The 51,469-nt window shown below is 40.9% G+C and overlaps 1 long non-coding RNA gene across 1 annotated transcript; it reads left to right on the top strand.

The window, feature by feature from the left end:
• Positions 1–1,218: 1,218 nt before the first annotated feature.
• On the top strand, positions 1,219–11,928 carry LOC108502351. The gene is made up of 3 exons (XR_001876474.1): positions 1,219–1,309; positions 5,081–5,189; positions 11,741–11,928. It is a non-coding gene; the product is annotated as an uncharacterized LOC108502351 (long non-coding RNA).
• Positions 11,929–51,469: the final 39,541 nt, after the last annotated feature.

Here is a 51,469-nt window from a genome sequence, read left to right as displayed (position 1 = left end):
ATTTGAACCCGTTTGCTTAATCCTGAGCCAAGGAGTTTGTATCCCAGACACCTCAGTCCAGATGCACCCTAAAACTGCAAAAAAAAAGAAACTCCAACCTCAGACTTTTGCTTTTCCTTTCCAAACAAAGTTCTTGAGGCCATCCTTCTTATCTGCCATTTATAGAAAAGTAAAATAAATATGAATTATCTACATTTTCGTTGCTACTTTCAAACAATTATGTAAAAATAGCACCATTCTGACACCTCCAGAGATACATTTAAGGTTGCTTCTATAATCTGTAGAGATGAAAACAAGAATTTGATGCTGTTCTTTATTTTCAGCCCGTAAGACCCCATTGTAGCTCCAAGAGACAGAAAAAAAAGAGTGTTCCTGTTAATTCTTGTCCATTGTCCACTGATTTGCTCACTAATGTTCTGACAGATCCAGCTGAGCTTATCTGAACAAGGAAAAACAGCTGGACAGCTGTCACTGAACTCATAATTTGTCATTCAGAGGTCAGAATTGAGTGTAATTCTGGCACGGCACTTTGAGTTTTTCGTGAATTAATGTTTAAAGCCCCAAATGAAGAAAATAAGTTCAGGTGGGTAATTGATCCTGTACTGCTGCATTTGTGAACTAAGTTGATTTTGGGAGTCACTGATTTCCCAGGACAATCCTATAAAGGAAGGTTTTCTTTCAAATCATCATAGTAATATCTGCTGTATTTGGATATTTGATATTTCAGTCAAGAATCTTTCTTTGATTACTAGGCACTGGCATTCATTCTATTTGGCCCTAAAAAAAAAAAATAATTTTCCTTGATATGAAGAACCTCTTGAAAATAGCCTGTGACCTCAGTTTTTATGTAGCAGTTCCACTGACACTAATTAGAAATTATAGTCTGTGTCCCAGAAGATTCTAATTAGCCCAGTGAGGACTTTACTTTTGCTGAGTTCACATGAAAAGTTTCCAGAACAGAGCCCAAAACCCCAAAATGTCCTATCAAAGACCTTTACAGAGAGGGTAATCAGACATTGGAATGGGCTGCCCTGGGAAGTGGTGGATTCTCCATCCCTGGAGGTTTTTAAGATGAGACTGGATGTGGCACTTAGTGCCATGGCCTAGTAACCACGGCAGTGTGGTTGGACTTGGTGATTTCAGAGGTCCCTTCCAACCTGGGTCATTTTATGATTCTACAGTTCTATGATATTAGAGGTCACAATCAATTGGAAAACAGAGTTCAGGTGTTCTAACTCTTCTATTCCTTTTGCTAAACCTTGCAATGCATCTAGACCATCCCCATTTCACATCCTACTCTTGCATTAAGGTCTGTGCAGCTTTAGTGCGGCTTTGGCAGAGTATCACAATAATGGACAACTTGAGATCTCTTTCATCTGGGTGATAAGGGACCAAGGGGAAGAGGCTTTGTGAGACAGGATCTGTGAGAAACAGCATCTACTTCTAGAATATGATTTACAAAAGCTCTTAATCTTGGTCTAACTGCTAAAGCAGTGGTAACCTCTTTAACATGTGCAGTCAGGTCAGTGCTAAGACTTCCTACCTGTCTTTCAGGAAAGATGCCCCTGTTTAAGTGGGTCACTTCATTATCCCTGGTTGATGGCTTGAAAGCCTCTGCAACCCTATTCTGTGTTTGCATTGAGCTGTACCTTTAAATTGAGGGGGAAAAAAATCTCTTTTTCATAAGAAAGCAATAATCTCTCCAGCATTAGGAAGTATAAAGGAATAATTGTATAAATTGCAGCTGTCCAAAGTTGGCATTAACTTAAGTACTAGAGCTGATTGTTGGCATCTGCTCTTACCCACAAAAAGAGGAGCAGTTTTCGAGTCTTTTGAAGTTTGTGTATAAATCTGTCTTTCCACTCTTTAAAAGCAAACAGCCAGGACTACATTTGTAGTAAGTCTCTAAATACATTTACTCAGCTTGACAACACCTCTGTTCATATTACCACTGCTGAAATTTGAGGGCAAGGGAGGAGGGAAATGGTGACAAGTTTTATCTTGCCAATTTTAAAATGAAAATTTGTCTCCATTTTGCAGCCAGCTCCAATTTGACATTCCAGAGAGCTCAGTCCAGATTAAAGCCAAGACAAATTCTCCTTTATTCCTTGTATGAGCTCAGCTGGAATTTCTCTGGGTAACTGTCCCTGCAGAGAGGCAGTTCAGCTAGTGAACCTGTGAACCTTACCTCTCTGTTGATTGAACCTCATAAAAATATGAAAAATATAACCAGAAGCCACATAAATAAGAGAAGCTTTTAAAGATTAGACAAATATTGATTATTTGGTATTTTGGGGTAAGACTCTAAACAATAGAATTGTTTGAAAAAATGTATTTCTATTCGACATATTTTGACAGCACTTTTTCATTCCAAGATAATTTGAAAAGTGTAAATCACAAAATAGAGTAGCATATTTTTCATTATAAAGACACCTTGAAGGATAGCTGATGACCAGCCTTTTGACAATTTTTCATCTCCCACTCTTTTTTTGTTGCCAACATCACTTATTACATTCTCTTTTTCACATTCCCAAGCATAAATATGGAGATGGATTGTAACCTATACACTTGTACACCTACATTTCAGAAATGTTAGCAATACTCGGAATTAAAAATCAAATTCTAATACATTAATTTCTCATTGTTTCTACTTTTTTGTTTTTGCTCAAAGTAGTTTGACATATTAACATGAAAAAGAGAGACTGTAATATTTTTTAAAAACACATTAGTATCCTAATTTCTAACATATTCTGTGAAAGGAATAGAGAAAATTCTCTGAGAATTTTTTTGTCTTACTAGAAAGATAACATAGCTGTCAAAATTATGATAACTCTGCATTTGTTCTTGTACTTTTGACCTTAGAATATATAAATTGATATTCTATTTTGACCCTTTCTGAAAAGAGAAACCTTCTTCTCTTCATTTTTGACAGAAATCTTCCCATACTTTTGAACAGATGAAGACAAATGCAGAAGGGAAATAGGATCCATTCTAGCTAGATGAACAGATTAGACATCCATGTCAAACATTATTATAACCTATATGCTTCATAGACTGGAAGTTAAATACTGCACAGACTCAAGTCAAGCATTACAAAACCAAAACTGTTTCTCAGCCCACTTACTTCTTCCTGCATGTTCTCAATGATTCAGTAATTAACAACATACTGAGACAACATTTGAAGCACTGCAATGATGCACAAAGTGCACAAAAAAAGAATTAATATATTTATAGGCTAAAATTTGCTGCAGCCATATGAACTTTTCATAATCAGGTTCTGCGTGAGGGGAGAGGACGCTTGCAGAAGTGAAACAAGTTCAGAAGCCAGACTGCAGATCTGCTTGCTCTCTCACCCTCTCCCTGCATGCAGCAACCACATTCCCTTATCAGCTTCTTAAAGCCCTGAGATTACTGGATCCTTACAAATATAAATCCATAGCTTCATGTGCCCTTCCCTTACTCTAGCAACAAATTTAAGGAGGAGACCCTTCTGCATAGTGTTCTTGAGGTATTTTGCTATTTCAGTGGTGTTTTCTGACCTCTTTGCCCCAGGAAGATAATAAAGGCGTACAAAGTTTTGGGCCAGCCCCTTGATACCAGCAAAGGTTTTCTCACACTTACTCTCCACTGCAAGTTTGTTGTGTTTTCCACTCTCTGGAGCAGTCCTTCCCCAAGACAGCTGCTTCATTGGCCGAAGCTCAAAATGAGGGCTATTTTGAGGAGCCACAAGGATTGCATGGCTAAAATTTTACTGAGGAGGATTCAGGACGTGGCAGGACCCCTGTCCCCAGAAAAGAGGCCCATCAGCACTGGGGAAGAATGACATAGCTCTGTAGAACTTGGTATGCTGAGACCTTCTGAGCCCATGTTCAGCCTTGGGCAGAGGCTGCTGTTGGGCTCTACCTGGGAGTTCCAAGTAAGAGCAACTACACATTTCACTGAAGACCAGGGCCTCAAGTCAATAACAGGCATAGTAAGACTGGAACATTTTGGGCCCAACTGAGCAGAGCAAGAAGGTGAATGTTTAAAATTAATCAAGTTTTCTTATTCCCCAGTAGATCAGGGTTTGCAATATGTTTCTCCCTCTTTCTCTCTGCTCCTAAAGTACATGCACACATACTTTCTTCAATATCCCACCTGCATAAACAAAGTACATCATGAGTGTGTTACAAGGATAAACTCAGCAGAGTTTAAGGGGTTGTCAGACCCTGTTAATGCAAGCACTGTGAGGGAGGCTGTGTGACATGACAAACTGAACTTTTGGAGTCCCAGCATCTCAGCTCTATTCCAGCTTTACCACTAAGCCATGCCTCAGCTGCCCCACCCGTAAAAATGTGTGTAATCACACTGCCCCCTTCTCAGGACTGCTTTGATGCACGTCATTGTATAGGAAGAATGAGACATTATAAAATATAGAGTCACAGTTTCTGCTGCTTTCCCCCTGTATTTTCACTGAGGAAAGCAGGAATTCTGTTCAAATTTTTCAAAAGAGTGGATGCTTACAAGTCTGGTACTGATAAAATATGGCCTGCTGGCTTAGCAAAACCACAGGACAAAATGAAAAATCTGCTCATTTCGTTTCCTGAGAACAAACACACAAAATGAATGTCACACATTTCAATAGCAATTGGTGTCTATGTAGTTCAGAGAAAAACTTCTGGTCCAAGGAGACAACAGATTTTATTATACAAATTAGGAACAGCAATTGCCTGCCAAGACAAAGGAGCACTGATCAGAACACGACACACAAAGAAGGAAGAAAGGAACTCTGATTTAACCTGCAGAATACTAAAATTATTTCTGGTCATCTTGTGCTGTTGGGGAGCTTAGCCGAAATCCTCTCTGTTTGCATGGCTCAAGGAGTACACATGATGAGATCCCCCATCAGCTCTGCAGTGACAGTGCTGGGGAAGCCATGTCCACCTGTTCTGGGAAGGAGTGGCCATCATACCTCAGCAGCAGCAGCCCCTTGGCTGTCCTCCCTCCCCAAAACTGCCCTGGTCCCATTTTTGTGGGATACCTCTAAACATTCAATAAAAGCTGTTTGCTGTCCAATCTGTAATTTTTTTTATGTTATCAGTATTGCAGAAAGAAAAGGTCAGATTATCTGTAAGAAGGTGACCAGCAGCAGGAGAAGCTGCCCTGCATGGAGCCTTGGCTCCAGAGGAAAGAATCCAGTTGGGAATGAGGTCAGCAGAGGTGAAACTTGTTAAATCTCCTATCTTGCTAAATCTTTGATCCACCCTTCTTGGTCTAACCACTGCCCAGTCCTCTGTGCTAGACTGGGAAAGGCAATGCCTTAAAGGAACTGAAGTGAATGGGAGACAGGAAGCACAGGAAGTCGCGATGGCACAGGAAAATATTAGGAGTGCTGGAAGAGGGCCTGCCCCGTTGCAGCATCCCGGGCTATTTAAAAACTTGCTAAGTTGTCGTATATCTGTACCAATTTTTACCTCAGTCAGCAACACCTGAAAACAGAAAAGGGCTTAGTGAGTATGTTTGGCCCAAGTAACTCCACCAGCTCCTCCCTGCTCCCCATGTACCTGGACAAAAAATGTTCACCCGGAGTCTTCGCTGACATATGCTTTTACAGGTTTGAACACTCAGCACTGCTCCGGTCCAAAGAAAGGTAAAAGGAAGCTATAATTCTACTTTGCCTCACTCCACTGCAAATCTAAAGTAGAACCATTTGCCTAATTAAGTTTAAATAATGCACATTTTTTAACATTAAAATATAATCACCTCTGTTTTGAATAATATGGAGCATTCATTAGGTTAGTCTGGCTTTCAGGTGTTTGCTCTGCTACCTTGTTCAAACCTGATCCATCAAGACCACATGTGAGTGGTATTTGGGAGCTCAGCTCCCCCAGTTCATGTGGATCCTTTTTACGATGCGTCATGTCCTTTCTGGCACCTGAGCAGGGAGCCCATCCACACACCACCTCAGCTCCTGTCACAGGATGCCAGGTCCTGCATGGGTAAGTATATAGTAACACAAAATGTCACCATAGCACACACCTCTGGTTTTAAAGGCAAGAAAATTTTCCACTTAATTCTTTGCAGGAAAAAGGTGGGGAGCAAGACAGGGTGCTAATGAGCCAGCATGAAATCCATTTCTCCCTCTCATATACAGATAAATGTTACTTTTTAACGACAACATGGTTTAGCCATTTTGCAGCCTTTGCTTGAAAACTAAATTCCTCTTCTCTCATGGTCATATAGGTATGCCTTGTTTTGCAATGGACCTTTTCCTAACAGGCTTGATGTCTTCAGAAAATTTAGCTCACCATTTTGGTGAAACACATTTGGAAGGAATTTCCTTCTGTTTCTTAACACTGAGCAACAGAGCCTCTAAAATGCTTATAGAGAGCACATTTTCCTGGGGCTGCAGGGAATGAGTCACTCCAGATAGACGTCAGATCAAATACAGCAAGTAATCAGTGAGCTGGCACCGATTGGCCTAAGAAAATAGCATTTCACTTGTCAGTCTCCCTGTACCTACCTGCAACAATAATTTTCAGGGTGCTATTCAGCAAGGGGATAGACCGTCCCCTGCTGTGTTCCTGCTTCAAAGTTGTACAAATTAGCAGGAAATAGATTGATGCGCATTGAGAGAGGCTCTTCTGGGCTTTCTCCCACACAGCACTGAGCTCTCTGGCTCAAGGCCATGCTGTGGCTTAAAGCGCCAATGCTCCACTGGCCTGTGTGGGTACCAGTGGGAGTCAGTGCCTCGGAATGTTGGGCCTCAAGGACTCATCTTTTAAACACCATTTTAAAAAGCATTTAGGCACCTAACTATATTCTGCAGATTTAATTACTGTATAAATCACATCGGTGCAGTAACCCCAGAGTGATGGGATGGGAAAGAATGTCCCTCAGCTCCAAAACAGAGCAAAGTCATTTACTTCTGCATTTTGCTTGCAGTTGCTTGAAAGGGCGAGACATGAACTCTCATAAGTGGTGTTCCCTTGGTGCCCAGCTCTGCCATCCACACGTGACAGGTCACAGTGAAGTTTAGGGAAGTAACTTGACGACTCTGCTCCAATGTCCCCATCTGCAAAAAGGGGTTGTTCAAAGGTTCTGCTGGTCCATTAAAAGTGTGTGCAGCTCTGAGTGAAGAAAGTGATGATGAAGAGCAAAACTGCATATGTTGAAGTTCGGGTTTCACTATTTCTGTACTTTTAACAGAATTAATTTTTGTATTTTATTTTGCCAATTCTGCACATCCCAAAACTGCTGGCCACTAATGGCTAAATGCTACTTGGGGAGAAGAGGATAAACTGTGAATGAAGTTGTTTGTGCTTTGTTCCCAACTGAAGGAGCAGTATAACTCAAAAAAGACCTTACTAAGAAATGAAATCATTTTCTCAACCTTCTCTGTGAGCCATACTGAAGCATGGCAATTTTCCTTTCTGGTCAATAGTTATGGAACTTTCATGTGTTTTGGTTCATATTTATAATCTGAAACAGAGATAGAATATAAATATAAAAATAATTTTGTTCTAATTAAAAAAAATGCAGAAATAATTTTTTTTATCTTTAAATTACCTGCATTAAAGTTACCTCAAGATCCATTGCAAAGGTTTAGTAATTATTAGCTTAATTATTAACATCTTTCAGCAAGCTAATTAGCTGGGCACCAAATGAAAACCATCTTTGCCTGAGGTCTAGAGAGGCTAAACCAGAAGATTATTTTAATATTTCAGGTTAAATATTCAAGGTAGAAGAATTTCTGCTTCTGGAATCATGAGCTATTTCATTGCTCAAAAAGAATTTAGAAAAGACAAAATAAAAATCAAACAAAAATGATGAAAATTGGCCCACACCCTAACTTTAGGCACTGCTAAAAGATGGATATATCACCTTCCCCTCTCAATGATGGTGGCTATGCTTGTTGATTTTCCAGCTAAAGGCCTCACCAGCACAAACATGTTATGTCACTGTCTGAATGGACAGACCATCACTAGAGGGGACAAATCATCCAGATTTCTTATCATTGCACCTTCACCAGTGATATACTGAACCCCATGACTCCCTCTGGAACAGAGGACACAGTATCCTGCAGGATGAAACTGCTGGGGATTCATCTGTAACCATCAGCAGGGATTAGATGAACTGGGCTGTGGTGGAGCAGCCTTTGGAGTTTGTGGGCTGCTTTGCCCTGGGTAGGAGGGACACCTCACAGCAGACAGACAATGCCACATGTAAAAGAGACCATGCGTAACTCCTCAGACCAGCCAAGACCCTTGGTCAGTGAGGCACAGAAGTGTCCATCCTTCCAGGTCCCACTACACCCTCCTCTCCCACGTCAGGACTCCAAATGTCACACATTGCCCTACTTTATCTATCTGACCCCTTCAGCCATGTCCTGCATGAGGGGTCAGCTGTAGTGCAGCAAGACTGTCTCCCACTCTCTCCATTGCCATGGGGAGTGAAAGAGCCACAACCCACACACATCCTGCAGACCCAGCTCATCCCTGTCTCACTCATTGCAAAATACAGTATGAGAATGTTTGCTCAGTGGTACTGGGAGAAGAACCCTGTCAGGGTCACAGGCATAGCCTTGGGAAAAGCAAAGAGGCACAAGCTTTTATCTTTCAAAACCCTACATATTACCCCTCTTGCTACAGGAAATTCAGATGCTTGCCCAGAGGTCTCATATTCTCATTTTGTTAAAATTAGGAAAGCACATGTTATTTAATTCTTGTTTTACATGCATGCCTGAGCAGCCCAGAAAGGCTCTGCCTCACTGCTGCAGCAGCCAGCCTTGCAGGGTGGTGGCTGTCCTGCAATAGCAGGGGACATCAACAGGGCAAGCCTGGGCCACGTAGCCTCATCCATCACCATTGCAGGCAGCAGTCACAGTCATTTGTCTCAGAAACGTACCTAACACCATCCCTCAAACATGATGGCACAGACACTGTTCTGTGCCTGCTCAGTGGGAGGCCAACAGAGAACCCTCTCATGTTTATCCAGCACAAAAGTCTTTTCAAGGGTGTTGTTTTCCCTGTTGTGCTATGAAAGATAACAGCTTCATATAAAAACAAACAGGTTTGCAAACTCTTCCTGGGTGCTAACATCATACTGATGTAATATACCTGGGGTTTGATGCAATGTAGCTTTTTAGCAAATAGACACTCTCTGCTCATACCTCCCTTGATACAAATTCTTTTTCATGGAAACAGCTAAACTGATTTTCTTCTTTTTAACAACTCAAATTAACTAAGTTTAAAAATGACCCTCTAATCAAAAATTAAAGCATCAAAATATTTAATTGAAATATAGGAAGAAATCCCTTCCTTGCCAGCTGTTACTGATGGAAATGAGTCAAAAACTACAAATGGGCTTAAGGAAAGATGATGATAATTTTATAAAACAACACATGTACTAAGGTAATAGGAGAGGCATGCAACATAAATTAAAGCAACCGGAGAGTATTCCCCCATTCTCCTCCTCGGTGTTGAATGTGGACAGAAACAAGTTTTTGGGGCCAAGGAATGAGAAAGCAAGAGGATTCAGACAGCAACCCCACCACACCCTCTGCCCTCCTTCAGTCCTGACTCTCACATGCCCGCTCTCAGCAACCTGCTCAAGCTCCCAGCACAGCTCCTGCTGAGTACCATTGCCAAAGCTGTGCTGGGAGAATAGGAGTGGCTTAGCTGCAGTTTGTGTTGTGGCTGCCCATGCTGGGACAAGATAAGTGGTTTGTCGAGGGGATGTTTCCCCTCCCTTTTAGGCTCTGACCATGTATCAGAGTGTCAGGACTTCAAAAGCTGTTAGTTCACCACAATGAGATACTCACCCTGAGCATGATTAATCAAAGTGATTGGAGCAAAGTAGTAGCCAAATGCCCACATTAAAAATTAGGAAGCAGGAGAGAGTCTGTGCAGAGATCAGATCTCTGACCTGTTTTAAACCCTACAGTTGGGCTTTTTTTTCAAAACAGTCCTGCAGTCCAATCCCCACGGTGAGTCTCACAGACTCTCTGGCCTGATTATTGCCCATTCAAACTGAAAAGACTGACCGAGTACTCTGGATATTCAGTTTTACTTGCAGCATGATAGCGCTTTATCCACGGAGCTCAGCTATCCCGTTTCCAAGTATCTCTCATAGAATTACAACAGTATTCAAATAGGTCTATGCAAGACTGCAATTGTTATAAGTTTATAATTTTAAATCAAAAGATTAGTCCCTTTTTTCTCAGAGTCAAAACTCAATTATGATTAGGTACAACAAATGTCCAGATAAAATGCTGAGTAAAATTTGGGATATTAGTTGATCAAATAATGTTCCTTTCAGTCTGCAATCTTTATAAATAAAGTTCATAAATAAAAAAAAAACCAGTTAGGCTCACCTTTAAACAAACATGAAAATAAAAGAAAATGGTGTGGCTTCCTATATACAGCTTTTACTGACAGCACGTGAGCATTTTCCCCATATTTCCTTAAGAGAAACAATGTACATTTTAAATGGAAGGAAAAATTATTTTTAGTTGGATTTGTGACATGCAAGGGAGACTCTTCGTCATAAGAATAACAAGTTTAGGAAGCCTCATTTACATCTGAAATGCTTCAGGATCCTTTGTGATCCAACAGTGATGATCAAATCAAACCCTATGAAGAGATAAATTGCGTGCAACTTACAAACATTATGCCCACAACTGGGTGTTTGGATTCCTTCTGAGCTATGTGCGTTTTAGCAAGACCATCTGGACGTTGCCAAACTGATTCTGAAGAGAGAAATATGTAGCAATAAAGCAGAGACTTATAAATAGTAACTTGCCTGCTATCCAAGCTGCATGTTAGGGCTCCCTTGTTTGCTGCACTCCTGTTTCAGAGCATACAGTGTAAGAATTAGTCAGGCTGTATCTGTACACCCAGCAAAACAAGGGTTGGTAGGTCAGATGTGGAACCAGAGCTGGGAGTGGTGCAGTGTGGAGGAGTAGGGATAGTGATCCTAGGGTTTTGCTTTGGGAGCAGAGGGAAGGGTTGTGGACAGTGTTATCTGAGAGCTGAGGAGGAGGAGGGAGTGCAGGAGGCCAACGTTGCCCAGATTTCTCACACATCTGGTGCCTCTCAGTCACATGCACAGTTTTATAAGTGGCAAGATAAGGCAATAGCACTTGGCCATCCCTAAAACCCCAGAGGATTAGCAGTGTAAGAGGAATTTAATCTCTTGATGGGTCTAAGCAACATTTCAGTTTATGCCATTCGGAGGGTTCTTAATGTTGTTGGCAGCCCAGCAGTGGTGAGAGGCCCCAGTGAGCTTCCCAGATGGGGAGTGTCTCTGATATACCAGAGGGATTAACTTTGGCTCCAAAGACCTTCCAAGCTAATGGATAGGAGGGTTATGCAGCAGAGCAGTGTCTGGCACAATACCATCTTGCTTGACCCTAGAGCAGTCCCTACTTGACTACCCACTTCTCTCATGAGTAATCACACCTGTGCTTGACTAGGAGCTCTCTTCAGTAATTTGAACAATATTAGTCTCCACCATTCACACAGGCTTAGGAAAAGAATACTTAGAAGCATTAAATCTCAATCATCTTCTTCATCCAAAGACAATGGACATTGGTAAAGCTTTGATAATTAAATATCTTTGATCTATCTGTGACATCTGCCTTCTATTTCATAAGCCTTTGGTATGCCAGCAGATAGACTACTAATTGTATGTATACATGTATATATGGACATTCATACATACACATATATGCACACACTAAAGCTCCTTTGTCTTTCAGTGTCTTACAGGAAAGAAAAAGCACCTGACTACTATGTGTATCATACTGCTTATCTGGTCCTGAATTCAAAATTAATGAGGAAACACTTTATTGCTGTCACTGGTCATTGAGCCATCAAATCTGCATACACACAACCTGGAACTCTTTCCCACTAAGTGCAAAGGAGGAGTCAGTAACTACTAAGCAGAACTAGCTGTCTTCAAGGGTCCTGTGGGCCCATTTAACCCTATGGACCAGAACTCCTACAGCACTCTTGGAGTACTTTGCTGTTACTGTATGACAAGTGTACTGAGTAACCACAGAGTAAAGATTGTAAGACAGCTGTTGAGTGGACTGAAAAACTATCTTGATCTACAGGTAAACAAGGGAATTTCTACTTGGGTCATATCTCACTCCGATTTTTTTCTGTTGAGCTTAATCTATAGGAGTCAGTGGAAACAGGAAATTTTCAGCAAAGCAATTTGAAGTTTCTCACAAAGGGACAGGGAAAAGGAGAAGCATTAAGTTTCTTTCTCCTGACTTAAGGTCTAAAGGTGTCCTAACTGAAGTAAATAACTATTCCACTTATTTTAGGAGCAGAACCATTCTCATGCATTGAAATCACAAAAAACCCAAAGTGCCTCAGTTATCAAGTATATTCCCACCGTGTAGAGCATTCTAGTAGCATAACAGACTATCGAGTGGATAGAAGTGTAATTGATTCTGTTTGCATGCACAAATGACTCCTCATCATCAGAGATATGTAACATTTCTCATGGCTAGGCTTCACGAACAAAGATTTGGGAAGGGCTCTACCCACATTTGTTACAAGCACGTTGGTGGCTAAAAAGGCCAATATGAGACAGGCATGTCCGGTTGCAAAAGGCACAGCAGAAAGACTCCTTAGGTGGAATATTCTGCAAGGCACGATTCTTTCTGCATTGTCTTTTCTCCTCAAGGGTGATCCTGCGTGCATTCTCAAAGGCATCAGCAGCGTTATAGATGGCGTGTCTCCAGACCTCCTGATTGGAGGCCAGAGTAGACTAGTTATGTTGATCAATATGGCCAAGGCTGAGATGTTGTTTCAAGGAGTCCTTGTATCTTCTCTTCGGGGCTCCCCTCTTTCGGCAGCTGGTGGCAAGTTCACCATAAAGCAAGATCTTAGGGAGACAGTGGTCCTTCATGCTTGAGATGTGTCCTGCCCGGAGCAGTGTTCTCAGCAACATGGCCTCAATACTTGTGATTGCTGCTTGTTCTAGAAGAGATGTATTGGTCACATAATCTGACCAGTGGATGTTTAGGATTGTACAGAGACAGCGTTGATGGAAGCGTTCTAGGAGTCGCAGGTGGTGGCAGTAGATGACCCATGATTCAGACCCATATAAGAGAGTAGACAGCACTATGGCTCTGTAAACACTGATCTTTGTACTTTTCTTCAAGTGGAGTCATGGGGGTCTTAGCCGGGCTGGGGCCTTGAAAGGTACCCGAACCCTGGGTGGGTCCAGGGGCCAGAACAGTTTGGTTGGTTGGTTTTGGCTCACCTGCGGCTACTGCCCAGGTTCAGTATGTTCTGGATATATTTGTTGCATCCTGAAAGGGTGGTCAGGACAAAGGGTTGTTCCCGGGTATTTCCTTGGTATTGAGATAGGTGGCAGAAAAGAAGGAAGTGAAAGACTTGCCCTAATCGTTTTAATGGGAATGAAGCCTGTGTACCCCTATGCAGTTGCGAGCTATGCTGGCGATGGTATGCAACATTTAATGGAGAAAGAAACCCAAGATATCCAAAAAAGCAGTTGCCTCTTTGGATACTTGACAGCAGGGAGAGAACAAAAAGGATGACAAAGCAAACTCCTTAGTCAAGATTTTAATAAATATTGCACAAATTAATTAGAAATTCCAAGCACTCGTACAAGAAAAAAGTTGTTCCCCCTTGATTAAACATACATTACTGCTGGAGGTGTCTGAGGGGTCTTTCTGTCATAGTACTTGAATCCAGTGTTTGATCTTCCTCCCTGAATTTAAACTCACATGCTGACAATTCCTTGCCTTTTCAATTTATAAGTGTGTCTCTTGTTCTCCTTTTTAAAGAAAAGGTCAGTGCTTTTCACTTAAGTAATGTCATTAAGAAATCAAACCTCATTTTTTCGGCTTGTGTAGCTGAGCAACTGAAAGGCACAACCTCCATTTACCTCACTCCCACATTTTGAACACAAGGAAAAAAAATATGAATGCAGATAATCACAGGCAATGAAGAGTAATTTCTAGTAGTCTGTGTCCAGGATTGTTCCAACTTTTTTCCGATCATTTTAAATTCCTCATTTAATAAGCTAACTGTTCCTTCTTTTCCTAGGGGAGACTGTTTTGCAGTGCAAGATGTTCATGTTATGAGGGTCTCTCTGTTTAACTTATCCCATTATTCCTAGTTATGTATTCTAATATCAATCTACCTGACTACCTTTGCAGCATCCTGCAGCCTGTTTCTTTGTGTTTCTGTCAATACAATAAACTGATTTTGCACCAAACAAAGAACTATAATTGTTATTAGTTTCCCCACCTCTCTACCTATTCCATCCAGGAGGTTTTATTTAACGTCATGTACAGTACCAGCTTATTCTCATGATAAAAATGTGGCTGGTTTTTTTAAATATATGAAGAAAATATCGTTTGCAAAATCAATGTCAGTTTAATATATTGTGCTGCTTTCTGGTTAGGATGTGACTCCTTCTCTTTAAAAAGCAAGACAGCTTTTCCCCAGTCACGAAATTAGGAAATTTTGCACCAATAAGTAATATTCAAATTGAGCAATGATTTTGAAAGAGGGAGGGCTGCTTCAGTTAAGCTTTATTGCTTTTTCTTCAGCTCAGATTTGTAGTCAGAAGCCAGGACTGAACAGAAATGTTTTTAGTTTTGATGCAATGACCTTTCGGACTGTAGATCCCTTGGAGAATTTGAAACGGAGTAAGCCTTTAGAGTATGGTTTGGGGTTAATTGTTGTTAGGTACACTTTCAGCCTGTGGTTAATGCAAGGTCCCCAAATCCTGTAATAATATTCCCTTTATGATCATGCTGATGTTCTCTTTCATGAGCAAAAACAGATTTGGACCTAGGGTATAAACTACATTGAGCCATGCCATATTCCAGCTGCTTCACACATTCTTAACTCATGTTTGATGTGAGTTTACAGGATGCTGAGGGCATTTTTTAGAAATGACCAGTCACGCCAGTTGATAGCATGACCATATCTGAGTGAAAAATTGTCTCCTCCTGGGAAATACCTTGGAATGTTTCTGTTTAGTTCAGCAAATAACATCAAAATGTACAGGAGCTGAATTTCTGTTCACTTCAGTAATGTGATATTCTACTGCTGACAGCCTCCCTGGATGGCTTGTAGTCAACTTTCCAATCCAATAAACCTACGATATGGGCATAAAAATGAAGCAGAGTCAGATAACCATAAATGAGAGAGCTCTGCCAAGGAAACTGACAAAGCACTGTGCAGGACCTAACAATATAAAATAGACTGGCAAAAGAGAAATTAAATAGACCTGAGATGTAGGAATTTTCCCAGTCAATACCTCTATCACATTTTCACTCCCTGAAAGCCTTTCTTTTTGTTCCTCAAGGCCAGAAAGACCTGCTGGAATATGAGGGAGATCGCTTGTGTGAAAGTTAATGGTCTTAATCCCATCACCTGATTCACTTGAAATTGCACCCATTGTTTGAATCATTCAAGGGCAGATTTGCAGGGCAGAACTTTGTCATCATACAAGAGGTGACAAATTTTAATGATATTCAGCAAAATATTTCCCCTCTTCTCCCATTCCTTGTGAATGCTGGCCCCACCTATGCTTCCTTGTGCTGTCTTCTCTAATTCCTTTTTGGCTGAAGTGCTGGAAAGGCTGACTGGTGCCCAAGATTTCCACTCTGCCTGAACGAAAAGTGCTTCTAGCACAGATACCTCCACCCAGACCAGCAAGCACAAAGCCCACAGGCATGTGCAGAGAAAGGTTGCTCATTCTCATCAGAGAATGGGAATAATAAGAAAAAAATGTAAGAAAAAACAAGAAAAATTAGTTCTCGTATTTTCTTCTTAGTACAAGTTCTGCATTTGAGATCTCCTGAGATACCACTACGGTGTGCTGAGGATAAATATCATGCAGATAAACTATGGCAATGGAATGATTTTTTTTTGCAATTGAATTATTTGCCTAGGCTGAAAAGAAATATGTTACCTTCTGACAAAAACTGATTAAATCCATGAAGACTTGATAAACCAGCACTGAAAAGGCTATTGTTTGACAAAGTAGCGTTCTGAAAGCAGGCAAGTATGGCATAAACACAAAACAAACTCACCTCTTCTTGAAACCAGAAATGCCATGTTTCTGTGAGGTATGTCACCCAGTCTGATTTCAGCTGGCATAAATCACTGCCATTTTACCAATAGCAAATGGAAACAATCTCAGCTACTTCTTTTCAACAGAAGTATGCCCCAACTTCACATCACATTGGATTAGATGTAGTGAAAATGCATGGATTTACCTTGAATTTTAATATAGCCTGAGAGCTACTTTTAAAGATCAGCTGGAACCCAGTTGCCCTGACTGGACTCTATAATCTCACACACAGATTCACAAGTATGGTGAGACACATACCCATATCTCTTCCCCCTATATGCACAGTCAGACATTATATTTATTTACTGTGTGTGCCACATTCACTTGAGAATTAGGACTGCAGCACAACTAAACACAATGACAAGATGTGCTGTTGTTGTTATGAGGTAAAACGTTGTTATGAGTCATCTCTGCCCGAAAACAAGCTGCTCTAGGATCCGAGTTTCTTATCAAACTGTAGTAGTGGTAAGATATCCTTTCAGATACCTACAGAGTTGAACACTGAGTGTATAATGACTACATTATATAAACAGAAGTTTCCATCAGATTTAGAGATTAGCCTTTATCGCCCATAGCTCACTACATCCAGTCTAGGCTTCCTGTAAAATGCCACCTGAGGAAAGCACCATGCAACAATCAAAATACATCCCTTCATAGTAAGAGAAATAGTAAATTAGAACAGTAAAATGCTTCACTTAATGCTGAGCTTGCATTTTTCATCTTTCTCGGTAATCTGTCCAACTCCACTTGGAGTTAAACAAAAGTAAAGGAAACCCATGCTTTCCTACGCAGTCTCTGCTGCAAACCTATCTCCTACAAAGAGACAACAAAGACAGATTCAGTTTTGTCTTAATGTGAAGCCTATTGCCTCTAAGTCAAATTCATAAGAAAGGCTTCGAGCGAAAGCATAAATTGATGTCAAACTTAGTGGTTCCTCAAAGCCTTAGAGTCTTTAAATTTGGAAGGTTCAGAGATCAGCCATAAGGAAGAGCAGGGACGCAGCTCGTGTTCCCCAGCCAACATAGCACTTCTGCGTGCCCCGTTCTCACCTTGCATAGTGCAAACAGGAGCAGCTCCAGGAGACTCAGTGGATGGACTCTGTCAGCATAAAACACTCTCATAGAGTCTAATATGCCATCATTTTCACAGTCGTCATTACAGATAAAAACCCTGGCAAAAGGGGGAGCAGAGGCCTGAAGTAATGAAGGACACATGGCCATCAAAATACTTCAACCTCACAACTCCTACAGATACCTCAAGTCTTTGGTGGATCATAAGACCCCTTGTACATTGGTATACACTGTTAGCAAGTGATGTAGTTAACACATTTCACGTGCAGAGGTGTTAATTATGTTAATTTTTTTTGTTGTTCTACTCACATTTAGTCAAATAAGAGTCATAATATGTTACTAATGTTCAGTTCCCCTAGATTTTGATAAATATTTTTCTTTTGCAAACAGCTGATGTCTGCAGTGAACTGAGTGCTGTATAAAAGGTGTATGAAGATCTGCCTGCTCTGAAGAACTTGCACTCCAAGGACTTGAGAGGTAAAAAGAGGAAAGGGATAACAGCAAGTAAACAACAAACTACTGTGGCCTAAGCAGAAAGAACCATGTCTTGTAGAATATGCCATCTAAGGAGTCTTTCTGCTGTGCCTTTTGCAATCGGATATGTCTATCTCGTATTGGCCTCATTAGCCACCAGCGTGCCTGTAACAAATGTGGATAGAGCCTTCCCAAATCTTCGTTCACAAAGCCTAGCCATGATATGATGATGATAACTGTGGCCTAAAACTTGCAACTAACCAGGCACTGATAACACAAACTGTTAGAAACACAATAGACTTGTTGAGACTGGAAGGTGACATATTTTGTACTGATACAAGGACACAGTGTTTCTTACCAATTTCAATTCACCTCTCTTTGGCACAGGATATCATCAAGGTTGAGAGCTTCGCAGGAATCAAAAAGATGCAAGATCGTATACAAATACCAAGAATGGGCAGAATTATAGTAGCAAACCCTAAAGAAAAAGAAAAGAAAGAAAAAAAAAAAGAGAAAAGAAAGAAAAGGAAGACCTAAGCCTCCTACCTCCAGGCGTAAATGAATTTTCCACCCATGGAAACTGGGAGAAAACTTCTCAAAGGTTAATTTTCAAATTGCCACTAGCTGTGAAACTTCTTGTCTCCTCTTTTGAAGCAGCTGGTGCTGTCTGCTGCCAGCTGCAGAAGACTGGCCTTCATCAACCTTGGGTTTGACCTGCTCTGGCAATTCTCCTTGTTGTATATATTGCAAGTGGAAAAAAAATCTGCTGTCACACAAGAAACCACAGACAAATATGTTTTAAAAGACAAGGTTATCCTTTTCTCCTTCCTCAGAGAAGGCTTGGAAATAGAGCTGCTTATATCTGGGATTTTCAAACATCCCAAATGTTTAGGAAGTAATGTATGACACCGAGAAGTCTGATAAAAACAAGTTCTATTCATCTTGTACCTAACAGAACAACAAGGGGATATTTAATAAAAAAATATGAGTGCAATGAACAGAATTTGAAATTGCCTTAAAATCTCATCTCCACTTCGATGATTAATCAATTTCAGCAGCCGCTTATTGCTTAATGCACAGCACATCAACAGAGATTATTGCTGAAACAACAATTCCTCTTAGTCAATCCTAGCAGGGGCTGAAATTTTCCAGAGCAAAACAAATTATTCACACTGACGGGCCAATGATTGTCTGTAGAGAAGGACAGGTAACAGAATCTTTTCCAAAGACAAACATAACACATATTTTGGACCACTAAATGCGTCAAATACGTTATCTTCTTTCAACTTTGTAAAACACCAATGCAGCAGTTCCTAAATGCACTGTGACTTGCTAATTCTCCTGAAACAGAGGATAATTATATTAACAAGTGACAGAACAGATATTATTTTCCTAGCTATGAGAAATGCAGCTCTAAGGCTCATAAATACACTTCTGAAACCTCTAGCTGAAATCCTTGCCTCATTACCCACAGCTACTTTCTGTACAGGACTCTTTTATTCTGAATATGCATTTTAAACAGCAGATCTGCATCATTTGGTGGAAACTGGGATAGTTCCTCTGATTTCAATAGAGCTATGCCAAACTGTATTGCCTACAGATCCAGCCAGGAAAGTAAAAAGAGAGATGAGACATAACTGCTGTTTTAATCATTTAGAAGAAAGTTTAAACACTTAATGTTAAGAAAAGAAAAAAGCCAGAGGGAAGGATCCAGATACAAAGCTGATTTTTCTCTCTCAGGCCTCTCAGGCAAGCAGGTAGCCCCAGACCTATATTACCCATCTGCCTCAACCTTTCCTAGATGGAGCATTTTGCAGGAGGATGCCAGGGTCCTGTGGATGTGAAAGTCTGTCTTACGTACCCACTCCAGGAATAAAGTGGATGACTCAGAGTGCAGATGGAGACTTTGAGCAAATCAGAAGAAACTTCACTGCAGAAAATATCAGCAACAATTTTGGTCCTTACCACAGAAATTAGGCTCTTGACAAATATTTGTTAAGAAAAACGTATTTCCATTTATTTTCATCAGTGTCTTTCTCTACCTTCTGTACTAAACATCAATTATTCTCTGCAGCTTTCACAACATCTGCTTCTGGCAACTCCTGTGCTACCTGCGTGGTAACAGAAATCTTGCCATACTAGGCCTTGAAGGGTTTATTAATTCTGGAGCTGTTCACTGACAGAAACACTTTTAAGTACCATAAAAATTGTGTATGCTCTTTAGAGAGGGTGCAATAGCAATCCCTTATTGTATATATAAAGGAAACACTTTTCTTTAAGAAAAGGAGTAAATACCATCTCTTTCTTTGTTATGAGAAACAGATCCTTGAAGAGACTGTTTTTGATGAGTCTCCCTAGCTGTGGATTTGCAGCCTGTGAAAAATGGAGGAGAGCACAGACATGTGTAAATGCAGTTAGTGCAGCCTCCTGACAGGTATGAGGAATTTAGTCTGCTTGATGGGGTTTGCTCCTTTTGAGGATACACTCTAAAACACAGACTTCTCTGTAGTATAATTACTATTTTTGTCTGCAATTATTATTACCAAAAAGAATGAGTTTCAAAAAATGCTATGCAGAGAAAAGTCTATAGCATCTTCATCATGGGTCATTAGTTTGTGTAAGGTCCATAGTGAGTGTTGCCCCCATGGTCAGTGCTTATAACAGAGCCCACATAACACAGTCTGTGTATGGCCAGTCTTCATGAGCGAAGATTTGGGAAAGGTCATTAACCCTTCGAGCCTGCGCAGTGGATTTTTTAGGTGAGACGCAGCGTGCGCTGAACTGAGCCCACCCTTCAATCCTGAGGTTCATCTGCCGGGGCCGAGCAAGCTTGGACAGTGGCAGTGAGGGTCTCAGGACGTAGGTTTGTTTAGAGTGACCTTCTCTTAGATGGATTACCTTACAAGGCTGATGAGCTCCATCTGCCTGGGGGGCTGGGAATCGAACCCGGGTCGCAGCGGTGAGAGTCCTGCACCCTAACCACTAGACCACCAGGGGCCCCTACATAACACAGTATAACCACAGTAAAAAGCAACCCCAAATATCTTTGTGTGACTGGTATGAAAATTGCCCCCTCCTGCAGGATGTGCTTACAGATGGCTTTGCAAGGCCCTTTTTCAGCCCTGACTCTGATTAAAGCAGGTGCTCATCTTTGTGCCAAGAAGAGTGTCCATTGTCTGCCTTATAATACCAAAAAGGTTATTCAGGTCTGAAAACAATGGTGAACAATGGCTCTTCAGAGGGCCAAGCAGCTGCGAAAGAGGAGGTTATCATATGCCAGAGCACATCAAATCTGCCATAGTTCTGTAATGGATCCCAGGCCCCAGTTCTCAGGACTGTAGTGCCATAGGGGACAAATCTCCCAGTCATACAGTTGGTCTACAACCAACTGACTGTACAGTATCATTCACATCATACAGTACATATCCTACACACACAAACACATGCTCAGCATGCATTTATAAAATCTCAAACACTATTTCTGGGAAATATTCACGTATCTCCTCCACTACACTCCCGTTGTTTAAAAACCTTCAACAACAGTTAAAGCAAAGATCCTGGGAACTGATTTGCTGAAGAAGACCACACAAAACTGAAAAATGACCAACACAGAGCCCACCTGCTCACAAATCAGGCAGCCTTGTCTTGAGTCAAGGTCAAGATAAGACTCTGCAAATGCAGTGCTCACCTTGGGAAGTAATAAGAAACACAGGTGTCCATCCAAACTCAAGCATCTCTACCAAAGGCTCTGGATTTTCAGGGAAATACAACCCAATGCCACCAAACAACAACAATGTGAGCTCATATTTAGTCATGACCACAAGCAGAGCCAGGAGTGACACATGCACTTCTGAGCCTCCCTGCAACTTGTCCAGAGAGTGATGTATTCCATGGAGCACCTGTCTGACTCACCTTTCCCAGCACAACAGTGACTGATATTCCTGGATTACTTTATCCTGACACATTTTATGTTGAATAACATTAGGTACACCTGTAGTTCATCATACTCAGTGCTGTAGCTGTTCCTGATACTCTTGCTTTGAAGTAAAATAGTAGGAAACCAGCAGGAACATTTTGTCCCAAGAGGATGAGAGTTACTTTGCCTTTTCTTTTATTCAAATCCTTTCCTGCAGCTCAGAGGAGCTTTACAAATGAAAAAGAATAAAGAACAGGTACTAAATTCTATTGAAAGCATGGATAACATTACCTAACAGCAGTCCTGTATTAAGCTGTTCTTTTCAAAGACAGGGATTGTACTGGGCCTAAGTGGGAGATGGGGTTAATTTTCTTCATAGCAACTTGTATGGTGTTGTGGTTTAGATTTGTGACCAAAACAATGCCAATAACAGACAAATGTTTTATCCATTGCTGAACATTGCTGTTTCTTACTCTGCTGCCCACCCTTGGTGGGGGCAGCACAGTAGGCTGGGCAGGGACATGGGGAGGCAGATGACCCAAACTAGCCAAAGAGATATCCGTGGCATATATGTGTCAAGCTCAGCAACTTAAAAAAAAAAAAAAAAGAGAGAGAAGGAGATTTAGGGAGGTTACACATCTTTTGCTCTTTTGCTCAGGAATTAGCTGTGCATCGTGCTACCCGTGGGAGGTGGTGAGTGATGGCCTCTGCATAGCTTGTTTTGTTTTGCTTGCTTTCTTCTTCCATTTCTCCTGTGATTTTTAAGTTGGGGGTTTTTGGTGTGGTTTTTTTGTTTGGTTTTTTTTGTTTGTTTTTGTTTTTGTTTTGTTTGTTTTTAATCTTGAGCCATGAGTTTTCTCACTTTTTATCTTCCTTTTCTCTCCCTTCCTTCCCTCTGGGACTTCGGTTTGAAGACAGGGAGGGAGGGAGCAGCTATGTGGTGCTTAGTTGCCTGTTGGGGTTAATTCACAAAAAGGCTTGTAACTAAAAACTTTTCATAGCTTACAGCCTTCTGTCACTGGGTAATGCCTGTGACCAGTGGACCACGCTGTCACTGGCCCTTGGCAGGTGTGCAAATGAATGTGGAAGGGCTACAGCAGTGACCTCCTTCTCTCCAGGTGGGTACTGTGCCACAGCCAATGCTTTCCCTAATTGCAACTGCAAGGCAGAGGGGGAGGCTAATTGCTGGGCTCCAGCCCTTCTCCTGCATACAGCTGAAGAAAGCACAAGGCCTGTGGTTTCAAGCTCAAAGCAGCTGAGGATTCATGAACAGATTTGAGGAAGGCTGAGATGAATGCTACACTCAGTGAGTTTTCTCATTATGTCACCAGTGTACTATTATGCAGTATTTTCACTCAAAATCCAGCTCCCAGCATCTTGTGACTAAATGAGAAATATTTTCTTCTCGTTAAGAAGAGAAAGTTTCTAGAGCTTAAGGTCAGGCAGAAAAGGCAGAAAATACAAGGCTCACAAAATATCAACCAAGATCAGAATCTCATTTCTCTGTGATGACATTCTATTATTGATGTCAGAAAATAAAGAAGAACCTGGGAACAGTCTCATACAAATCAGGGCATAAAAAAGATGGTGGGCTCAAAAGCCCAACTGCAGCATGGTCAACAAACAAGAAGAGTTGGAAGCAGTTGTGCAGCAGGAAAACCATGACATAACTGCCAACACAGGAACTGTGGTGGTTTGAGACCCCCAAAAATCCAATTCCTGAGTCCAAGCTCCCCTCCCACAACTCAGCCCAGTGTGAGAGGGGTTTTCCAGACACAACACAAGACTCAATATGGGGGGAAGGGAATTATATTACAATCACTACACAAATAAATATTATAATACATTATATACATAATCTTAACTATCTCTCCTATGACAAAGCAGTATTTACATTGGCTCAAATCTCTTTTTCCTCAAATAAAAGTTCAGAAGGGAAGAAGGAAAAATACTTTCCACCTTTAGGGCAGCAGTCTCTTCTCCTCAATGCACCAGCTGTAGCTTGGAGTGTTGTAGCTGGATCTCTCTCTCCATTACACGCAAGGAAGGTCTCCTCTCACCCCTCTCGGCCCTTCAACTCCAAGCGAAGTTCTCTCTCCCGTGGACTGCGATAGCAGGGACAGGCTCGCTTCACCACATCATATCATGCAGTGTAAGACCCCCCATGAAGGTCCCTTCCTCGAGGGGTTGAGTTCCCTCAAGTCAGAACATTTAGGACAGCTTTCAGTTCAGTCCTTGCCCTAAGTGTTCTATCAGAGCTCCTTTGCTCTGTCTCAGTCTGCCAGCTTGGCAGCAGCAGGGGGAGGCAAAGCCTTCCTCCACATTCCATCTGGCCGTCTCGGTCCAGCTTCCAGGACGTCTGAACTTCTTAGCTCCTCTCTCTCTCTGCTGCATGCTGCATTTTAGGACTTCCATCCAGTAGGAGTCCACTCCCTCCTCTTAGGAGGGATCTCAAAAGGGTTTGGGGGGTTTGGTTCAGTTCTTACCCCCAAAACTGTCTTTGTTGAGCTTTCTCTGCTCTGTTGCCGGCTCTCTCTCTCTCCTTGCAGGATATCTCTCTGCATTGCTGCATGCCTTCTTTGCTGCTTCCCTCTTATCTGTTTTGGCTTTCAGCCATAGCCTTCCACTCAGTGCTGCCTCTGCCGCCTCTTTTCTGTCTTCTGCTGCCCACTTACAGTGGAGAAATTCCCCCAGCTTTTCTAGTCACAGAACTCAGTCCAGTTTAACACTGTTTCCGAGTTTCTATGACCCCAGCCAGGGGCTGGGGGGCCGTGGCCCCCCAGCGGGGCTCTTAGCCCCCTCTCTCACTCCTTGTGGTCTCAGAACATGGCCATTTCTTCTCCAACTGCCTCATCATCCTTCTTTTCTGGTCTGGTGTGATATGTTTAAATTTCACAGGGGTGCTGATTGGGTCGACATCAAGAGAGACACCACTCCCTCGGGGGTTACCATTTTTTTTAACTCAGGAACATGTCGGGATAACTCACACAACTGGAGTGCATCAGTGGATGTGTATAAACTCTTTAGAATGGACAGATGAGGAAGGAGAGCCGATGGTGTAGCCCTGTATGTCAGAGAGTGTTTTGCCTGTCTAGAGCTTGATGATGGGGATGATCACAAAGCAGATATCACAGGGGGATTCTGCCACCTAACCATGATGAAGAGACAGATGAAATATTTTATTAGAAGCCGGAAGAAGTGTTACAATCACTGGGCCTTTTTCTTGTGGGGGACTTAGGCTTGCCAGATGTCTGCTGAAAATACAACACAACAGAGAGCAAGCAGTCCAGAAGGTTCCCGGAGTGTGTGAAAGAGAATTTCCTAACAAAGCTAGAGAGGGAGGAAACTAAACAATGTGCCCCTCTGGACCTGCTGTTTGTGAACAGAAAAGGACAGGTGGGTGGTGCAATGGTTGGAAACTGTCTTGGGCAAAATGATCATGAAATTATAGAATTTTCAGTTCTTTGAGAAATAAGGAGGGATGTTAGCAGAATTGCAGTTTTCTCCAGGAAAAAATCTTCACCAAAATGGTTGTGAAGCCCTGACACAGACTGCCCAGGGACATGGTTGAGTCACCTTCTCTAGAAGTATTTAAAAGATCTGTGAATGTATCTAGGCATAGATGTGTTGCTTAGGGACATAGTTTAGTGGCAGTGCTAAGTTAATGGTTTGACTTGATGATCCTAAAGGTCTTTTCCAATCTAAACAATTCCATGATTAGCAACCTGACAGATGAAAGGTCAATCTTGTGATGTTGGAGGAGAAGTGAGGAGGGCAGAGAAGTGGCTCCCAAGTGCTTTGAGCTGGAAATAAAGTTGGACACTGGTCCTTCACTCCCATCCCATGTCTTTGTTGGAGGACAGTGATCATCTGGCAGTTTGTATAATGCAGTGCAAATGTCCCTCAGTCACACCCTCAGACATAATGAGGAGAGTAATTCACACTTCTCCTTGCAGACCTGTGAAGGTGTCACATCACTGTGACCAAAGTTAAGGATGCAAATTCTCTGTAAAGCAAGTGGAGAGGTAGGTCCCTAAGCAGAGGAAATAGTATGTAAGTTGTCTATTTAACATGTATCATGAGTGTCCTACACACACCCCCCAGTGAGTACCTAACGTAACAATTTACCAACTGGGGTTTCCATCATTTGGAACAGAGAAAGGAACTGTCATGTCCTTTAGGTACTTGCAGTAGCTTAAGGCGAACTATTTATAGACCAATTTCTATTGATGTTCATGGATCACATTCTGCATTTGATTGCTTCAGAGTAAAGTGGAGTAACTGAATGGCATAATTAGAAATACTACGGATTCACACCAGAGAGTCTCTGCTCTTTCCCGCCCCCTACATCCAAGGTTCACAGCTCCAAATGAACCAACAACAATTTCTTGTGTGAGAGCTGCTGGCTATGGAATTTGGACCTACTGAAGTTCGGAAAAGAGAGAAAAACCTACACAAACAAACACCTACTTCTAAGCTCTAATCAGTCAATCAAGAGACTGCCACAGATTTGAACACGCAGCTTAATTGACCGGTAGAATCCCAGACCTTGACATTGTAAATGAAGGTAAGCACCAACATATTAAAAACTCACCACTGTAATTAACCTTGTTTTTAATAAAGACTAGAGTCCCACAGAAAATTAAGGGTTATTTATGCAATTGATTTCATTAGTGTTGTGTGGCAAACATAATAAAAATGGCCTTGCAGGCTTATGTGAGATTAAGGACAGAGTGACACTGCATTGAGTCCGGCTTGACAGCGTTGTTATCACAGTAAGAGCCACACTTGTCACATGTGCTGCACATTCTTCACAATGCTCCTAACAGAAATACAGTTTTAATATTCCTACACAGTGCCTCCAATTGTGGGTTGCTTTTACCCTTGTAAGACTGCATTTGGGTATTTCTGCTCTGGTGTTGTGAAATAACCTCTCTTATATTTTTTTTCCAGAAATTAAATCAGACCTTAAACAGGTTGTAGGGTGCAAACAGGGAGTAAAACGAAATAAGTGCAGAGTAGTTACAGTTTAGATGAAGCTACAGTAGTTTTCTGCCTATAGGGGAACACTTGGTTATAATTGCTTTGACTGTTTCAAAGGTTTTTTAGTCAAAGACCTTTGTTAAGCCCCCCTGCTCAGATACGTTGAGTCCATTTGCTCCTCGGGTTGTTCATTGGGAGAATGATTCAGGACTGGAGGCAGAAAATCTTACATTTAAAGTAGCGCTGACAGGTGGAATAAACACAGCATAGACTTCTTTAACCTTTAAGAGGTCTCTGACATATGTAGATGTTTATGTGGAAAGACAGCACAGAGAGAGATGCAAAGAAAAATGAAATTGGAGAGAAATGCCCAGAGAGCATCATCATGACTATGGCAAACACATACCTCTGTCTTTCCAAGTTCTCCTAGATCTGGAAACATTTTCCCAAGTGCAAAAGTTTTAGTTTTCCCACACACTTGACGATCTATCTTCCAGCTCTGTCCTGGGGTTTGGCCTGTGCACAGCACTAGGAATGTCCTACAGGCATCTCGGTGTCCACCCTCCCTCCTGTCCTATCTAGTGATACAGTCTTAGCCATTTCCCAAATATATTCATGTGCAGATGGCACAGGCTACCTTGTGCAATCAGCAGCAAGGGTAAATGGAGGGCAAATTAGTGCTGTATTGATGGTAAAGAATCACAAGAGGCTTCAGCTCCTCTTTGATTCAACTCTGCCTTATGGAGACAACAGATATTTTGTAGGATAAATCATCATGCAATTATTTGCAGAATAAAATTATTCATCCTGTGCATTGGTGCTATAATGCAGAAAGCAAGGCTGACACTAGAATGAAAAATATAACCCTTCTTGTCAAACAAATTAGAGAGCTACTATATGTGTGTAACTCCCTATAAAGTCTACTGTTTCTATTACAGTTGCTCACTGACTTTGAATTTCTGAATCAAGGCATGAAAGCAAACAGAAGGCTCTTGTTCAGGAAATTTAATTAACTTTCTTTCCATACAAAATAGGTGTGCTTAAGTCAGTATGTTTCAGAGAAAATAATTCCAGATTCTCCTAAGGAAGTTAAATGATGCATCTGTAGGAAAAGAAAAAAAATCAAATGTCTTTTGGTATGTAGTAATTCCATCCATGACTTTAAAGTGATCCACAAAAAAAACCCCCAAAAAATCCATGCAAGATTACATTGGTTCACGCTTTGGAGTGTCTTCAAACAAAATATTTGTCTGTATGGACCTTTCAGGTCTGGAGGTCAACATGCTGATTCTTAGTCAACAGTCAACATGATGATACTGGGATACAGTATCATCAACATGCACCAACAGCCTCTCCCCTCCAGGCAGGTCCCAGCTGCTGCTACTGGAGACCTGAGTGCTAAATGAGAATCCAGCCAACCATGGAGAGAAATGTGCCTTCCAGCAGCTCATGATCCCAAGCAGTCAGGGCCAGGAGGGCATTGCACATTGATCATGAAGACAGACAAAATTCGTGAGCAACATCTGTTAAACAAAGATTGATCTTTAATGCTATAGTGGCTATATAATAAAGCACATAAAGGGTGGGGAAAGGTCAATGCTGGGTGTCAACAGGCACCAGTGTTTCCACGAATTGCTTGGATTCAAAGTACTTACAGCTGAAACATATCTTGGATTGGATAAAGCAGGGTTCAGGTGCTGGATTTCAATACCCATTCAGATCATAGAATAAAGGATTGAGTCCAACCCTGAGCCCTGCACAGGACCATCCCGAAGAGTCACACCATGTGCCCAGGAGTCTTATCCAAATGCTTCTTGAACTCTGTCAGGCCATCTGGGGAGCCTCTTCCAGTGCCCGACCACCCTCTGGGTGAAGAAATTTTTTCTAATATCTAACCTAAACCTCCCCTGACACAACTTCAGGCCATTTCCTCTCTGGTCACCACAGAGAAGAGATCAGTGCCTGCCCCTTCTTTTCCTCTCACTAGGAAGTTGTAACTGCAATGATGTCTCCCCTCAGTTTCCTCTTTTCCAGGCTGAACAGACTGAGTGATCTCAGCTACTCCTCACACCGCTTCCCCTCAAGGCCCTTCACCATCTTTGTTGCCCTCCTTTGGACAATCTCTAAGAACTTAATACCTGTCTTATATTGTGATGCCCAAAACTGCCACAATATTCAAGGTGAGGCCGCCCCAGTGCAGAGCAGAGCAGGACAATCCCCTTTCTCGCCCAGCTGGCGATGCTTTGTCTGATGCCCCCCAGGACATGGTTGACCCTCCTGGCTGCCAGGGCACTGCTGACTCATATTTCAACTTGCTGCCAACCAGGGCCCCCAGGGTCCTGTTCCACAGCACTGCTTTCCAGTATCTCATTCCCCAGTCTGTACGAACATCCAAGGTTGCCTCATTCCAGGGGCAGAATCTGACACTTCCCCTTGTTGAATTTCACATGGCTGGTGATGGCCCAGTTGTCTAATTTACTGAGGTCTCTCTGCAGGGTCTCCCTGCCATTGAGGGAGTCAACAGCTCCTACCAGTTTTGTGTCATTTGCAGACTTGATCACTATCACTTCCAGTCCTACATCCAAGTCATTTATGAAGACATTGAAGAGCACAGGGCCCAAGATGGAGCCTCGTGAAATCCTACTAATGGCAGGTCACCAGTCTGGTGTTACCCCATTCACTATTACCCTCTGTGCTCAACCTGTGAGCCAATTGCTCACCAACCACATGATGTGTTCATCCAGCTGTGTGCTTGATCCTTATCCAAAAAGCAGGACTTTCCTCTTGTGAAGCCCTGCTGGCTGTGACCAATGATTGTGTTGCCTTTCAGGCATTTTTCAATACTTCCCAGAATAATCTTCTCCATAAATTTATCAGGCATTTTTCAATACTTCCCAGAATAATCTTCTCCATAACTTTATCAGGCACTGATGTGAGACTGACAGGCCTGTAATTTCTAGGCTCTCCTTTCTTGCCCTTCTTGAAAACCAGGATAATATTCACCACCTTCCAGTCAGCTGGGACATCTCTGATTTCCCAAGATCTCTCCAAAATCATTGAGAAAGGTTTTAGATGCCATCAACCAGCTTTTTGAGGATTCTGGGATGAATCCCATCAGGCCCCATAGATTTGTAGAAATCCAGATGGAGGAGCAGATCCCACACAATTTCAAGGTCTATCATTCTCACAGTCATGGTCCTCCAGCTCAGGGCGCTGAAACTCCCTTGGTCTGTTATCCATGTTGAAAAGAGAGGCAAAGAAAGTGTTAAAAATCTCTGCCTAGTCTCTGCCTGTTTGTGTAAGGACTGAAAGCCTGCAGGGCTATCTCTCTCTCACTTCCCTTAGACCAGGTTGCTTCTACTCTATTCTACAACCACACATGTGCTGAGGCTTTTATACCTGCTGTCAGATCACATTTACACATTCTGTGAGCATCTATGTCTAAAATAGGTGTTGAAGTGATGGTTTTAAGCACTGTATTTGTAATTTCTTTGAATTCAAGTGTAAAGTGGGTAAACTGATTCAATAATATATGAAGCACCTTTCTTACCCTTCTCTAAAACTGGAATTTAAGACTACCTGCAAGCAAAGTACTAAAATGGAGGACTCCAGTCCTCTTTGTGTTTATTTTTCCCTTTTCCTATATGTGCAAACACCTAGGAGATCAAAACTCAGGGTCCCTGAATTTAGGATTCATGCTCTGCATTTGACCTGATAAAAAACAGGAAATCTGAGAAAATATGATATTTTGAAAAACAGTGTGTACTTCCTTTTCTTGCTAGGAAAATAAAGGTTATGCTGTTACCCTTATCTTTACACCTCTATTGCCATTTTGTCAGCTGGATCAAAAAAGAACCCTTCCTAAAAGACCTAAATAGGATTTTTAGGAGAACTTGTCCATACCCTAGGTAAGTAAATGCCGAGCATCTGTCTCAATAACGGCACCTCATAATCCAGTAAAATAATCCCAAGGAGATGCAATAATACTGAAAAACAAACCAACCAACTCAGACTTTCAGCAGTCCTTTCAATCCTCTACATTGGAAATTACCTGTTAGATTTCCACTGAGCAATTGGGTCCAATTGGTCCTGCTTGGAGTGGGAGGTGAAGCTAGAGGATCTGCAGAGGTCTCTTCTAACCTAAATTATTCTGTGAATCCAGAAAAAGCGTATCAGATAATAAAAAGGGTGCTCTCAGAGGGACGCTGTCACCCTTTTGAGCATGTCAAAAAAATCTGAGCTGTCTTTTGCTGACCTACTTCCCTTCCTCCCCCTGCAACTGGAGTCAAGATCAGACACAGCCACAATAACTTGTACTCTGGCAGTGTTAGCTGTAACATCCATTCCAGAGCAATCATCAGGCAGTGGCAGTTGGTGAAGCTGTTAGAGATCTCTGTTATATGCCAAAAGCTACACCCAAGATCACATAGTGGAAAGTTTTAAGATTCCTTGGTGCACATTTCAAGTTTATACCCTTCTAATGTTCTTCACAGATAGCGTCAAATTCTCTAGCTGGCGCCATGCTGAGGTCTGGAGAGTCTAAGTTCTTCTGATTAGAAGTGAGGATCACTTCATCTCTCAAGCATTTCTGCCTTGCTGATTCCCTTCCCTTCTCGAAGAATCAAAATCCTATTAACTCTCTGTAAATTGCATTGGCAGGGTGGGTGCAAGGGGGTTTGTTGCCATGTAAAGATAAAAATAACTTCCATCCAATCTTATCTCTCCTAAGGTAAATTATGCATGTGTAAAAGCAAGATATGTGATAGCTGTCCCCTGATTTTTACCAGGAATGAGCAGCCAAAATATTATAAATCTTAGATATGATTACAAGAAACAACCTCTTTTTTATTTTTTGGACTAGCTCCAATTTTATCAGGCAAACTCCATCCCTGCAAGTGAAAAACCACTGAGTCAGAAATGGGATGGATAAGTCTTCATTCCACAGATCTCTGGCCATTTTATATTCTTTGTGTTTTCATATAATAAAATTTAAATGAAAAACCAGCTTCCCTCCAAGTTTTTGCTTTCAGTACAGATAATAAGGCCTCATTTCCCCCCCAAAATAAAGCAGGATAACTTATGATCAAAATTATGTCCTCTTGGATTTCTATTCCTTATGATCTCCTCTTTTTTCTCTAAGAGATACAATAAAAAAAAATTTCTCATCTTTCTGCATCATTTCAATTTTTGTCTCTTCTCTTTCTGAAGTGTACAATTAACTTGGCCAAGCTGCAACCCAGTGCCTTGCAGTAAATGTAGTTTAATTAAAGACATCAGAAACAAGATGGAAAATTGAAACACTTTATTTCAAGAATCTCAGGGGCTGTGGAAACCTACCTCCTGAGTTTTGAACTCCTGGAATTTTGTAGGGATTGAGAAAAAAAACAAGCTTTGACTACCAGTAGCTAGAACTGGAATAAATCACCTTGCAGTTAAAGCCTAAGAAACCCAAGAACGCTTTTCAAAACCAAGAACAAATACACTAATTTCTAAGGGTATTAAGAGATGATCCTTTCCCAAGACTCAGAGTCTTGATCAGAATTTATTCAAGCTGGAGGAGTTTAGATCTATAACTGAGAAAGACCAGGTATGAGTCAAGGTAAACTGTACCCTTAGATTTTCCCTTCAACTCCTTCACAACCATTAATTAAACTTCCCATTTTAGGTGAAGCAGTGTTTGTGGAGGTTAGTTGCTCTTTAATTAAACCTACATACCAAGTGGTAGAAATTACTAAGTTTAGAAGTAACAGACTAGAGTTTTATTTCCAAACTAATGCTTTCTTTTTAAAGATTTGGGGTCTTACACCACTAATATGAAAAGAAGTGATTGCAACAGGTCCAAACTTGTTCCATGTGTGAATAAAATTGAAAAGCAAACATGGATTTGCAGTGGAAAATTCAGCTTGTAGCTCTTGATTTCAAAAGTTAGTGGAGAATTAACTTTTTTCTTGTCATCCTTTAAGGCATGTTTTGTACCATGGGGCCAAGCAGCTGGTGTAATGCCTCTTCCCTCAGTCTCTGTCAGCATTTTTCTTCCAACAGGCACAGTGCCTTTGGAGCCAGAGTGCAAACAGCTATGGCTGAGAATATGGCTGCAGAGAGCACCAATACTGGATTGTCAAACCATAATGCTCTATATTCAGGGAGAGCAAAAGGCCTGTGAGTGTGTCTGACACCTGTCTAGGGGTGTTAATAACCAAGTAAAATTTATTTCATTCTCTTTTTCCAAGAATTTGCTCATGCCAGTTGACCAGGTATTTTTGAGCATTTATTGTGACTGAAATGTTTTGCAATCACTACATTATTATTATTATTATTATTATTATTATTATTATTATTGCAGGTGTTTTGAACTTTGACACCATTCTTGCACCAAGACACCCCTTTTCTGCCCACTCCCCATGCAGCCCTCTTAGTTCACTCATGTTGTTCCACAAGAAGTGGTAAATTTTCCATAATAAATGGTAGCCAGCATCAACTAGATGAAAAGCTGCTCCAGTTCCAGGAGCACCTCCAGTGCAGGAGGTGTTGCCAGTGGTGAGCCAAGCCTCTTGCCTTCCTGTTCACAGTCCTTCAGCTCTTGCTTTAGCCTGGGGCAAGAGCTGCTGTGGAATTTAGTCACAAACACTGGGACAGGCCCTGTGTATCTCAGCTACTTCCTTCCTGAGCTGTCAAACTGAGACCAACCCTTAAGCAGACAATCTTCTGTTAGTTACAGTGAAGATTTTCAATTGGTAAGAGGCTGGGAGCCTGCAGAGACTTAATTTCCATCCTAAGGACATATTTTAACAATTAATGTCTGAAAATTCTGAGCATTTCTCACTTTTGGCAATGCAGTGACTGAATTTACAGCCCTGAAGTAGTCAATATCCTCATCAGTTTCATCAGAGTTTTTACCAATAGATGATGCCCAAATAGAGCTTCCCAAGTACACTTGCAGGAGGTTTTTTTGAGAGATTCTGGAAAAGTTCAATGAAGATGGAGAGAAATGATACCATAACGAGTAGTCGGAATCAACACGTGGTTATAAGTAACAATGAATAAACAAAATACACTTCAAGAATATGTAATGCCAATCATTCTGATGTTAAGGCAAATTTTATATCAGTTGGTGACGCGAGATGATAACATGATTAAAAGGGAAGTGAATTGCACTGAGTATTTCTGTTTGGATAAAAATAGGTAGATTAAATCTCTTAAACCTTGGCAGTACAGAAACTGTCTGGTGCAAATATATACATTGTGTCAACTAAAATTGAGTTAAAGCAGCTGTAAATGCTGGGAGCAAGTTCTATGCTAATTCTTCAAAATATGAAAAACTCTTCAGAAACCGTTCTCAAGTGGGTATAGCTGGATTTTTGCCTGAGCATTGTGCAATTTTTAACTTTCAACACATCAAAAAATTTGCAATCAAACACAAACAGTGAAAAATATGGAGTCATCCTCTGAAGATGTTTCTATTACACTTTTATCTCTGGCACATCCGGCGTGAATTCACAATATTACAAAAAAATGTTAATCTCTCCAGCTAATAAGGATAAACAGTCTTTTCATTACAAATTCTTTCCAGTTACCTTGTTTAACTTTTCTAAAGTTATGCCAGTTCCATAGAACTGTCCATAATTCTTGAATTTTTCTGATCTCCATAAAAACAAATTAAAACGTGCTTCTGAGAGATGCAGACGAAAAAATGACAAAGGAGAATAAGTCACTCCTTTCCTGCATCTCTGGGAATCCCTTTCATTACAGCATTGTACAATTTCTCTTCTTGGCACAAAGCTGGGGCTGTGTTTTCCCAATCCACAGATCTCCACTGATCCACATACGGTAAAGGAGTCACAAAACAGGGCATATAACACTGGTGAGAAATTCACAAAAATTCGAACACATAAAAAAGAATTCCTTCGGAAACAGAAATCAGAAACAAAAATCAAAATGTCTGCAAGGGTCTTTTTTTTTCCTACTAAATTGTCTCATTTTATAGAAAGTCTCTAAGCATTCGGCTTCTTGTAGCCTAATCACTTGGTGCAAAAGTGAAGCTCAAGACATGCCAATACAGACCATATGTGCAACATTATTCATTGCTCAGCCACTGCAGATGGATTATAGCAGAAGTCAGCTAGGTACATTCCAGATGTAGAGTAAAAGCCTATAATTTAAGGAAGTTTATTCACAAAACAAGTAAATGAATACACATTCTACCTTGTCAGACTTTCCTTTTACAAGGGAATTCTCTTCAGAAGAAAGTTTCTGATTGATAACAGTTCAGAAAGCCTCCCAGAAAATATATCATGAAATTTGCTGCATTTGGACTCTGTTACCTGAGTGTTCAGCCAGAATTTCAGTTTCTCCCCTCTCAATAACTCAGCAGAAAGGTTAGCATCTGCACCATTAGTTTGTGCAGCTGAACTTAGTAACTCTGCCACCCTCATCCAGTAACATGGAGAACCTACTGGCTTAACCCAAGACTAACACTGATAGGGCATGGAGTATCAGGAGAGCTCAACTTGAGTCCCAGTACCAAAAAACTTCCATGAATAAACAAAGATAAATGCCTGTAGAACTTGAGAATCACAAGTTTTCAGATGTGAACACACCTAACAATCTCCTAGACTTGGAAGAGTAGGAAACTCTGTTTCAACACGGTAAGCAAGGCATACAACCAATTAGTATGACAATTAGCAAATTTGATACTGTTGGAATATAGAAAAAATCTTGGGCCATAGGATCAACTCTGAAGAGCTGAGATGCTAAATGATCATGAAGCACATCAGTACTGAAAGCAGTTTTCTGTACAAGACATTTTTGTCCACCGGGGTTTTATTCGAAGAAGAAATAAAACTGAGATAAGCAGTATTTCATCACTTTGTTTGTCAGCCTTGAGTCCATTACCACAGCAAATTGGAAGATGGAATGTCAAATAACACTAACAATTACTGGTGAAAAATGAGAATGGAATTGCAGACAAATAATCTATGATGGTTGAAGATTTTTTTATGTATAACAATCAGTCAGTTAGATATGCCTCATTCCCTCTGTGGCTGTTATAGGGGCCATAACTGTCAACCCTACCCCGGTTTTGCTGCACTCACTCCAAACTCTCTTCCTGGATTAATTAGGCATTAGGCATCTGTCTGAGCATAGTGGAAAGACAATACACAACCTTTGGATAGCGGAAGAAGAGCACCTACTGACAATAAGAAGGTATTTACCACCTAAATCTGCAGTAGAAATCTTTAATGAAGTGATACTGCAGAATGAGAAGGATTCCATAGCTAAAAACATTCGCTTACAAGTCGATACAAGAATAATGAAATTACCACAAGAAATCACACATGAAGACTCGGCTATAAAGTACAGACCTCCCTTCAGGTTAGGAGAGTGTACTGATTTATAAAGTGACGGTATTTTACCAAGCACCCTCTAACAGACACTGCCAGAAAGAGAGTACTAGCCTATGGCTTCTTCCAAATCTTCTTTTCTAATATTTTTGACATGGAAGAACATCAAAGTGATAACATTGGATCAGACATCCAGTAAGACTAGGGCGTGACAAGGATCTTTCCCCAGTGCTCAGAGCCCTTCACTTCAGGGATTTTCTTCCTGGTCCTCAGGGTTGCAGAGTCTGTCACCTTGACAGGTCACAAGGGGTTTTCAATAGGTGACAACCACTTTCTTCTTCCAGCTGGGATAGATGACAACATGGACATTGCTGGCTCCTGGTGGGAACTGTGTACTTTGGGCATAGAAGATATTCAGTGTCTCTGCCCATGAGGCTGACTTGAAAATCTTGTCCTCTTTTTTATTTCCCATTTAAAAATCCCTATCTTCCTAATGTATGCAACTACCACCCCCATATTAAAATAGGTTAATCATTTAACTAGAGCATTATTTTTGTAGTAGTGCATGCTATGCAGTAACTTTCCTTTACATTTACATTTAAAGGATCTGCTTTTATTAGTTGTGTATCCTTATCTTAGTTGTTGCCTTTCATTTTGATTGTCTTTTTGTCCTAATTAGTGCAAGTAGTGAAATGAGATTCCTAACTGAGCGAACACAAGTTACCAAATGTTTTGTCCTTTGCCAGGACCATGCAAAGGACCTTCAGAGTTAAAGAAAGTACAGTCCAGTAAACGAAATACAGCAGTAATATTTCCTAAGTAACAATATAAGAAAGAAACATGAAAAAAAATCACCACACTTCAAGGCTCCAAGGTCACCAAATCCAGACTGCAGTCAGACAAGAAATTAGAGGAACTAATATAAGGTGTAGGACAAAGGGTGAGGGTGACTTTTGTAAAAGTAACCTCTGCAGTATTACTTACTACTTATTCAGAGCAAAGGAGGAAGAGGACAGAATAGGGACTTCACTGACTGGAAAGCTAATATAAAGAAAAAAGAAGGAATCTTTTCCTTCTGTGATGTGCAAATGTCATTTTGAGGTACAAAAAGCCTGTCCAGATGGGAGAGAATTCATCCAAACAGTGATTTTGTTGAAGCAATAAGCTCCTGAGAAAGAGCTCATGGGGGAACAGAACTGCATAGAGGGAAAGAAGAGTGAAAAGTCTGAGGATCTGGCTGAAGAGAAAAACAAAAGGGATAACAGTGCTTGTAAATGAAATTAACTATCTCAGAGATTAAATTTGGGATTTGAGAGTACAATAAATGAATAAGAACTGAAACCTCTTGAAGGAGGTCATTAAAGGTTTAATGCCCAAATGCAAGAAGTTTAGCAAAATAAAAAAGAAGGCTGGGAACATCTATATAAAGAGAAATGGCAATAGAATAGCATGCCTGAGACCACAGCTGTGAAATCATAAAGGCATGCATACAAAGTGTTTGCAGATTTTGCAACACATTTGTAACACATTCCCCTATGATGGAGGCCATCATACTGAGTTAAAGGTGGACAACAAACCACCATATCATCTGCCATTCTCTGATTTTTATACTGAGGAGAAGACGGTATCGGCACATCATCACTCGTAATTAATTTGGTGAGACATTTCCTTAACTTCATGAGCCTAGGTAGTTTACATTTCTCTCCAGAACCTTCTCTTCTGATGACTAATGGACAAACAATCTGCAGTCTGTGGGAAATAACTCGTGTTATTGACTAGAGGATAATTCCTCTAGTCTGTTCCCAGATACCATGTTTCACAGGAGCATTCTTGACTCTTGAGAGAGACATACCAGGCTCCTGGGAGCAGAGAGGTCCTGGAAGCCCAGATCAGGGAGCTGCTGGTAGTTACCCTCCTCATTCCCTGAGTGGTCAAGAGTTAGCATCCAAAGGGCCTTTGGAGAAGAAGGGAGAGAACCACAAGCCAGACAAATTTCCTTGGCTGGAGGTGGCCCCATCACCTCATCCTGGGGAACATGCATGGATCAGATACCACCTCTATTAGCACAATACATCTCATGCTTTCAGGCACCATCAGGCAAGTGGGCAACATGGCCATCTTCAATAGAGCATAGCTACAAGGATGGGCACTCATAGATGAGTACCCACCCCCATGGATACAGTATGTAAGATGTGCTGTCATTGCAGAATAGAATTATGAAAGTGTCTAAAAAGCCCTGTAATGTCTTCTTCCCTAATCTTGCAGACAACACAGCTGCCTTGGAGCTGGAAAAGACTCCTTGTAGCTTTGGTTGCCCAGGCTGACCCAGGCTGCAAACACATACAGTTTCCTGATAGAGAGTTTCCTGTAGAGCCCAGTTAGTTTTCTCTGTCTTTGAAACCATCTCTTTAAGCAATACAAATGCAACTGCAACAGAGAAGATGGAGTTTCAAAACAGCAGGATGTTTGTTTCTCTGTTTGACAGCCTGGACAAGAAGAATCCCTCAGCTTGTTTTCCAGTTAAGTCTTAGCAAGTTATTAGATGCTGACTTTTGCACTAAACTTCTCAGTCAATAACCTCAGCTAAGAACCCTGCCAAGAAAAACTGCTGTGAGAAAAAAGAGAGAGAGGCACATAGGATTCAGGGTGCATAGGATGAAGCTGAAATAAAGTCTGTTTACAGGGAGAGATAATTGTTATGTTCATGCTGTCTCATAAATGCCTCCAAAAACTCAATTTTCCCGTGATATCGCAGACTCTGGAGACATTTTAAGTTTCCAGAAACAAATTTCTTCTTCAAAGACCTCACAGTACAAACATTTTACCCAGTGTATTCTGAGTCAACCTCAGAGCTGAGTAGATGGCAAAGTCCAAAAATGCAGTATATATGCACACATCCCAGAAAACAGAACTAACCACTCTGAAAAAATCATCTACTACTTCTACTTAGCATTTGTGGGTCACTGTAATGAACTATGAACTCAGTACCAGACCATGATACTGCACTGGACCCTCCAAAGACTTTGATCCCTTGAAAAAAGAAAACAAGAACAGGAACTGTTCTGCATACATGCACAAGGTGAATAAGGTTTTAGTTTTATTCCTTGTCCTCATGTCCCACATCAGCCACCTCTTGCTTCCCTTCTTATTGCCACTTGCCATCTGGAACTGTTCTACTGCATGTCCTCTACAATTCTTTCTCAGGCCACTGCTTCCCTGGTTCCTCTTCCCTGAAAAGTAACAGTGGAAAAAAGAAGTTTCTGAAAGCTGAAGTTTCAGCTACTCAGCATGTGCTTCATTCATTGTCAAAAGAGAGAATTAGGGGTGTCGTGTTCAATGCTCTGTGGCATATTAAATCACAGCTGTTTCCCTAAGGCAGCAACACGTGAGGCAAACAACAACATTTCAGGAGGTTTCTTTTAATCACATTTTTTTCAAGAGTGGTACGTATTTTATTAGCAACATTGCATGGGAAATTTGGTTATCCTGTGAAGTTATTGAGCAAAGTTTTGAGACTGAATTCATAAATTATGGAGTAAAAGAAAACATTGGAATGTTTAATTTACCAACTATATGAAAGAAACATAACACGTTGTTGTATTAAACCTGTTTGATCTAAAGTACTGCTATTAAAAAGCAATTGAAATCTTAACCGTAGAGATTAGCAAGAATCTTCTGCAGTGGAAAATTCATTGTGACTCTTGTTAAATTGTGCCTATTGCTGGTTACTCAATGCTTTACCATTGTGGCAAAACCTGTAGAAATAATATGATAGATTGCACATGGTGGCGCTGAAATACATTCTACCTCTTTCCACTCTTGTGTGTTAAATTTTTCTCCTACCAGTGTCCCACTGCTTTACATTGCTTTTATAAAGCCCTTTCACCTTGCCCCTGATTCAAGCTTCTAACTCTTGGGTTTTTTCATAGCTGGCAAAGCCCCCTGTTCCTACTCTCAGAATGTGGCTTTTGAAGCAGCCAGTGAAACAGTTTGCAGCCTCTCTCAATTATAATTCAACAGTTTGTTGGTAGTCTTTTCCCCAGCTGATTTACCTCTTAATTATTTTCATTTCTGTTGAACAGAAAGTTTTAAAACATCAAATATCAAGTCCGTTGATATTAGTTCTGTTACTTTGCTTGCAAATGTAATCAAGAAAAAAAAACAAGCAACCCTATCTTTCAGGTTTGTGATCTATTTCTCTTAATCTTTCAAAATGGTGTTTCACAGTTTCCCAAGATTTGATGCTAAAAATAAAAAACTTTGAGTTTCTTTCAGCATGAGAACTTAAACAGATCTCACACAGTTTCCCACTTGACATGTTAGTGCAGCTTTTTCCCACTGTAAGAGGAGAGGTCAGTCATACTGCATTTTAACTTGCCTTGGTGGTCTGTTGCAGATGCTTTCAAGTTGTGATTGGTCTGGAAACTTGTATCTGCTTTGCACAGTCCACTCACCAAAACCACTGTTTCATCAGTCACCAATCACCAATGTGATTTTTTTTTTTTTTTTTACATTTTCAGTCACACAAATCTTCCTATCAGGAGTTATAAATGTCCAGATTATTAATAAATTCTTACACAGACATAATTTCAAATCCTTACTACTTTTCACTACATCTTCCAGTTATTGTCATAAAGCTAATTAAAGATCTTCTCTCCATGTCTCTTGATGCTTTGATTTATTTTATTCTCAAGACCTTTTTATATTATGCTGAGTTCTCATTTTAATCCATTTTATTATTAATTTAACCTCCTCTGGTAACATCTTTCTTCCTAGAAAACTGGCTGCTCTTCTGCTACTGAGGACTGAAAGTTTATGATTCCCCTGTCTCCTTAATAAGAGAATCTTATGATCCACATAAGAAATCTTGTGATCCACATAAGAATCTTGTGATCCACATAAGAAAAACCCACCTTTCTTACCAAGTGAGCTACTCATTTCCAGCATGCTCTTTCTTTACTTTGGTTTCCCTTCTTCAGAAGCTTCTTGAGCTCTCTTGGTTTTATCTCCATACACCAACATCAATACCCATTCACCAGCAGATCCACTGCTTCCCAGAGTCAGAAGTCTATCCAACTCTCTATTCCCATTTCCTATCATTGTTGTGAAAAGTGCACAGCCCTTTCACTTGCTCCTCGAAAATATTTCGCCATCCCTTTTGGCCCAGAATTGCTAACAGGAACATCTGTCTTCTTTAGCCTGCTGGAGATCTCCATTTAGACACACTCAATTGCCTGGCAGTCTGGGCTACCAGCCAGCCACAGGTAAGTCATCTCATAGCTGTCTAGTTCAGTCAGCCAGATGTGTCTTCAGCAATGCTTTCTGCTGTTTTCATATTAGAGATATGAAAATAGCAGAGCTACTTCAAACTGTGTTCTCTATTACTTTTCCTCTTCACCTGGGTGAACTGAAGGAGCTATACAGGAGAGCTGTACATGACATAACTTCATTGGCTGAGTTTTAATGCAAATTTCCTTAGACTTCTTCTACAGCCAAGGAATGATTCGGGCATAAATATTCACTAAATAACAATCCTTAGGAGATTCTTAGGGACATCCTCTTTCCACCTGCATTGGCTGGACAGATCAAAGGAGAGTACCTTCATAACATACCCAGCTACATGAGAGTGCTGAGCATTGGGAGACCTGGATATCTCTATTTCACAATCCTTGTCATCTGCCTTGAGCCATGTTGCATGTTTGATTGACATACTGACACTTCAGCCTGTATTGACTGGCACAAATTTACTTATTTGAGTTTTGTAATTTTGGAACGGATACATTGTCCATTTCCTTACTCAGCAGCTCTTTAGTCTTTATAGCATGTGATATCTGCATTTGTCCTTCCAATCTTTTCTTCCAATATGGCCACTGACTTGTATTCTGGATAGAGGCAGTCCTTGCTGACTTCAGGCAGGAAAAAAAATCAGAAACAAAGCAATAGTGGACACAGTCACTGCTCCATCTCAAGTCATTGTATACAAAAGAATATGTCTGTCATTTAAAGGAAAGCATACATACTGTCTTATAGTATTTTCTAAATAACACAAGCATCCCAAAAATTAATCATTTGCTATTGCTACTGCCCTGCTCTACCAGGCTGTTGGCAGGAAGGCACTGTCCCCTTCAATACAGAGGATGACCTCTTTCTCTGAGGTCTCAGCCACACTGACTCATAGATGTGCAAGAGTCATCTGTCATGATCCTAAACATGGAAAGAACAAAATGGAGGCAGTAGAAATACATGCAGAATTCAACAATGAGGAACCATTTTAATCAGTTGCCTCCCTCCCAGAAGAGGTGCCTGGGACTAAAATTGTCATTTTTATGAAGAACCCAACCTAAAAGTAGAAGCAAGGCACCTATGCTGCACATCTCACTTATGACTGAGGACTTCAGTAAACATGTAATTTAGTAAACATGTAAACATGTAATAATAAATAAATAATAATAACAACAACCACAATTATAATGATGATAATTATAATAATAACAATGATTGTATGATTGGATCTGCAGAAATTCCAAGGGTCGATAGTTTTCAACTAATAATTGACATCACTCCTCAAACAAAAAAAGACCAGGCCACTTATCTCTGATTCCATTGGTTTAACCTGACACTGCAAACACTGAAGCTTACTGGAGAAATCAAGTGAAGCAGGTTCAATGTCTACTTTCAGCCACCACAAGTGATAACCCCACAAATCTATATAATAAGATTTTGACCATAAAATACACTGCACTATTTTAACATTCAACGTGTTTATGCTTGAAGCTGCCTCTTGAATTCCCAGGGAGGCATTAGAAGAATATTAAAAAGTACAGCCAAAAAAATATAACCACAGTCAACCCCCACTCATAAAGTTTAATTGGAAAGCAGATATTAAGTAAATATCTTTGTTACATTTTGAAAAAATGAATAATATATATGTTGTTAGCTAAAGACTGAGCTCTGAAGAGTGAGTACATTGTTTTATTACACAAACATGAGTGATCAATTCATATGGGCACTACTTTCAGTAAAATAAATAAATAATCCACCAGCCTCAGATGGTGATTTGCATACTCAAGTACCTTTAATCACAAGCATAAAATCAAGGGTGGAAAGAACAGTAGCCAAAGCTGTTGCCATGGACAACTTATCCCTGGATTTAACATTATCATGAAGGGAAAACCTACAAGGAATTTAATTAACCAATACTTTAAGCTTCCAGCCTGCCAAGCACTGCCTACTCCCTTTTAAATCCAAATCCCTCAGGAATGGCTGCGTTACTGGTGGCTGCACCCACTCAACAGAGAGGCAGCATGGGATATGTCCATAGGATTTCTTACAAGCCAGCGCGAGCCTGCTCTGCCCCCAGGACAGCAGGGCACATGAGCCAGCTGTCATGCCAAATTAGCCAAGCCCCAGCTAATATCTCTTCAGATCTAAGAATTGTAGAATCATCTATGTTGGAAAAGATCTTTAAGATCATCAAGTCCAATGGTTAACTCAGCACTGCCAAATCCACTACTAAACCATGTCCTTAAGTGCCATATCTACACATCTTTTATATAATTCCAGGGATGGTCACTACACCACTTCCCTGGACAGCCTGTTCCAACACTTGACAACCCTTTCGATGATGGAATTTTTCCTAATATCCAATCTAAATCTTATGTCCTTTCCTATTAACAGAATACATTAACCTGAGTTTTACATTGTACCAGTATGGTTTTGCTGTTCTCGGTGAGCTGAGCGAACAGGCAGAGCTTGCTTGTATCTGTCAGTCTCTGTAACACAGATGTAATCCTGGACATACAATCATAATAATCAGAATAATTTAGATTGTGATGGATCTCAAAGATCATCTAGTTCCTCTTTGCCCTGTAATCGGAAGGGACACTTTTCACTAGACCAAGTTACTCAAAGCCCCATCCAATTTGGCCTTGACACTTCCAGGAATGGGGCAACGACAACTTCTCTGGCCTGTTCCAGTGTTTCACCCCTCTCACAGTTAGTGAGTTTAAGGAGAAACCAGTCTATCCGATACATTTTGTACATACAGTTAAGTGGGTGGTAGACAAAGATTGACAACATAGAGAATCTGGATCCCTTTCCCCACCCACAACGTGGGGGAGCCCAGTTCTAGTTCCATCTCCATCTGAAGAACCATTCCAACGTCTTGAGGGACGGGGAAAGGGAACTCCAGCAACAGGGTTTTTCAGGCCCCGAGCCTGGAGGGGAGAGGTGCCCCCCCCTCCCCCCATGCACGTGGTCCCATGGCAGGCACAGAGACAGCACACCGGCCTGGAGAGGAGGCAAGAGAGCGTTTATTGCTGGGGATGTTACATTTATAGGGTTTAGGAGGATTCACAGAGTAACCAATTAGAAGTCTCAAGGGGCTTACAGGAACACCCAATCACAGGATGGGGTTAACAAGGACCAATGAAATACCTCAGGACACCTTTCCCAGGACATTCCTGCATGGGAGATAACAGTTGTTGTGGGGGGTGTTGGGAAGAAGAAACACGTGTTTGCAAAGAGATCACAAAAGGCCATTTTAAGACATGTTTAAACAACAGTTTTTCCCATATAATGCAGGTTTAGTGCCACAGAGAGGACCTCCCCCATGCTGCAGCTATTCCCTTCAGACTCCTCTTACATCCTCCATTTGGATGGGAGATGACAGAATTTCTCCCATCATTTATGAATAACCTTACAACCCCTCTCAAGACTCGGATTGCCTGGTGTCAGCAAGACATTATTGTTACTTAGTTCATGAAGTCCCAGAAAGAGTTTTCCTAACTTTGCTGGAAAAATTCTGTGGGATACCTGATTCCCCTTCACAATACTCTATCCGCTTCTTCTTTTGGGGTAATTCCAGAAAAATACATCTGAAACCATATACGAAGATAGAGAGAATTCAATTATACCACTCTTCAGTGAATAGAACATTATGGATATTCCCACTTGAAATGTTTAGCAAATGACTGAATTGTCACATTATACGATGTTTAACAAAGATATGCACTGATGTAACTAGAAACTGGATTTGTTTTTCCAGCAGAATATGTAGCTGAAATTAGTCCTGTTAAATAAACCTTACACATTTTAGGCTTATTGACATAACTACTGGAAAACAGCAGCTTCTTTTTTACTAGATGCTTTCTTTTCAAATGTCAGTATCTGTTATGAACTAATCTTCTGACAGGAGAAATAACTGACCGTGGGATTTTTAAATACAGTGACAGAAGAAGTGTGCTGCTCCAGCTGGGTGACCATTGCCCTAAAGAATGAAGCAAGACTGTACCAAGATTGTCCAAACAATGTCTTTGTGGAATATATTAGTGAAAAGACCATAGAATTACATTTATTGAAAAACTGTCACTACCTCAGATATTCATTCGGAATACTCATCTTTCCTGTCAAGAACTGAATTTCTACGAGAGACTGCAGAATATCAACTAGGTACAAGGGGAAACCTTGCTCAGCTAATCCTACAGGATTCAGCACAGGTTCAGATACTCACCCTTTCAGCTACAAGGATGATAATAATGATGATAACAGAGGTTTGAAGAAGTGAACCCATGCTCATGAATAAGTATGCAGTGTTTGACCAGAGGAACATCTTGGCAAATTTTTGTTTTCCAAAAGTTATTCACTGGAGTGTGTTCACTAATGGATACAGGCAGTTACCTCCAGAGGGAATTCGTCTCTTTTTGGGTGATATCTGAGGTAGGTGAAGCTAGTCACCTTTTGGATGTGTTTTTCTCTCCCCATTGGACTGCTGAAGGAACCTAACAGCTAAATTAGACAAAACATTTAATTCTTAGTCATCAGTTGGCTCAGATGATCCACCTTTTGCTGTGTTAATAACATAAGAACTTACAAGGACTAGAGAAGTTAGTCCTCAAAAAGCAGTTTGTGTTCTTACTTTGGTTATATATAATGTGACAAGAACTTTTTTTTTATTATTTCATTCTTATTGTTTTGTGTTGGTGTTAGACTGTCAATTCAGTTATTGACAAAACTTAGAAGATTAATATCTATAGAGCTCAGCAGAAGAAATGAAAGGGAAAGGGGAGAGGAAAAAAATAGAGCTTGTTGACCAGTTCTTTTGGGACCTACAAATGAAAGTTTGTGCTTAAGTTTCTTGTTAAAAAAAGTTGAGTGGTCATAAACCATCTTATCGTTCCCGAATTTATTCAGAACCTGCTCAACATATGCACCTGTAAGTCAGTTTACCAAATCACTGCTTATGAACACTGATATTTAGCATACCATAATTTTAGTACTTTTCTTCATAGGAGGGCATATATTCCAAATTAAGAGCAGTCTAGCCAAAATTTGTTTTAAAAAGTTCTTTGCTCCCAGACCACAACCTAAAAAATTCCCTCCCCTTACATATCCAGGCCTGTTATGTCTTTCATCAGGTTATGTCAGGACCACACATGAGATTCAAGCATGGAACTACAGAGACCCACTGATGCACATGCACACACCCTCACTCTGTGTTAGCAAACACACCACATTCACAGCTTTCTTGAAAATTAGCATGGGCTTTCAGTTCATCTTTGGCCCAGGTCTAGACCCTAGGCCCCTTTATTGGTCAACTCAGAGTCTAGGACTTTCACATGGTGGTCTTCTCCCAGTTGCTGGCTAGTCTGGCTTGAAGACCACTGGCAAAAATATGCATATAGCTCTCCATGCAGCAACCAGAAAGCAATATCCTAGAGAAAGAGGAATAGACTCTAGGAATTCAAATGGACTACTATGATCAGGCACAGGGCCATGTCCAGGTCCAGTGCTGGGCTTCTCAGTGTGAGTGTGACATGGACAGAATGGAGTTCAGCAAAGGGCCAAAATGAATAAGGAACTGGAGCATCTGACGTATAAGGAAGGCGAGAGAGCTGTGACTCTTCAGTCTGGAGAAGAGAGGGCTCAGACGATCACATCAATGTGCCACGGCCCGGTGAAGTAAGGAATAGGGAACATGACACTGCACAAAAGGGATCTGACAAGGTGGAAGGTCAGGGTGCAATGGCCACTTTATTAAGGCAGAACTGGGACTTACATAGGGTTCAGCTGAGGGAGGTTCAGTAACCAGGGCAGAGCATCAGATGGACATCTCAGGGTATAACAGGATAGGAGGACAAGGGACAGGAGGGAGGAACTTGGGAGGAGTTGGGCATCCTGAACCAATGGAAGCTCACTCCGCACTGCAGCACTTCTCAACCAATCAGTGTGGGATGAGCAGGAAAGCAGGGGAGAGTAAGGGAGTAAACAACTTTTGGTGGGAAAAACTGTGGGCAAGTCCAGGCAAGTTCTGGGCAATACAAATAAATGGGATTAATACAGGTATACGGGGGGAAATACATGAAATGGGGTTCAGAACTGGGGTATAAACGTGAAAGTCCATAGGCTGTCATCTCTTCAAGCACCATACAGGTCTCTCCATACCTGGAAACATTGCCATTTTGATTCTTGTCCCTCCATATTAATGTGCATAAATACTGATGAGAGGCAGTATGGAATGTGGAGACTCTTCTTAGTCTTGCCCACTGATAGGACAAAAGGCAGTGGGTACAAACTCTAATACTGATATAAGGAATTCAGCTTAAAAGTAAGAGAAAGTTTGTTTACTGTAAGATGGTCAAGTACTGGAGCAGGTTGGTCAGAGAGGTTGTGGAATCTTCATCCCTGGGGATTCTTAGAACCAAACTGGATGTAGCTTCAAGAAATCTACTTCAGTTTACACTACTTTGAGTTAGCAGGCAGCTAATCATCTGGATCATGGTTTTATCACCTCCAGGACTGATGCTTCAAAACAGTCATTCTTTTCTTCTTCCTGCCTGCTTAAAAATAATAACTAATAACCGTTTGTTAATCAGCAATCAACACCATTATTAAAGCTTTCCTCTGTGGTGGACAAGAAGCCAAGTTGTTTATGTTGAGGTTAAAAAGGGGGATTTAAGAAAGCAAGTATTAAAGCAGCATCCAAGGAAATTTTGAATTTCAAGAATACCATCAAGCAATAAATTAATATATGGAAGATAAATAAACAACAGAGGTTTGCATGATTCATGCAAGAAAAGAATAAAATAAATATCACCAGGCTTTCAACACTTAACTGTCATTCTCTTTTCTGAGGTTCTTCATACAGTCTTGTTTACTATATATGTTTTTGAGGTCTTTGGTTCTTCACTTTCCAGAGAAGTTCAAAAGATGAAAGTATGAAACAGATATTCTGTATTACTTCATCTTGTCAAAATAACAGTACTGGCACATCAGCTCTTCAAGTACTGTTGCATGATCAAAATGGATTTTTTTTTTTACAAGCCTATGTGTGATTAATGGTTTAATCTTTGTCTTTATCGTTCCATAACTGGCAAAGATAAGGAGTGAAATGTCTTAACATTGTGTGTCAGGAAAGCTTTGGTCAAAAAACTTTTTTTAATCATCTTTCTTTGTACTAGCAGAGAAGCCAAGGATATCCAAATGGGATACTGATATCAAAGTTTGTGCAGTGCAGGTCTTATAAATATATCTTCCACAAAACCATTAATCAACATTCAGGTATGGGAAAAGATGAATGGTTTGACTGCAACAAAAATTTGCTATGCCCCTTCAGACCATACTGAAGCCCATGTTTCCAAACTCCCTTTTCTGTTGAGGAGTGGTGCATTGAAGCATTTTCATCCTTGGTCATCATAAGTAATAGGCATGCTATTCCTTCCTGCAATATGCTAAAAGAGTCTTCTCATCATTTTCAGGTAGAGGAGAACAGAGCCTCAGTAGTGGGCTAAATTATGCTTGACTCCAAAAATGAAAAATCCAAGTAACATCAAGAGCACACAGGGGTGCATCTTCAAGGTCTTATTTCCCATATCTTTTGATGCCCCTACTGATGGGTTATTGCAAAGATGTAGCTGGAAGATTTTGTTTACCTCCTTACACATTGTTGCAAGTGACCTTCAAAGTGTCCTCTCTGGAGAACTTCATGTTCAACACAGTCACAATTATCATGTGTAATGATGTATGTGTTTACAACTTCATAGAAAAGTCCATAGAGTTTTAGTGATTGATTATGTGATGCACAGAACAAGGATACACAGAGAGGTTGACCTAAGAATCCCATGTGTTTTCAAAAGCTGCATATAATGTGTCCCTCCCCCTTATCTGTGTAGGGCACAGAGGAACAGTGGCATGTAGCCTTGGCTCGTATTCTGAATATTCTTATGTGGCTATTTAAATCGACAACTCCTTATGTCTTTTGATAAGGAATCTCAGAGTGAGGATCATCAGGGATATTCATAATAGTAAAGAAACGTAAAATCATATAGGGAGTATAGAAGTTTTTCATACTCAGAAGTGTGGGAATTGATGCAAACACGAGTCAACTTTAAGAGTACTCAGGGATCACATGGAAGGTGTGGAAGTGCCCTTTGTGTCCTTGAGGGAGATTGAGAAAATGTTTATTTCATTTGAGAGGAAGAGTTAAAAGTATATGCAATTAGAATACTTAATAATAAGGGGGAAAGACACAAGCCAAGGCTACTGGAATGAAACATCCAGGGTTTATTTGCACATGCCCACACTGGTGAGACTGGCTCACAGTGGATCCATTAGAATGTCTAGTGTTTCACTGTAATGTGTCCTATACTAATTCCTTCCTGCTTACAGAGCCGACTGGCTCAGAAAACAGGCAGAGGAATGTATGTTAGTGTGTCTGTATATATTAAGAGGTTTCAGATGTAAGATGATGCAATGCCCAGTCTTAATACGTTTATATGGAGGGAATGGTAGCTTTGAACTTAATTACCTTTATACTCACCTCAAAACCGCCTTTCATGTCTTCTTTCTCAAACCATCCTTTCCTTCAGTCTTTGACACATCTTTCTGTGTTGTCTGGAAATGTTCCATGTGAGAAGGCAATTGCTGGACTTATCTAGAGTATAAAAATACAGAAGTAAGAATCCTGACTGCATGATCACAGTCATTCAACAGGAATCACAGAGCCCAACTTGCAGAGAGGATGCAACTGCAGGGGCTTTGTGTCTCATGTACCTGCTTGGGTAGAAAGAGGGGGAGAAAAGCAAACATGGAGGTACTGCACAAAAGCGTGAGCAGCTTTTAAGTTTGAACCTTGCAGCTGTCAAAGAGCTGGTTCCTGAGAGCAGCTGTCAAACAGGGGGGATAGACACAGCAAATGGGCAGACACAGCTGGCAGATAAAATCTTGCAGAAAATTTAGCCTCAATTTGGTCCTTTTGCTTGCAAACACAGACCTACCTGGAATGAGAAAAGCAGTCACACTGGCTGGAAGATGAGCACACAGTGTCAAGTGAAGGAGGGATAAATGCAAGATATAAAAAGCCTTTATGTGACTGCTTAACACCTGGTTGACTCCTCTGCAGAAATAAATCAGCACTGTGCAAACTGAGTTACATGAACTGAGCATCTGGCCCAGTATGGCCAATTAATTTGCATTTATGTAGTTCTACCTTGAGTTCAAAATACCAATTATTTGCACATAAGAAAGGTAAACTGCAGCCTGAACAAAGATGGGAATGAAGCAGAGGAAAGAAGCAACCAACTGGTATAGGAAACACCACTGCAAAAAATGGAAAAGAGGAAAAACCATCATTCTTGGAAGGGGTTATTGTGTGTTTTTTCCAGCGTATGTAGCTCAGAACACTCATGGTAGCATATTCAATTACTAGTCCAACTTGTTTTGTTCAAGTTTGGGAACTAGATATTTATTACTCAGATCAGCTTTACCACAAATTTACACTGAGCTCAGTGGAATAATCCCTGATTTATATCATCTTAAATAAGATTAAGAGCAAGCAGACTTTTGATTTTTAATGTCTCAAGTGTACCATCAGGCAAGACAAAGCTGGGACTCATAGCTGAGATTCACACTTGGATTGTCATGCTCTGTTGTGAACAGCAAGTCTCCTATGAAAGACGAGCCAAGTAAAGAGAAAGCAGAGAAAAGTCTTGACAGACCTGGATGCAATGACCTCTGCTCTGCCCAACTGGAGTTATTTAACACTTCAAAAACTGGTCTAAAATAAGACACATTGCGTAGAAAGGCAGAGTATTAAAGAGAGGGAGATTTGCTGTACCTAATTTTGTACTGAATACTGTCAGATTTCCCCCCTCAAGGACTGATTGTATCTGTGCTTAGGAGGGGTGGATGAAGTCTCCTTCTGCCCTGTCTGCAACTCAAACCACTGTTGCAGTAAACTGGGGTGGCCCCTGTGGTGAACAACCATTTTCACTCACAGCTTTGCCTGCAGAGCCCTGAGAATCAGGCAGAAACTCAACAATCAATTTTCATATGCCATTTGCAGCATGGCTTCCTTGGGATATGAGGCAATAATGTTTGGCTAAGTAAACACAAATACCTCAGGTGAAATATCTTCACAGAATTTTAGCAAGGCATCAAGGTTTTTAGGACTGGAAGTATGACCTTTTTGTCTTGTACCATTTTGGGAAATTAGGGGGCCCCTGGTGGTCTAGTGGTTAGGGTGCAGCACTCTCACCGCTGCGACCTGGGTTCGATTCCCAGCCCCCGGGCAGATG

The sequence above is a fragment of the Lepidothrix coronata genome, unplaced genomic scaffold, assembly GCF_001604755.1.
Source record: "Lepidothrix coronata isolate B3197 unplaced genomic scaffold, Lepidothrix_coronata-1.0 Scaffold117, whole genome shotgun sequence".
NCBI classification, from domain to species: Eukaryota; Metazoa; Chordata; class Aves; order Passeriformes; family Pipridae; genus Lepidothrix; species Lepidothrix coronata.
Note: the sequence above shows the minus strand (reverse complement) of the source record. Positions and strands in the feature narration are given on the sequence as shown.